General features: G+C 37.9%; 3 protein-coding genes and 1 non-coding gene across 4 annotated transcripts; 2 read left to right on the top strand and 2 right to left on the bottom strand.

The window, feature by feature from the left end:
- Nucleotides 1-10,808: 10,808 nt before the first annotated feature.
- On the top strand, nucleotides 10,809-10,910 carry LOC142173896 (small nucleolar RNA R71). Its single transcript, XR_012703253.1, has one exon. It is a non-coding gene; the product is annotated as a small nucleolar RNA R71 (small nucleolar RNA).
- An 8,817-nt stretch (nucleotides 10,911-19,727) lies between these two features.
- On the top strand, nucleotides 19,728-23,463 carry LOC107775781 (uncharacterized). The gene is made up of 6 exons (XM_016595564.2): nucleotides 19,728-20,122; nucleotides 21,479-21,559; nucleotides 21,643-21,768; nucleotides 21,874-21,934; nucleotides 22,110-22,190; nucleotides 23,251-23,463. The coding sequence occupies exons 1-5, from the start codon at nucleotides 19,827-19,829 to the stop codon at nucleotides 22,146-22,148; spliced, it is 603 nt and encodes a 200-aa protein (XP_016451050.1). The 5' UTR covers nucleotides 19,728-19,826; the 3' UTR covers nucleotides 22,149-22,190; nucleotides 23,251-23,463.
- Nucleotides 23,464-24,605: 1,142 nt separating this feature from the next.
- LOC107775791 (putative protein phosphatase 2C 38) lies at nucleotides 24,606-28,945 on the bottom strand. The gene is made up of 4 exons (XM_016595575.2): nucleotides 27,704-28,945; nucleotides 26,111-26,478; nucleotides 25,719-25,955; nucleotides 24,606-25,346 (listed from the first exon to the last, which is right to left on the bottom strand). Exons 1-4 carry the CDS (start codon nucleotides 28,002-28,004, stop codon nucleotides 25,104-25,106), a joined length of 1,149 nt encoding a protein of 382 aa, XP_016451061.2. The 5' UTR covers nucleotides 28,005-28,945; the 3' UTR covers nucleotides 24,606-25,103.
- Nucleotides 28,946-43,170: 14,225 nt separating this feature from the next.
- Nucleotides 43,171-43,798, bottom strand: LOC107786468 (uncharacterized). Its single transcript, XM_016607953.1, has 2 exons — nucleotides 43,331-43,798; nucleotides 43,171-43,239 (listed from the first exon to the last, which is right to left on the bottom strand). The coding sequence occupies exons 1-2, from the start codon at nucleotides 43,796-43,798 to the stop codon at nucleotides 43,171-43,173; spliced, it is 537 nt and encodes a 178-aa protein (XP_016463439.1).
- Between the last annotated feature and the right edge of the window lie 28,291 nt (nucleotides 43,799-72,089).

Raw genomic sequence — 72,089 nt, forward strand, 5'->3', positions numbered from 1 at the left:
CTAAACCTGGCCTCAAGTCCTCCAGACTGGCCCATCACCAAAACACAGAATACACATCTTGAACCTCGTTCATAAAATCACAAGCTGGCGATGCACAGCAGATACCGAGCGCTCATGTGCGCATACAAATACGTGGAAGGAATTCAAAGAGTTTATGTCTCAAGCTGAATCAATCTCGCACGATAAGGAAAGAAAGATGGGAAGTATATATCCTAAATGCCCTGTAGCCTCTCGAAGATAAGTATGGACGTCATCATACCGATCCGCAAGACTCTACTAGACACTTGCTCATGACTTGTAGAACCTATGAACCTAGAGCTCTGATACCACCTTGTCACGACCCAAAATCCAACTAGTCGTGATGGCACCTAACCCATCCCGCTAGGTAAGCCAATTTCAATTATCCAATTCTAATAATAATTATTACAGTAATTTAAGTGAATAAAGATATTAATATTATACAATTCCCAAGAACTGGTAATACAAATCATGAGCTTCTAAGAATAGAGTATACAAAGCAAAAATGAAATAAATACATAGTCTGTTTGAATAATACATAAACAGAGCTTTTATAAATCTAAGGCTACCCTGAATAAGAGGCAGCTACAACAAGAACGCAGGTACATCTTCAAGTCCCGCAACCATCAAGCACAGCAACAACAGCAACCAACATCTGCACGCAATGTGCAGAAGTGTAGTATCAGTACAACCGACCCCATGTACTGAGTAAGTAACAAACCTAGCCGTAGGTTGAAAGTAGTGACGAGCTTCTACCAAGGTCGGCTCCATAACCAATAGTCCACAACAGTCCATAACAACATAAAGCAAATAATACCAGAAGTAACTCAGAGATAAAATGCTCAGCCAAATCATGATTTCAAAAATAATAGTTCTTCCTTTCAAATACATCAGTGAAAACCCAAATCGTTTGCCGAAGTTGCCAAAAATATGAATAGTCTGAAAATAATAATTTCTCCCAAAAATCTTTTCAATAATAAAAAAGATGTTTCATTTTCCTTCCGGATAACCCGTGTAAATTAAATGCATCACTATGCCCATCTATAAAAAAAATATGTGAGAAATCATGAATGATGTGATGTAGTATAGAATGAGAAAATACCTCTCTATGCTTGTATGTCATGTGTGCATGCCAATGCGATGCAACTCAGTGATAAAATCATAAACAACCCCTCGGGCAAAACATCACTCATATACAGCCCCTCGGGCAAAGCTCACAGTCACTCGTGCCACTCGGGCATACCTCACAATCACTCTTGCCACTCGGTCATACCTCACAATCACTCTTGCCACTCGGGCATACCTCACAATCACTCTTCCCTCCCAGTCACTCAACACTCGTCACTCGCACTCAGTAGGTACCTGCGCTCACTGGGGTGTGTACAGACTCCGGAGGGACTCCTTCAGCCCAGGCGCTATAATCTATACGGACAACTCACGTGCTATAATAATAAAGTATGGTGCAGGCGGGCAGCCCCGATCCACACTCATCCTCACAATCAGGCCCTCGGCCGATATTAAACATGCTGTGGCGTACAGCCCGATCCCATAAACATGCAATATGCTGCGGCGTGCAACCCGATCTCATAAATATCCTCACAAATCAGGCCCTCGGCCTCACTCAGTCATCAATCTCTCCAGTCTCTCGGGTTCACGGTGTCATGAAAAATAGCCCAAAATGATGATATGATGTATAAATAAATAACAGCAGAGACTGAGATATGATATGCAATGAAATAAATATGACTGAGTATGAATTTTTAATTTAACACAATAATTCAAAGCAATATGACCTCTGTGGGTCCCAATAATACTGGCACATAGCCTCAACATGATTTTTAATATGCTTTTCAGCTCAATTTCTTTAAAATATAAAACCGCATGGAAAATGCCAAGATTATTTAACTATAAAATTTTCATAAAAATAATTATATCATAATTTCTATAGTGCACGCCCACACGCCCATCACCTAGCATGTGCATCACCTCCCAACAATTCACAAAATACATATATTCAGGGTTCATACCCTCAACTCCAAGATTAGAAGAGTTACTTACCTCGAACAAGCCGAATCCAATGTCGAGCAAGCTAAACAATGCTCCAGAAATTCCATTATACGCGTATCAACTCCCGAACGGCTCGAATCTAGTAACAATTAATTTGATTCAGTCCACACAATTTATAGGAATTAATTCCATATCAAAATGCTAATATTTTCCACAAAAATCCGAAATTACACCCCAAATATCACATGTGGGGCCCACGTCTCGAAATCCGATGAAACTTACAAAATACAATAACCCATCCAATTACAAGTTCAACCATACTAATTTCACTCAAATCCGACTCCAAATCGGTATTCAAACTTGAAAAATTCGTTTTGTGACATTATAGAAATTTTCTTCTATTTCTCTTGAAGATTCAATAATCTCATACAAAAAATGAAGATTAATTCATGTAATATAATCGCAAGGGAGTTAAGAACACTTACCCCAAGTTGTGTGGAAAATTTTCTCTCCAAAATCGCCCATACCGAGCTCCAAAATGTCCAAAATGAGAAAAAATCTCGGAACCCTCGTTTTAACCACTGCCCAGGCATTTCCGCACCTGCGGTGCTTGGGCTCGCACCTATGCATCCGCATTTGGGGAACAAATTGCGCGCCTGCGGACAATGCCAACCTTTCAATACCTCGCATCTGCGGGCTCGCAGATGCGCAAATCTTTCGCACCTGCGTTTGCCCCAGGCCAACCCCAGTCCGCATCTGCGCCAACACCTTCGCACCAGCGGCCTAGCAGATGTGGTAAATTCCTCGCACCTGCGAGCACTGCCCAGTCCCACTCTTGGCCGCTTCTGTGGCTTATTTCACGCACATGCAGCTTCGCACCTACGATCAAAATCTTTGCAGGTGCGATCACACCAGTAGGCAGCAGTTCCAGCATTTTCTTAAGTCCAAAATTTGATCCGTTAACCGTCCGAAACTCACCCGAGGCCCTCGGGACCCGTCCCAACATACCAACAAGTCCCATAACATAACACGGACCTATTCGAGGCCTCAAATCATACCTAACAACCTCAAAAATACGAACTACACACAGATTCAAGCCTAATAAATTTCCAAATTCTACAAACGACGCTGAAACCTATCAAATCACGTCTGATTGACTTCAAATTTTGCATACAAGTCACATTTCACATTACGGACCTATTCAAATTTTCAGAATCGAATTCCGACCCCAGCATCAAAAAGTCAACCCCCAGGTCAAACTTTCCAAAAATTTAACTTTCGGCATTTCAAGCCAAATTCCACTACGTACTTCCAAATAATTTTCTGAACATGCTCCTAAAACCAAAATCACCGTACGGAGCTATTGAAATTATCAAAACTTCATTCCGGGTTCATTTACATATAAGTCGACATCCAGTCACTATTTTAACTTAAGCTTTAAACCTTGGAGCTAAGTGTTCCAATTCATTCCAAAACCTTACCGGACCCGAACCATTTACCCCGGTAATTCACACAATAACAGTAAAGTATAATTTGAGCAGTAAAGGGGGAAGCAAGGTTGTAATACTCAAAACGAACGGCCCGGTCGTTACAGAAAAATACCTAAACAAAATACCCAAGTCCAAAATAAAATAAGAGACAAAATAGGCTTTAAAAACCCGGAACACGCTCGCTACAAGCCTCGCGCCGTGACCTCTGTCGCGAGCTTCATCTCGCTGTAACCCTGGACTTGCGAGCTCTGTAGCGAGCCTCCTCTCACTGTAGGCCTCACGGCGCACGCTCAAACACGAGATAAATACCTCGCCTCGCCTCGCCTGATCTAATGCGAGCAAAATGGCTCGCTTCGCCTGACTTCTTTCTGCTTCGCTTTTGAGTTGCTTTGCCTACTTCCCAATTTCATGTTTTTGTCTTCTTTTGTAATGTCACACTTTACTCATTGTATATACAATAATTAAATGATCATAGCTCCATTCTTGTATTGTATAAAATACACAAAAAAATCTCTACTTTTCTTCCAATTTCGTCTTCAACGTACCTACACATAAAATAAACTCAATTAAGCACAAATATAGTATAGTTTAGTATTAAATCCCCAAAATGTAAGGTAAGCAATGCACTAAAAATATATAATTATAGCCAAACATCACTACCCCACACTTAAACGTTGCTCGTACTCGAGCAATCAAACTACACTTTATATAGACACGACCTTTTTAAACAATTCTCCTAACTCATCACACCAAGAATCTTTAAAATAGACTAAGCACAAGGGTGTAACATCTTCACCTCAAGATTTGACCCGTGAGTACCATGCATTATTCACAACTCACTCACTTACTCTAAAATAGAGGTCAATGACATTACCTTTCTTTCATGAATCAAGTGCCCTCACACAACAAAAGAGGGTAGTTCCACACACAATAAAATTTAAGAACAATTAGGAACTCAAGATGGAAAAAATCCACTCACTCTCAGAAATAACATTCATATGCCACAAAATATACGCCATAGGCTTGCCCGTAGTGTACTACTCTACTAATCAAGCTCATTCAGTCTAGGATCAAGTAGGACTTTAATTGGTTGTAATGTAGGCTGTGGGTCGGGTAGGATACATTTGAATATAATAGTGACTACACCTCTCTAAGCACTTTAATACATACACTTTAATATTAAAACCCCACACTTATGTCAAACCATAACTCCACCTTCACATCAATGTATATTAAGTCCATACTTCTTTAAGCACAATTACATCAAGAGTCACCACTGTTAAGGAATATTTTTCACAGCAGTACAACTATAATTTTCTTTTCTTTCTTTTTTAATTCAAGTGGATTTTATTATTTTTTTTAAAACAGTGCACCTTTCTCTTTATTTCATTAGTTCCACTCAAAAGCCAAACTTCCCACCCCACACTTTAACTTTTACAAAGTTCATAACAATTCAAGTGCTCATGAGAGGTGAAAAGATTCAAATAGATAGTTAATTCAAACAAATAGGTAAGGCTTGTAATGTGGTTGTCAAAGAAATAGGATTACAGGCTCAAAGGGGTTAACTGCGTTACATAATAATTAGGCGGGTAAACTATATATATCTGACTCAACAAAGAAACGCTTATATCATTTCCAAGACTGAACAACACTACTATTTTGCAAACACACGGGGCAAGTTCTAGACATCAAATGCAATGCACAGAATAACACACACATGGCACATAACTTACTCAGGATTGGACTCATCAAGACACTCTAGTCAAAGCAGTTAAGCAAATTTAAGGTAATTATACAGGAGTCAAAAACTGAGCCTAAGCGTCACAACTAAAGTACTCACTATTCTCAAGGCATAACAAAGTCAAGAGATATTGCTTCAATTCAATTCATAGCACAATGGCTCCTACTCCTAAAAAATAAAACTAACTACACCCGGTTCAAAAATAATTCTTGGAAAAGAACCGCGACACAAAGAAAAACCAAGGGGAAATTATTACACTACCTAACAAAAGAAAATATTTTTGTCTTTTTTCTTTCAAATTAAATCCCTCAAGAAACTTGTCGAATGAGATCCATCGTCGGGATAAGTCCAATTTTTTTATCTTTTTTTTTGTTTGTTTTATTTTATTTATTTTATTTTTATTTTTTAACACACTACTACTAATCATCTAGAGAAATTCTCTCACTCCACACTTAAAAGAGTGCAATGTCCCCAATGCGTAAATAAGCAAAACAATAACGAGGGTGGACAAGAAACTCCCTGAAAGGCCAAAGGCCGAAGCAATAGCAGCTCACGGGTACTCAGACTTTCCCCAGGCATGGTTCTTTGTGTGGCACCCCACACTTAGTTCTCACCATCTAACTCGTTTTTGCACTCTTCCAATGGCATTGCCTCCTATGCTTATAATCCTACAAAACAAAAACAAATACTACAACAATAATAAGAAAAAAATAAAAATAAACGAAAGCAGTAAAGATGTGTTGCCTCCCAATAAGCGCCTGATTTAACGTCGCGGCACGACGCAGAATCTCGCTTACTCATCAGCGAGTACAACCTTGGTCTTCTCACGATCAATTATTCCTCCCCAATAATGCTTTACTCTGTGTCCATTCACCAAAAAATTTCTTTCACCATTCAAAGCTCGTAGCTCAATTGCACCATAAGGAGTGACTCTCACTACCTCAAACGGTCCTGACCATCTCGATTTTAACTTCCCAGGAAATAGCTTTAGTCTAGAATTGAACAATAATACATGTTGGCCTGGCTCGAAGTGACGCGGTTTAATATGCTTGCCATGCCATCTTTTTGTCTTTTCTTTGTAATGCCTAGCATTTTCATAAGAGTGCAGCCTGAACTCATCTAACTCATTCAACTGCAAGAGACTTTTCTCGCCTGCGGCTTCAAGGTCCATATTTAACTTCTTAATGGCTGAATATGCTTTGTGTTCAAGTTCAACAGGCAAGTGACATGCCTTCCCATAAACTAACCTATACGGCGGTGCCCTAATTGGCGTTTTGTATGCAGTTTTATACGCCCATAAGGCATCATCTAACTTTGCATCCCAATCTTTTCTATTCATACTCATCGTCTTCTCTAAGATTTGCTTTATTTCTCTATTAGACACCTCAACTTGTCCACTTGTTTGAGGATGATATGCCGCCGCAACTCTATGGCGGACTCCATATTTAGCTAGAAGATTATTCAATAATCGACTGCAAAAGTGTGTCCCTTCATCACTAATCAAAGCACGTGGAGTCCCGAATCTCGAAAATATATTCTTTTTTACAAACGCGGCTACCACCATGACATCATTCGTTAGTAATGCGATCGCCTCTACCCATTTTGACACGTAGTCAACTACTAGCAAAATTTATTTGTATCCTCTGGACAATGGAAATGGTCCCATAAAATCTACCCCCCACACATCAAAAATCACGACCTCCAGGATATTATTCAAAGGCATCTCATGCCTCTTTGTGATTGTTCCTATTTTCTTACACTGGTCACACTTCTTAATAAATGCATGGGCGTCCTTGAATAATGTTGGCCAAAATAAACCGGATTGTAATACCTTTGCAGTTGTTGTATCACCTCCATGATGGCCCCCATAGGATGATACATGACAATCATACAACACTAGTTCGACCTCCTTTTCAGGTATGCATCTCCTCATCATTTGGTCAGCACACTGCTTGTATAAATATGGCGCATCCCAATAATAGAAGTTTACATCATGTAGAAACCTCTTTTTAGCTTCAGATTCAATTTTAGAAGGAAGTACCCCGCTCACTAGATAATTCACATAGTCCGCGTACCATGGGGGAGGGTCTTGGGTGATAGCAAAAAGTTGTTCATCAGGAAATACTTCTTTAATTTGGTCACCCTCCTCCACGTGGTTGTGATTTTCCAGCCTTGATAGATGGTCAACTACTTGGTTCTCTGTGCCCTTTCGATCTCATATTTCCACATCAAATTCCTGCAACAACAAAACCTAGCGCATCAATCTAACCTTAGATTCCTTCTTTGTAAATAGATACCTGATTGCTGCATGATCGGTATGGACTATGACTTTTGTTCCCACCAAGTATGCCCAAAATTTCTCAAAGGCCCACACCACAACTAACAACTCCTTTTCAGTGGTGGTGTAATTCAGCTGCGCATCATCAAGAGTCTTACTCGCATAGTAGATGGAATAAAATATTGTCCTTCCTCTGGCCTAGCATTACCCCAATAGCATGGTCACTTGCATCACACATAATCTCAAATTGTAAGGACCAATCTGGTGCGGCAATAACGGGGGCAACCACCAGCTTCTTTTTGAGCTCTTCGAATGCTTTCAGTCAGGCATCATCAAAATTGAAAGTCACATCTTTTTCAAGCAACCTGCACAAGGGAGTAGCAATTTTAGAAAATTTTTTAATAATGCGTCGATAGAATCCCGCGTGTCCCAAGAAACTCCGAACACCCTTCACAGAAATGGGTGGAGGTAATTTTTCAATCGCCTCCACCTTCACCTTATCAACTTCAATACCGCTCATAGACACTCTGTGACCCAACACAATGCCTTCCTGCACCATAAAATGGCACTTTTCCCAATTCAATACCAGATTTGTTTCTTCACAACGGGCAATACCTTGCTCAAATTCTTCAAACAATCATCATAAAAAGACCCAAAGACTGAAAAATCATCCATAAAAACTTCCACAAATTTTCCACCATATCGGTGAAAATAGCCATCATGCATCTCTGGAAAGTAGCTGGTGCATTACTAAGACCAAACGACATTCGCTTGAAGGCAAAAGTTCTATAAGGACAAGTAAAAGTGGTCTTCTCCTGATCCTCTGGGCATATGATGATCTGGTTGTACCTCGAATAACCATCAAGGAAGCAATAATAATCATGCCCCGCCAATCTGTCCAACATTTGGTCAATGAATGGAAGTGGGAAGTGATCCTTGTGGGTTGCTTTGTTGAGCTTTTTGTAATCAATGCAAACTCTCCACCCCGTCACAGTGCGAGTAGGAATTAGCTTATTTTTTTCATTCTCAACCACAGTCATCCCTCCCTTTTTAGGCACACATTGTACTGGGTTTACCCAGTTGCTGTCAGAGATGGGAAAGATGATAGCTGCATCAAGCCACTTAATTACTTCCTTTTTCATGACTTCTTTCATGATAGGATTCAATCTCCTCTGCTGCTCAACACTGGGGCGGTGTCCATCTTCCAGAAAGACTTTATGCATGCAAAACGATGGACTGATTCCTCTGATGTCAGCAATTATCCACCCTATAGCCTTTTTATGCTCGCGAAGTACTCTGAGCAATTTTTCTTCTTGTACATTAGTCAGGCTGGACGAGATAATTATTTGCAATGTTTCAGAGTTCCCCAAATAAGCATAGCACAGATGTGCTAGAAGGGGCTTTAATTCTAGCTTTGGAGCTTCCTCAATAAATGTCTTAGGAAGGGTCAGAGTAACAAGCCTGCCCAACTCCTCAAACTTCCCAAACCCATGGACATAATTGCATGATGTATTAAGTACTTGTTCAATTTCGCCCATCATCTTATCTTCAATGTCTTCTTCATTCCCAATCAAAGCTCGTTCAAGAGGATCTATGGGTCTCATATAAGGCACCAATGACATAGCATTGCTTTCCACTACAAAAATCATGGATAGCTCTTCATAGTGGGCTGGCAATCTGAGTGCTTTGTACATATTAAATACCTCCACTTGATCACATGCTCTCATCGTCATCTTTCCTTCGTATACATCAATAATAGCTCGGCCTGTGGCTAAGAATGGATGCCCCAAAATAAATGGGACTTCCTGATCAGGCTCGTAGTCCAAGATAATGAAATCAACAGGGAATATGAAAGAACCCACTTGAACTAACACATCTTCAATCACTCCTTCCGGATGAGCAAGGGAGTGATCATCCAACTGTAAGATTACCGTTGTTGGGCGCGGCTCACCCAAACCCAACTGTCTGAACACAGATAGCGGCATCAGATTGATGCTCGCTCCGAGATCACACAAAGCTCACCCGACTGCATGCTTACCAATCGAGATTTGGATAGTGAAACTACCTGGATCCTTTAATTTCTGAGGTAGCTTGCTTTGGATTCTAGAGCTACATTCCTCAGTGAGTGCCACAGTCTCGAATTCAGTCAGCCTCCTTTTATTTGCCAATATGTCCTTGATGTATTTTGCATATTTGGGCACTTCTTGCAAGATGTCTACCAGTGGAATATCTATTTGCACCTGCTTCAAAATATTAAGAAATCTTTTATACGCGGTATTATCCTTCACTTTTTGCAATCTTTGAGGGAACGGAGGTGGTGGCCTCGCAACTAATGGTGGGGGTTGCTTAGCCACCGCCTCTTCAGCTGGCTTCTCAGTCTCCTTTGATTTTTCTGATTCTAACTCTATAGTGGCCGGCTTCTCATTAAAGCTCACTTGTTTTCTCTTTTTTGACTGGATTTCTTATAATTGTCTTCCATTCCTCAATGAGACAGCATTAATAGATGCCTTAGGATTAGCCTCGGTGTCACTTGGAAGAGCTCCAACTGGTCGAGTATTTTGGGCACTGGCAAGTTGTCCCATTTGGCGCTCCAAATTTCTCACTGTTGTGGCTTGGTCCTTCTGGTCAACCATCACTTTCTTTATCATCTCTGCGCTGTGGGCTTGCTGGTCAGCCATCAGTTTCTTCATCATTTCCTCAATGTGATTTGTTGAGTTTGCCTGTTGTTCAACCTGAGGTGGTCTATATTGTTGTTGAGGTGCTTGTGGTCGGTATTGATTTTTAGCACCTTGATTTCCACCCCAAGAGAAGTTTGGGTGGTTCCTCCAGTTGGGATTGTAAGTGTTCCCATATTGGTTTGTCTGGCCCTTATTTGCATTACCCACAAAGCAGACAGACTCTGGATTAACTGGGCATAAGTCGCTCGTGTGACCCTCTCCACATACTTCACAAAACACTTGAACATGTTACACTGGTTGAGCTTGCTACTTAACCTTGTTAAGGTCAACTGATTGACTTGGTTGGTCAGTGTAGAAATCTGCGCTGATAATGCCGAGACAACATCTAACTCGAGAACCCATGCAGATTTTTGCACCGTGTGTCTGCCCATTTCTCCTTGCCAATCCGGATTGCTTTTGGAGAATTTGTTCAATAATGCATATATCTCGTCAAAGCTTTTCTCCAACACTTGACCTCCAGCTGTAGTATCTACCACAATTTTTGTCTCAGGATATAGCCCTTCTATGAAAGTGTGAGCTAACACTTCGTTTGTCTGATTATGATGAGGACAATCTCTGAGCAGCCCCTTGAACCTCTCCCATGCTGAGTATAGAGACTCCCCCGCTTTCTGTTTGAAGGCGACTATATCACTTCTGTTCTTTGCAGTTTTGCCTGAACGGAAGAACCTTGCTAGAAATTTCCTTGCCAGATCATTCCATGATGTAATAGAATTAGCTAGTTCTACCTTCAGCCATCGCTTTGCTTCGCCCAACAGAGAGAATGGGAAAAGTGTGAGTCTCACATAGTCTGGAGTGACCCCGTTAGTGAAGTAAGTATCACTAATCTCCAAGAAGTTCTGAATATGTTATTGTGGATCCTCGTGTGGAAGACCCATAAACTGTCCATTCGCATGAAGTAGCTGGATCATGCTCTGTTTCAGCTCAAAGTCCCCAGTGATTCTAGGCTTCACAATGCTGGAGGTGACATTAGCAATGTTGGGCATCGCCACTTCCTGAACAACCATGTGTTGCTCCTCTGCCATGTTCACAGGAAATTGAATGAGTGCCTGAAGATTATTTGTATCCCTTGCTTCCCTCAACCTCATATGAAATGTTCTCTCAGGTTCGAGGTCAAAGCCTTTAAGTCTGTCCTGACTTCTGATCCTGCGCATTTAATCGAAGTTCCTGAGATCAGAGCAACAATCAAGTAATGTTAGACTTGACGAAATAAGCAATTAAAGCAAAAACTAGAAAGTAGTCGATATTCAAGTCCCTCGCAACGTCGCCAAAAACTTGTTGCTCCCAAATGCACACGCAAATATATGTGGTCGTACAAGTAATAAAATGATAAGTTGAGTGTCGAACCCACAGAGACTTGTATCAACTACCCACTAAAATCACCAAAATTATTATTTAGTCAAGCCAAAATCAAGTTTAAGAATGTGATTATACTAAACTATAATTCGAAGGAGTAACTAAATTATCAAGTAGCAAAATAATTGTGGTGTATTCAGTAGAGACAAATATTCCAGGGTTGTGATCGATTCACCAATCCTATTGTATTCTAGTTAACTCTCCATTTCATACAATTCACTCATGGTTGCTAATTAATCGAACAACTGCTCTCATAGCCTTCTCCCGAAGTACTACTCGCCTATTCAAAATAGATTAACTCCTATATTCCTATGAAATCAATCTATCAAGAATGCATTAAGATTACGATATTTAATTAAGCACGGTGACTAGGTATATTCCTATCCTAACCACAAATCCGCCCCTCCCCCTCCTAAGAGTTAAGATCATACTCTCTTCAATTCTTCTCTAATCTAAACATGGCTTTCCCAAGCATAGCATAGATAGTAAATAGAACCTAACTGCTGGCCATACAATTAAGCAATTAATCACAGAATTGAAGAAACAACCATATATTAGTAAATTGTAATCAAGATTAAGTCAACGTAAAACAACAATATTCATGGCTAAATCACAACCCCAGAATTATGGGTTTTAGCCACTCATGTTCGTAGTAATAATTTTTCAAGTATTTTGCATAAATAAATTACAAGGAAAAGATAAAGGGATGAAAAACTCTATGATTTTCTCCTCCAAAAGTTGTCCAGCTGATGTTCTTGCCTCCCGTCGCAAAACCCCCTCTAAAATGGTGTTTAATAACTATTTATATGTGTATAGAAAAGACCTAAACAAAATAACCAAGTCCAAAACCAAATAGGAGACAAAAGTAGGCTTTAAAAACTAGGAACACGCTCGCTACAGGCCTCGCGCCGCGACCTCTGTCGCGAGCTTCATCTCACTGTAATTGTGGCCTCCCGAGCTCTGTTGCGCGCCTCCTCTCGCTGTAGGCCTCGCAGAGCACGCTCAAACATGAGATAAATACCTCGCCTTGCCTGCTCTAATGCGAGCAACATGGCTCGCTTTGCCTGACTTCTTTCTGCTTCACTTTTGAGTTGCTTTGCCTACTTCCCAATTTCACGTTTTTGTCTTCTTTTTCAATTGACTTTTGTCTTCTTTTGTGATGTCACACTTACTCATTGCATATCCAATAATTAAATGATCATAACTCCATTCTTGTAGTGTATAAAATATACAAAAAATCTCTACTTTTCTCCCAATTTTGTCTTCAACGTACCTACACATAAAATAAACTCAATTAAGCATAAATATAGTATAGTTTAGTATTAAAGCCCCAAAATGTAAGGTAAGTAATGCACTAAAAATATATAATTATAGCCAAACATCAGTAATCGCCTAAACTTCTCGACATCAACAACAACAAACAACCCAGTATACTTTCACAAGTGAAATCAGAGAAGGCTAGTGTGTACGCAGACTATACCCCTACCTTGAGAATATAGAGCGGTCGCTAACATGTGATGACCGAAGATGGTCGCAATTTCCGAACGAAGGTGGACGAAAAATTCAACCAAACGTTGACCAAATAATCTGACACTAATTATTGAAAAACTAAAAATACCGACCGAATTCGGTCGGTATTCTGGAAAATAATTTTTAATTATTTTTTACAGTAGCGACCGATATCGGTCGATATTGTAATTTTTTACTTTATTAAAAATTATATATTTCCGACTGAAATCTATCGGTATTATTAAAATATAACCCAAATTTCCACCGATTTCAGTCGGTAATTTTAAATCTTGCAAGTTATTTATTGCTGATACTGATCGAAATCGGTCGGTAATGTTAAATTTAATATTTTGAACTTTAAGTTTAACAATTTTGACCGACTTCGGTCGGTATGCGGTCAGTTTTCTGGGTAAAAATTTAGTAAAATATTATTGTTTTACAGTTCTACCACCTGCAAATAACCTATAATGACAGCATTACATTGCTGACATTCAATCAATAACAATTTCTAAAACAATAACAATTATAATATCATTCAACTAAACTATACAAACATATTAGAAGTTAAAACTATATTAACATCATTCAACTAAATTATAAACTATATTTACAATAATATCATCTTCACAAGTTAAAACTATATTAATATCATTCAACTAAACTTTTCACAAGTTAAAACTTTAAATATAATACAAACATCATTCATGGAGTGTCTTGTACTGCATCATCTTCACTACTAAAAGCTTCATCGTCGGCACAATGAGAAGGATCATGATGAGAAGGATTAGCATCTTGGGAAGACTCATGAGACCGAAAAATAGGGAAAGGCCAACTAGCAAGAAGATTGGCCAGCTGATCTTGAAGGGTATTAAATTGTTTGTCTCTTTTTTCTAGCTGACCTTGAAGGCTATTAAATTGTTGAGCTCTCTTTTCTTCTCTAGACTTTACCTCTTCAAGCTCTGCTGACAGCTTTGCGATCTTCTTCTCCAAAGTCGAGAGAGCCGACCTATCAAGTGCCTCGCCCAGGGCGGAAGTCCTTATACCTTGCAATCCAGCCCTATAGCGTCAAAATGATCCCTCTGGAAGGTCGTATGCTATCCCCTTTTTAGGACCACCGACAACATCCAACCAAATCTTCTGCGCTTCTTCGTCTAAAATGGAAGGTGGTCCGCCTTGCTCATTCGGTGGCAATCTCTGACTGTACTCCTCCACAATAGTCTTATAGCGACCCTTTATTTAGAAGATAAAAAATTATTAACTCTATAATATTATAAACATTAATTTTAAGTTATAGTAGTTATGAAACTTACATATGTAGTCTTCGCCCGGCCCTCTACCCATCTATTTGGATCTGTCGGTGCCATCTTCTTCCAGATGTGAGTCTCCATAAAGAACTCACCGTGAGTCAGCTTCCTCCTATATTTTTTTCCTACAAATATAATAAAACCTGTTAAATAAGTTTAAATAAATATATTTCGATAAAAATAGATTTAAATGCTTTAAGGAATTACGAGTAGTCTCTTCGCAATCCCCATGCTTCTTGCACCCACACAATGCATGAAGCCACCTTTCTCAGATGCTCGGGCCTTCTTTCCCTGCTCACTCTTCTTCTCGAAATCCTCAGTGGCACACTGCCTCAGTAGATCCTCCCATAAATGCGGTAGAACCCATGAATGCTTCTTGTTTTTCTTCCTAGCAGAACAGAAGCAATAGGCTAGTCTCTTACGGCATTTAAACTCAAAATTTGTAAGAATTGCACTATTATGCCGGTCCTCCTAAAAACCGACGATTAGGATAATTCCTATTTTACATCCAACTACGATATTTTATCTACACAAAGAACAAATAAATTGCATGTTATATTAATTAAATATTCAAATTAATTTATAGTTTAAGTTACATAATAAACTTTAGTAACAATATAGTAAATTTAAATAATTTGAGTGCTTATTAATTTGAATACAATATTATCACTAAATAAGTTTGTTTTTAAATTCAATTAGACCGTTAAAGGGTAATTTAATTAAATAAATTAAAATTAGCTATCCCTAGCAGTAATCATAATTAGACTAATACATTCAATTAGAATGGATTAAAAATACTATGTGACCCAACTCAATTAGTATTAATCATAACTAATAAACCCTAAATCTAAGGCACTACATCCCAAACCCTAGCATTATCATAATCATAATCAATATAATTGAAAGAATTAAAATTAGTTAACCCTAGAATAATTATAATCTTCTAACACAGATAATGCTAGCATAAATATAATCAATAGGAGTAAACCTTAAATCTAATTAAACATTAACTAAAACTTAATTTATACAATTGAAATAAATAAAATTACATAAGTTAAAAAATATAGGTAACTAACCTTGTAAGAGAAGAGAGGGGGTTTGATTTTGGGTGCTAAAAGCAGTGGTTGGCGGTGGCGGAGGAAGCAGTAGTGGCAGCGCCGACGACGAACAGTGGCGGGGGAGGGGAGGGGAGGGAGACTTCTAGGGGCTTTAATTTTGGGTGAGAAGGGAGATATGAGTTGGTTTGGGGTGGTTTTTTGGGTGGAAACGCGACTAAATGAGGAGAAGAAGAGAGATGGAAGAGAGATAGAGAAAAGAGAAAAATGGGGAAGAAGCCCGTCCCTGGCAGATATAATTTGAAAATTTCTGACCGACATCGGTCGGAAAACTCGGTTGGTACGTTTAAGTGACCTTTGACCATTTAACCATGATATTTCCGACCGAAATCGGTCGGTAATATAATTTTAATTTTTTAAAAAGTTATTTATTTAAAAAACCGACCGAAGTCAGTCGGTTTTAGCCAAGTGATCCAAATTATAGGTATTATTTAATATTTAATTAATTTTGTGTGTGTATGTACACACACATACCAAAAAGCCTGATCAGACTTGCATATTATCTACCAAAAAAAATTTAATTAAAAACTTTATAGAATACCAACCGATATCGGTTAGAAATCTTAATTTTTTCCTCGCCCAGTGTCAATTATTGTTTTCGATAAAAAAAATATTTTAAAAATAATTATGAAATTACCGACCGATTTCGGTCGGTATTAGTGGTCAAAATGGTCAAACACTTATAGATTATTGATTTTTACAATATACATATATATAACATCCTAAATTGTATATACACACACACTAATTGTACATATTCTATGAAAATTTTAAAATAAATATATAGATTGGACCAAACGGACTGGGTTCGACTGAACCCATACTAAATGGGCTAGCTCCGCCCCTACCTCTAAATAAATTTCGTATAATACAATGGCGTATTGGACCTTTGCCCTAATTTAAATTACTACTTCTAAGTAATTACTACGGCAAATAGCCAAATATACCCCTCTATTTTCGAAAATGGTCTAAGAATACCCTCGTGATACTATTGGGTTATCTATACCCCTGCAGTCATACTTTGGGTTCAAATATACCCCTCATTCAAACGGAGGGACACGTGTCATCGTCCTGTTGATCAATTCTAAATATCTCCTAATTAATTAAAAAGACCCATTACCCATACACGAAAAATAATTTTTTTTTGTAAAAACTTGAAAAAACTGAAATTATTTTTACTAAAAACTAAAAAAAAAACGAAAATATTTTTTTTTTAGTTTTTACAAAACAATGCTTTAAAAAAAACTGAAAACTATTTTCTAAAGCAATATTTTTGTAAAAACTTAAAAATAAAAGCTGAAAATCAATTTTCTAAAGTAATTTTTTTGTAAAAACTAGAAAAAACTGAAATACTTTTTACTAAAAACTGAAAAAAAATGAAAATATTTTTTTTTCCAGTTTTTACAAAAAATCTGCTTTAAAAAAAGCTGAAAAATATTTTCTAAAATAATATTTTTGTAAAACCTGAAAATAAAAACTAAAAAGCAATTTTCTAATGTTTTTGTAAATACTGAAAAAAACAAATATTTTCTTCTTTTTTTTTCAGTTTTTAGTTAAAAATATTTCAGTTTTTTCCAGTTTTTAGTTGCTTTAGAAAATTGATTTTTAACTTCTTTTTATTTTCAGTTTTTACAAAAATATTATTTTAGAAAATATTTTTCAGTTTTTTCTAAGACAGGTTTTTTGTAAAAACGGAAGGAAAAAAAAATATTTTCGTTTTTGTAAGTTTTTAGTAAGATTTAATTTCAGTTTTTTCCAGTTTTTACAAAAAAAAGAAGTATTTTTCGTGCATGGGTAATGGGACTTTTTAATTAATTAGGAAATATTTAGAATTGACCAACAGGACGATGACACGTGTCCCTCCGTTTAAATGAGGGGTATATTTGAACCCAAAGTATGACTGCAGGGGTATAGATAACCCAATAGTATCACGAGGGGTATTCTTAGACCATTTTCGAAAGTAGAGGGGTATATTTAGCTATTTGCCGTAGTAATTACTTAGAAGTAGTAATTTAAATTAGGGCAAAGGTCCAAATACACCCTTGTATTATACGAAATTGAGCACATTTGCCCTTCGTTAATACTTTAGCTCAAATATACCCTTACCGTCACATAGTTGGTCCATATATGCTCTTAGAGTTACACAGTTGGCCCATATATGCCCTTTTCGAAACGGAATTCACCCAAACTAATTAGCTCTTTCGTTAATTGTATTAAAGTGTATTACAAATACTATTTCCTTTTTATTAGTACTTTTTTTTCCTTTACCTTTCTCTTTTCTTTCTTCTTTTTTCTTTTCTTCTCTTTTTTTTCCTTTTTCTTTCTCCCTTATCCATTTCCTCCATTACTGATGTTTTCTCCATTTTCGTCACCAATTTCACTTGACAAAACTCATGAATTCCAATTACTAAGAAAACTCTCTCATAAGGTAATCAAGTTCTAATTTCATTGGTCCTCTAAATAAACGAAATTAAATTATTCCAAAAATTATGGTTTAAACTTTAAAATAATAAAAATATCTCAACCTTTAACAATACTCAAAAGACCCAAATATTTAAATTATTTTTAGAAAGATAATTTAATGATTAAAAGCCTAGAGTTCAAGTTGTAGTGTTATAAATTTGAGTTGTTAGTCTTTTCTCAGCTGGACATTTTCTATTTTTTTATTAACTATGTAAATTAGGGGTGTACATGGAACGGGTTGGTTCGATTTTTATCAAAATCAAACCAAACCAATTATATCGGTTTGGATTGTTCGATTTTGTTGGATTTTCGGGGTTTTTGTTACATAAATATTATTTCAATCTTACTTTGTTAAATATTTTAGAACTAAATATATGTTCAGTAAAAATTAAAAAATTGACAAACATATGATCTATAAAAATATTCTTATGGGAGAATTTTCTTAGTAATTGGAATTCATAAGTTTTGTCAAGTGAAATTGGTGATGAAAATGGAGAAGACATCAGTAATAGAGGAAATCAGATAAGGGAGAAAGAAAAAGAAAAAAAAGAGAAGAAAAGAAAAAAGAAGAAAGAAAAGAGAAAGGTAAAGAAAAAAAAAGTACTAATAAAAAGGAAATAGTGTTTGTAATACACTTTAATACAATTAACGAAAGAACTAATTAGTTTGGGTGGATTCCGTTTCGAAAAGGGCATATATGTGCCAACTGTGTAACTCTAAGGGCATATATAGACTAACTATGTGACGGTAAAGGCATATTTGAGCTAAAGTATTAACGAAGAGCAAATGTACTCAATTTCATATAGTACAAGGGCATATTTGGACCTTTTCCGTTTAAATTATACCAATCCATAAATGCGCTCGGGCTTTGGAGTTTACCAATAATTTAGACTTGTGCAATGATATCACTAGGAATCTCACAAGATTGGTTCAATTCCCCTTACCACCCCTTCGCCTTCCCTTGTCCTCCAATTTAATTATAAAAAGAAAATACAAAAAAAAGGAGGGGTTTTGTGGGCATTTCGGAAGAAAGAAGGAAAAATATCAAGAGATTTTTTATCTATATATAAAATTAGGAAAATATTTATCCGTTTTAGTTAGATTTTACTATTTACAAAAAGTAACTAAAGTTTTATATATATATATATACAAATCCCACCAAAAACTATAATTTATATATAATTTATATACAATTTTTTTATTATACAGGATCCCGTCAAAAGATACAATTTACTTATAACTTGTTTGTAAGTTTTTGTTGTACAAAGTTCGGCAGAACACGTACGACTTACTTACAACTTGCATACAATTTATGTTTGTTGTATGTCTTTTATATGCCGTTTGTACACCGTGCTTAAAATTTACATACAACTTATTTGTGTCTTTTTCTTCAAGTTTCAATCTGAAATTAAAACTAAACACAAATTCAAATCTTTGCCAAATTTCTTCAAAATCGAGATATTATTGTAATAAATAATAAATATATATACATATGAAAATATTTAAAACTAACTCGAATCTCGCCATTTTTATGTATTTCAGAGATATTATTGTAATAAATAATAAATAAATATATAAAAATATAATTAAAGGATAACCTCTTTAGAAAGGGTAAATAAGTTTATAACGTAACAATAAAAATTACCACAAAAAAAAAATTACCAGGTCCAAACTTCACTTTATTTTCTCTTATTTTTTCCCCCAAGAAGGTCCAAACTTCACTTTATCATCTGTTGCCGTATTGAAGCAGAGAGACCTTAGCTTCAATCTTCAGCAGTTCGATTCCTATCTCCTTTTTCAATCCTCAACCATGACTGCCACCGCGGCACAGATTCCCGAAAACCCTATCAAAACCCTAGTTCACTCCTCCGACCCTAATCCCACCCCTCTTTCCGAACCTCTGCCGCACGATTCCGCAACCGACTCCTTGAAACCACCACCACCATCTGACGGCGCCAAAAACCAGCCCGAGAAAGAGGCGGCAGCGGCGGGGGATGGCGGCGGCGGTCAGGCTACTGATATAGAGAAGAAGATGAAGCGAGCGGAGCGGTTCGGAATGCCGGTTCAGCTTTCCGAACAAGACAAGCGAAACACTCGAGCCGAAAGGTACTTTTTTCACTAAATTTTGTTGCATGTTTTTGAGTTTAGCATTTTGCTTAAAAGATAAATTATAAAAAAAAAAGTTATTTACCATTATTGGAATTAGATGTTCTGTACTAGAGCAGAATAGACTCATATAGCCAGGGGTGAACGTAGTGTTGAACTTATGAGTTCATCCAATCCAGTAGGTTTGGCTTGAACCCTGTATATATATTAAAAAATCCACCAAATAAGTGTAATTAATAGATTTTGAACCCAGTAAATCAAATGGGATGATGTAGAATTCCAACCCAAACCCATAATGGTCAAATCCTGAATCTGCTTTTGCATATAGCTGACCTCAACTAGTCTGAGATTGATTAGTCCGTTGGTTGGTAAGCTTTAGACTTTTTATTTGTCTTAAGCGATGAAATAGTTACTAGTATTGGATGAGATGGGCCCGAACAGAGAGAATATATATATAGATGATTCATATAGCTGATTCATGCTAGTTCTGGATTGGGGCATAATTGATTGGTTGGCAAGCTTTATGTTTTGTTCTTCTTGTGTTTATTTTCACGATTTGCAAGGCGTAGTAGCTAGCTGAACTCCTTGTTCAAGTTCCTAGACATTGAGTCTTAGTACTGCTTAGTAAACTTTAGGGTTTTGTTCTTGTTGTATTTGCTTCCAGCCTTCCACAATATGTGAAGGCATAGTAGCTGAACTCCTTGTTTAGGTTCATTGATGATGGTGTTGGGAAAGTTTTTTGCTATCCTTTTACAACCATAGAACCTATCATATAAAGCTATCTCCTAGTGTCACGGGGTCATAATAGGGAATTGGCGGACTCTATCTTATTTGAATTGCGAGAATAACTATTTAACCATGCCATAAGGGGCCATTCTCCAAACAGTGCGGGTCTCGTGCTGGAAAGGTGGTAAAATTTCCCTTTGCTTTTCTTGTCTAGCGATGTAGTTATCTCTTAGAAGCCTAGCTTTGTGACCTGAAATTGGTGCACAAAACCCAATTAGAGTGGGGTAAACTGGTAAAGCAGCCATGAAACCCAAGCAGAGTAGGCCATGAAAGTTGAAATGCTAAATAGCTTATTTTGGCTTTCTGTCTCCTTCATAAGTAGAAAATATTACTGGAAAGTAAAAACTTCCAGCAACGGGTTCCTCAAATTGCTCATCTTTCTTTCCAGCTGCCATATGATTGATTTTCAAGCCTTACATAGTCCAACAGGCAAATCTTGCATTGGTACGGAAATGGGATTACCAATAGCCATAGTCACAAGACTTATATGAAGAAAACTTAATTAGTTTTGAACATAATAATGACATACTTAAGTTGTTCTTTACATCTTTCTGTTGGACTCTGTGCCAGGTTTGGCACTGCATCTGCAGCTCAGGGATCAGATGCTTTAAAGAAATCGGAGGAGCAGAAGAGGAAGGCTAGAGCTGAGAGGTATCTGTACTATCTATTGGGCCACTGCCAGCTTGGACAGTTAGCATTTTTATGAGTTTGTTGATAGATTTTGGTTCTGTCAGGTTTGGGCTTAACCAATCAGATAGTGCTGACGAGGAAGCTAAGAAGAAAGCTAGGTTGGCAAGGTTTACATCTACCGCGAAGGCTGATCCTGTAGAGGAAGACAAGAGGAAAGCTAGGGCCCTCAGGTTATAACAAAACTTTTGCACTTCTTTCTTTATTTAGCTTGCAGTCAACTATATCAATGTTACTTTGGCTTACGGCTTTGGTTGATAGTTGATATTATTTTGCAGGTTTTCACAATCCCAGTCTGGTTCCCAATCACAAGAGAATGGCAAAGGAAAAATTGAGCAGGTTTCATTTTCTATACACTTGGTGAAGTTTGTGATTTGAAAAGAATTGGGAAAAAAAAAAGATAATTAGTGTGTGTTTGCTTGAGTTTTCTCTGTGATCATATGGGTGATATTCATGTGATACCTAACTTTTACTTATACGGCTTTCTAATTATTGCATACATTCTTTTACTCAGGATACTGTTGTGGTGGAGAAGGCCGGAGGAGGAACATAAACCACTCTCAAACTTCGTTCAACAGTGAGGCTTGCTTATAATGTATAGCTTATTGTTGCTGCGCAGTGTAGGAGTTTTCTTTAGAGTGACTTTGAATTCCCTAAGGTTTTGTTTTACCCCTTTTTGGAGATTTTCCCTTCCTTTTTCTGTTTGGCAGGTTAGAATTCTAACATTTTGCAAACCTCCCAGTAGCATCTAAAACACTATCCTTCAGATTAGGGTAGCATGGCCTTTTGTCTCCTAGTTTAGCCAGTAGCACTAGGATACATGGACAAAACCTCCTTGGTGTCGATCTGTCAGAAGTGACCCTTAAAGAATATCTAAAGTGAACTTATCCAAAAAAAGAAAAAAGAAAAAAAAAGACAATATTAGAAATGTTGAAGTTACTCTTTAAATATGCCCTACTTACCTTTGATTTGATGACTTCATCATCAGGCTTTCCTCTATTAATCTGCAATTATTCTCTCACATTCTTGTGGTTTTACCTATCACCAAAAAAAAAAAAAAAGTTTTGTGTTGCATATCAAGAATCAAGTGGCAAAAGCAATTTGTTTATCACTTGTCGAAGTGCTCAATGTAGGTTTGAAGATATTTGATATTAGATGTTTCTTTTGTCAGGGTAGGTAGGGCACACTCTTGTTTAGATCTAGATGTTCCTTCAAGACTTGTTAGTGGGATTAGTGGGAAGTGCAGTAGATTTTGATATTTTAGAAGATAAGCATTCATCCTTCATGACATCCTGGAGGCATCATATGTTAATTCTAGTTTAGCCACATTCTTAGTGATATTCCTTGTTGGCCTTGGCAGTAGGAAAGGTAAGAGTACTTGTTTATTGCATTATGTGGTTGGTACTGCATCTTTGTTACATCTCATGGATCTCCTGAATGATATTAAGGGCCTTAAATTTTGTTTTAAGAAAAAAGAACCACTTGATTGTGCTACATGTTTGCAGAGTTTTTTATTTGAGCAAATTACTGTCAGTTACTGCCCATATGGTGATGAAGTCATCAAAGCCGTATTTATATATTACTTAAGCTGGTGCACCTGTGTTTTATTGATGGCTCTGTTTTAGCAAGGTTCACTAGTGAAAGACTATTTTCAGGTTCTTGTTTCAGATTTTATTGTTGTGGGTCATATGAGACAGATTAACACCAAGGAGGCGTGTTCAAGTACCTAGTATCACTCGGTGAATCCCTTAGGCTGTAGTCAATAGATGTCCAAATTAGTATAGAATGACTTTGAAGGCAACTGCTTGTTCTTTTCTGTGCTTGGTATTGAAGTTTAGTTGCAAGTAGTAGTACTTTTGTTTCTTGAATTGTAAAGACCGTAAATTTACATTCTGATTTTGTACTCTACAAACTTTCATTGCGCTTGTGGTGGCTTTTCTTCTTTTATATACTTGTTTATGAATGTTCAGGCCCAAATTACTAGTAAAAAGCAGCGAATGTTACAGGCCAAAAATTTGAGGCTCGTTAAACGTGTATAAAAGTGCCTACAGAGGGAATTGTTGAATGTAAATTCAGGACTTGTAAGAGAAAATGGAGACTCCAATTGGACTAAAGTGCCTTGATTAATGACCAGTGACTGGTGCTCATTTCAGGTTTATGGACTGTGAACAGTTGATATATATTCTGTTGGTAGGGGTTGTTTAGCTTTTAGCAGTTTGAAAAACAAAGTAGAGGCGCCAAAGAATTATCTTCGGTGTTTTCAATTTCATATCCGATTTCTTATTTTCGTTTAACCAAAGAGATCTATGGTTTATACCTACCAGGGGTTTTCGGTTTTGTATACTTGCTACCTGTAAAAAGGCAGGCAAGTGAAATCCACCCCGTCATGTACCATTAATTTAGTAATAGTAATTTTCCTGGTAAACGGAGAGAAATCAAGGAGTTTTAGTCTAGGTGAATGCTAAATGGTTGTGGTTTTGCATTGATTGTTTGCTATGGTAAGGCTTCTGATGTGGAAAGATCCTACGGTATTAGCAAAAGTTACCAGAGATTTAATTTTTAGAGGCAATGCCGGAATTCTACTGTCTCATGTGTCGTCTGACATGCACGAAAGGCTTATATTATAATTGCAACGCCACAATCCCAAGCAAATTGGAATTGTTATATGACAAAATCTTCACTGTTATTAGGGGAGGGTGTTGTTATTAGGGGAGAAAAAAAAGAACTATTTTACGAATTTCTAAAGAGAACTTGTTTGTAAAATGAGTAAAGAAATTAGACAATAGGGACAGCAATTAGCAAAGGACTAGTTATGATAAGTTTAGAGCCTTAAACAAACTATTGGTAATAAGCCAGAATTAGGCAAAAAACAGGTAGCTTCATATCTACAAATTGCGAAAGCTATATAATATAACAAAGTGATTGGGACATCGAAGAAGCAATGTTCTCGTCCTAGCTTTTATTCTTGCTGCAAACGATTGCAATATTACTTATTCTGTGTTGCTGTTCTCGCAATATCTCGTATACCTTTTTACGTTGCCAGTAACACAAGGCTAGTACTACACTGCACAGGAAGTAACAATCAATTGAAAATGAAGGAATGGAACAACGCATAACAATTAAATTACAACCCCAAAATCATAAAGAAACTAAAAGGAGTAAAGACACAAGAAATTTGGCTCCTAGAGCTTTGATCAAGTGGTAAGAGACGTGATGTGTGGATTAGGCGCACACGAGTTCGAACACTGTCGCAGACAGAAGCCTGGTATTTAAGTGGGAAGAGTAAAGGAGCAAGTCCATTATCCACCGAGGCTCAAACCGCGCACCAGGTTGACCCTCTGGGATTTCTTGGTTATCAACGGAAAGAAAAAAAGACACAAGACATTTGAGGCCTCCAAAAGAGAAGCTCTCTTTTTCGGATGTTGCTTTGCACATGTGGTGGTTACAGCATGTTCTGCAGTCTTTCCAAGTGGATCGATTGGAGTGAGAATTCGTTAAGTCTTGGAAACTATCGTTTGGGAGAGGCGGGCATACCTCCTCCTCCTCCTCCTCCTCCTCTAATGGAGAGTATTGGACTTTGAGAAGAGCTTCTGTTCATGGAATATGGATCCATAAACACAACCACGACCGTGATATCATCATGGAAATGCCTCCGTACACCTCGTTCGATCTTCTTCAGGTCTGAATATCTCATTTCTCTTTTCTTAGCTGCCACCCGAAGAGCAGCTTTGATTAGTCTCCTTGCTATCCCCTGGTCCAACAGTAAGAAAAAAGCACACCCCGAGTCAATAATCTCGTTTATCCGAGACGTGGAAGAATACTAACATTACTTTAAGTCGGAGCAAGAAACAGTTCCTTCCCCTCTTAAAATTTGTAGATTATGAAGTTTTTACGAAATCTATTGTACCAGAAAAGCCTCTTTCAATTGAGTGAATTTTCTTCTGTATCATGGACTCTTTAGATTAACAACAACAACAACAACAACAACTAAAAATCCAGTGGGGAGAGGCTGTTTCCGATAAGACCCTCGGGTCAGGAACGATGAAACAAAGCAGACTCTTTAGATTGTTATTTAAAAATAAAATCCTAATGAAAGAGAATATAAAGGGCATTATCCGCTTACATTTCGGGGTTGACTGTGGACTGTATCAACAGCCTCCTGGTTACTAAGATGTTCCCAGAGACCATCTGAAGCAAATATGAGGAACTGATCCTTGGAAGTCAACCTGTGAATGAATATTGATGGCTCCGCACTGAGGATTGGTGTAGAGAAGGACTCGGGCAATCTAAACTTTGCTAATAATGGTGCCCGATTGAACTCTGCCTTCTTAAGATAGGCATCACCAATGGACCTTGAAACCTGTAAAGAGGATAACATACAAACATCAACTCTTATGCCACGCACGACACCTTAGGAACGGCCTTCTTCGGGGTAACTTATACAAGGCACATTTGGTTAAAGCAACACCAGATGGTCAAAAAATTTATCTCTTCTACAAAAAAAAAAATTATCACCTGTATGATACCCTTGACACGCCAAACTTTGTGTTTGAGAAGCACAATCTGCGAATCCTGGGGATGCAATGATCTAAGCTCATCTCTAACAGACTCATTATTAGCGTTGTGCTCCATTGACAATTGGATAGCTGTCACACCCCTTGCACCTTTTTCTGCTCTACCTAATACCACTCGTGAATCTCCGGCATTGGCAACATATAGTAGTCCGCTGCAGATTACGCCCACCAAACAGCATGATCCCACTGATGCAATTTGTGGCTTCTCAAACCATTGTTGCTTGACAAGTGACAAAAACTCCTCTTCAGTTGTCAAGAAAGCTTTTTTTATGACATCTGCAGACATTTCTTGATGTTCTGTCGCAAATTCTGCAAATGAAATGACAAATGTAAGTAGAAAACCTACTAGCGTTTATTCTACTTCACAAACACGAGTTCATTACGCCGCCTACTTGTACAGCTACAAAAGAAGTGTTGAATGTAGTAAGGTTGAACGCACAAAAGTATTGAGGATTCAGATCACGATATACAGAGCATCTGGAGATGGTGCCATATATGTATATTTCGTTTACTTCTACTGGAGTGTTATTACATGTATCAAAAGTTTAGTCATTACAATATTTCTGTTCAAAGAGGAAAATAGCAAGCTGAGACGTGCAACTGTGATGACAGTTGTGTTTGACGAACCTAAATAAAAGTGACCAACCAGATCATATATCTCAAAAGCTTATTTAGACTTCCAATTAGACACCAAATTGCATTCAGAGCACCTCCTAATTATAAACTATCCCATTAGCTATTACACTATCATAAAGTGTTAAAAGAGCTTATTTGAGAAGAAAAGCAAGTGGTGTCTGATTAACCAAAAAGATAGCCTGAAAACAGCAGAAGTTGAATTGAAAGTTATGTAGTGTCTTCCTATATTGCGCGGACTCTCCAAAATGCTGCTGCACCCATGTCGGATCCTCAAAAAATGCACTACTTTTGGAGGATTCGACACGCATCCGTCGACATTTTTGGAGAGTCCGAGCAACACAGGTGTCTTCAAGGTCGTAAGTAAAGCAATATCGCAGTAAATACTAGAAATTTGACAAATAACTTGAAAATTCTCTATCAAGAATATCACTAGGCAAACAGAAATTACGATCAATGTGAGCTCGTCACATATTGTGGAAGTCATCATTGCAAATGGTATACCTAATTGTACAGAAAATTGGCTAGATTTTTGGGAACTTAATATACATGGATATAACACTTTAGTAAAGTTAACAACTTCTTGGCTTGTCAATGAAACTTATGACTTATCAAAAAAATTTAAAAATGGCAAATGGCACAATCTTGTAAAGATCAGATCTAACAACCTGACCTCTTTTAGGATTTATGTCAAAACTTATACAGCATTGGCATTTACAGCCTTGTAAAAGTCAAATATTATGAGAAATCATTCCATTCGTTCAATCAAATAAATCAATTCCACATAAAAGAAATACCATAGCATGAACAAGACACAAACTATTTTGAACTTTCAACATAATATCAAGAGAATCAAAACAATAACAAACATTTATGCAATCAAAAAGCTAACATGACTTACTCTTAAGATTGGAGAACAAAGTGTTGTTTACGAAGCGGGACGTCTCCGGTCCTCCATGTCCATCATAGACTCCAACAAATGTTCCATTTGGACCTGATTCAAGACAACTCAATGGCCCTGATTCAAGTTGACTTTGATCTTCCATCAAATTATTGGCTTGTATAGTTCCCATTGAAAATTCTCCATTTGCATGAACCCCTAAATCCTTATACCACATTAAACCATCAACTCTACCCCTAGTATCACCACCCCTCCCTACACCATCCCCCTCAACATAAGGCTTCCAACAAGGCTTAATCATTTCTTTTTTGCATACAACAACAAGAAACTCAGTGTAATACCACAATTGGGGTTTGGAGAGGTTAATGTGTACGCAGAACTTGCCCCTACCTTATGAAGGTAAAGAGGTTGTTTCCAATAGACCCTCGCTCAACGAACAGTGACAAGGAAGCAAGCAACAATATCAACAATAAGAAAAAAACAAAGACACAACGCGAATTTCTATCAAATTACATGTATATCTGCTTTATTCAGAAAAGTCTACCAATCTTGATAAAGTTTGTATCTTTTTTAGCCCCCTTTTTAGGTACTTACAAAATTTATCCAAAAGAACCAGCAAACAATATATTCATCAATCCTAACCTTAGCTCCAGTTTTTGTTTATGTTCAAAACCCACAACCCCAATTCTTGATATTATACCCCCACCAACACAACAAGGCCTAGACACCATTAATAAGCAAAAAAACTGATAAAAGATTGAAAAAGACCAAAAGGGTATGGGCAAAATTGAAGCAGCAATATGTTCCCTGAGACAAGAAAGCAATAGTTTTTATTTGAGTTCAGAGAATATGGAGCAGTGCTGTTATTTTGCATACCTTGAACCTGGTTTTCAATATAGGTGGACCTTACCACAAAAATTTTTGCGTCAAATTTCAACTACAGACTTAGCTGTTAAAAACACATAAAAGATTGATGGTGACAGAGTTTGTTCCTGGATCAGAGGGATTAAACAGGGAATGGATAACAAAAATAAAAATTTAGTTTTTTTTTTTTTTTTGGAAGTTTTTCTTTGGGGTCAGAGGATCTTTTGGATTGGTGTCAGAGAAGATCTCAGAATATGATGTAGAGAGAAAATATTTAGGGCAAAGAAAATCTTTTTATTTATGTGCTGTGCCTATATAGGTTTCTTTGCCGACAATTTTTTTTTTTTTTTTAAATAAAATTTTTACTATTTTTGTAGCAGAAAACCTCCTATTTTCTCTCATTTTATTGCCTTTTCTCTCCTTGTTTTTGAATGTTTCTAGTAATTTTGGCCAAGTTGCTTTCTAGGCCTTTTTATTTTTTTAATTTCAATCTCTCCATCCTAATATACCAGAAATTTATATTTATCCTCAAGCCTCAACTTTTTTTTTAACCTATCTCACCCCATGGACGATCAATAGCGTTCCCGCTTACCCTCTAGCATGACTCGAACCCTAAAATCTCAACTAATTATTAGATGAAAACACAATTAATTGATATTTTATAGAATTTTCATCGTCTCAAATATTAATACGACGGCCTAATTAGTAAATTCGCAATAATATACATGTAAAATATATACAGCCAATTAGTTAAAACATTAAGTATTCTTTTTATCTGGCAAAATTATTTCGTACATATGTTGGTGGAGCTAGCAGGTACTCGATGAATAATTGAAATGTGTTCAAGCTGACTCAGACAATACTGTTATAAGAAATAAGAAATAAATAAATTCTTTTAACAATTTTTCTTTTTTTTAAATATTTTAGATGCAAAAAGATCCTTGTGGTCCGACTCTTCCCCGAATCCCGCATATAGCGAAAGCTTAATGTACCATGCTGCCTCTTTTAGGGACAGAAACCTCCTATTTTCTCTCTTTTATTACCTTTCTCTCCTCCTTGTTTGACTATGTATCATGTTATTGTGGCCATGTTCCTTTCTAGGTCTTTCTTTTTCTAAAGGTCAAACCCATATACACTCATTCAACTTGGCTCCATTTTTCATTTCAGTACTCTATCTCAACTTTGTTTCATTTTGGCCCTCCAACTCTATTTTTTATGTTTCATTTAACACAAAAGCTGAAACCAGTGCAAAAAAATACAGTGCGTGTGTATACACAAATCTGAGGTGTAATAAATATCCAATTAAATGTTGCCACCTAGTTTTTTCATCCTTTATTTCATATAAGCTTGAAGTTTGAAGTGAATCCATGTCTCAAAGAAAATTATTTTTTCATAATGGAATGAATATTTATTCTTGGATTTCAAGTTGAACCGAAAGTATCATGGACACCAAGAAATTCGGGTCGGGTATTTTAGTATTGACCCGTTTGACAAGGATGAGCAACATTTAATTGGATATTTATTACACCTCAGATTTGTATATACACACGCGCTATATTTTTTTGCACTGGTTTCAGCTTTTATGTTAAAATAAAACATAAGAAGTAGAGTTGAAGGGCCAAAATGGAACAAGGTTGAGATAAAGTACCAATATGAAAAATAAGACCAAGTTGAATAGGTTGTATATGTATTTGGCCTTTTCTAAAATTTCAAGCACCCCATCCGATTAGACCGGAATAGATATAAAGTATATAGCGAATTTAACTAATTTTGAGATGCGCGAATTTAACGAATTTAACTAATTTTGAGAAAGGGAATTTAACTAATTTTTAGATTGAGGCGCAGTTGATATTTTAAAGCAAATTTCATCATATCTCTATTATTACTACAATGGATCACTAACTAGTAAAATCGTAGTAATATGTCTATTCAACACATACAACCGATTAGTCAAAAACTCCATATTCTATGTAGTGAATCAGTTAAAACTGTTTTAATATAATTTTTAAAATGTAGTGCAACTCATGCTCTATATATTATTATACTCCACAGATCACACCTACAATTAATAAAATAAAGTTTCACATAATTAAGATCGATGCTTAAGTGTCACTTTTATTTTGATTTTATGCCTTTCAATTCATGAACTTTTTTGCAATTATTTTTTGTATATATATGAAGATTGTAACATTTATCTTCTAAAAAACAAGAAATTAATTAGTTTGACCAAAAGTTGTTGTATATGTCTAAACCCAACCAAATAAGGTAAATATTCCAACTTTAATTGTGTAACATAAGATTCCACCACTAATAATAATGTCATAGGGTAGGGGTCTAGGTATAACAATAAACAGAATACTTATGCTCAACTGTAGTTTTTGTTAACCTCAGTTTTTCAATAAACTATATTTTAGTTATTTGATACTCCTATATGCTCAACCCTAGTTTTCTACAAACTATTCTGACAATGTATTTTAATTTATGCAAAGTTGTTAAAGTCGTAGAATCAACTATTGATGTTTGCATCTGTTGGATTATATATAGCAGCGGAAGCAATTACAGTATCATATTCACGTGTGAATTAAACAATTAGCACATACGGAGATTATTCGAGTTACCTCTTGAAGCGTGAACAAAGCAAATCAATATCCGTCTCCAGTTCCAGAGTTGCAAGACCTCAGCAAACTTCCACAGCCTTCTACCGTGTTACCCAAATAATATCCGGAAAGAAAATATTTCGGGTGGGCTAAATTCAAGGAAGAAAAATGTGTGTTTTCCAGTACAAAAAAAAACGGCCAGCTATATCCCATGTATATATAGCTACGTTTTTAGGTTAAAACCCTTTTCTAAAACCTGTTAGGTTTTTTTCTTCCACTAAGGAAAGATTTTCTATTATTCAGGCACAGTACGGACCACAGAATTTAATTAACAAGGCTGCCTATTATGGAATTAATTTCGAAATTTTGAAATTAATTTCTACCATAATAAATTACGAATTATTCCAATAAAAATTTATAATTGCACTCCTTAGTTCAATTTCGAAATTCTTCCATAAAACCTTATTTAACTCCCCATGTTAAGATTCAGATACTAACCAATTAAATTAAATTACTGATAATTTAATTAATTAATTACTTCCTTTAAACTTTCGCTTAACTTATTTCATGTGTCGGATACAAAATCTACCGACCGGGTTTACACATGAAAACTTATAAGCTTTCATAAAGGAGTATCATCAATCTAAAAAACCGAGACATGGATTCCATCAACTAATTATTACTTCAAAAATGTATATCATTATTGTCCAATTTACCAGACTTATTGACTCACGAAAGAATCTCGCCTTTTAATAAATCAAAACAATAAATGACATACACAACTAATAATAATTATATCAAGATTAAGAGTATAAGTACATTGAATGAACTAGAGAAATTATTTTATTATGTCAGTATAAAATACTTATCTCTACTTGATCCGTTCAATACATACAAAATGTACTAGCACAAGAAGTTGGAATTAGACCATTCCCATAATCAAGATAAATTACTTTTAATCTTGTGCTACAACCATTCCGATGGTTTGTCCAATTCCATCATTAGATTTTGAACATAAACTTTATGACTTATAAGAACCGATGATTTAATCTTCTGTGTATAAGCTAAACTCTATACACTATATCATCTACTATATAAGCAACAGACACACAAACCAATACATGATCTATTTAAAATAAAACTTTATTGAATTGAATAAGTAAATAAACAATTATTCCATAAAGAATACTATAACAATACGCATGGTTTATAGTATATCCTAACAATCTCCCACTTAGACTCATAACTATGCATCTACAATTCTGATACCCATTCCGTGTACATGCCTATCAAAAGTCTTCTGTGGTAAGCTCTTAGTAAACGGGTCCGCCAAGTTGTTCCCTGACGCAATTTTGGTGACCACTACATCCCCTCTCTGCACTATCTCACGAATTAAATGATATTTACGCTCAATGTGTTTTGCTCTTTTATAGCTTCGTGGCTCCTTCGAATTTGCAAACGCACCACTATTATCACAATAAAGTGTTATTGGTTCTTGAATCGAGGGAACTACACCCAACTCTCTCAGGAAGTTCCCGAGCCAAACCGCCTCTTTGGCTGCCTCAGAGGCTGCCACATATTCGGCTTCCACGGTGGAATCAGCAACACAAGTTTGCTTGATGCTCCTCCAACTTATGGCTCCACCTTCCAGAGTAAACACATTTCTTGAGGTAGACTCTCTAGAATCGCTATCTGATTGGAAATCCGAATCAGTATACCCAATGGGCACAAGGTTATCCGAATGGTAGATCAGCATGTAATCCCTAGTCCTTTTCAGGTACTTGATTATATGCTTAACCGCTGTCCAATGCTCTCTCCCAGGTTTAGACTGAAATATGCTAATAACGCCAACGGCAAAGCAGATATCAGGTCTAGTGCATAACATAACATACATCAGACTCCCCACAGCAGATACATAGGGGACCGCCTTCATCTTTTCTATCTCTTCATCAGTTTTAGGAAACCGATCTTGAAATAGAGAAATTCCATGTCTGAAAGGAAGAAATCCTTTCTTGGAATCATGCATGCTAAACCTGGAGAGTATTGTATCAATATAAAGAGACTGGGGTAAGCCTAATATCCTTTTCTTGCGACCTTGCAAGAGTTTGATCCCAAGGATATGAGCCGTTTCTCCCGAATCTTTCATAAAAATGTGTGTGGACAACATTGTTTAACTGAACCCAACATGCCCACATTATTTCCTATGAGCAATATGTCATCTACATATAAGATTAAAAATGCCACTTTGTCCCCATCCCACTTTTTGTATACACAAGACTCGTTAAGACACAGATCAAAACCAAAAGTTTTAATTACCTTGTCAAAACAAGTGTTCCATGCCCTAGATGCATGTTTCAGTCCATAAATGGACCTTTTAAGCTTACACAACATGTGTTCCTTGCCACTTTTCACGAAACTGTCTGGTTGCATCATATAGATGCACTCATCAAGACTTCCATTAAGGAAAGCTGTCTTGACATCCATTTGCCAAATCTCATAATCATAATGAGCAGCAATGGATAAGAGAATCCTTATAGACTTAAGCATGGCTACCGGTGAGAAGGTTTCCTCATAGTCGATCCCTTCTTTCTGAGTAAACCTTTTCGCTACAAGACTTGCTTTAAAAGTTTACACTTTTCCATCTACACCTCTCTTTTTCTTATAGATCTACTTACATCCAATGGGTTTAACCCCATCAGGTGGTTCTACAAGATCTCAGACTTGATTAGAGTACATAGAGCCCATCTCTGATTTCATAGCAGCAACCCACTTATCGACATATTTATCATGTAGTGCTTGGTCGTAACATGTTCGGAAGTAGGCTCCTCAGGGATCCTATCATATGATTCTCCCAAGAGCATATAACGAACTGATGCCTTATTTCTCTCCCACTATGACTACGCACTATATCAGTTGCAACTACACCATTTTGATTCTGTGGTTGAACCACATCATCATCAGGAACCTGAGTCTCCATGCTATCCACAGGGATATCAACGACTTCTTCCTGGTGTGCAGTCTGCTCAATATAACTCCCACTACTTTGTGGTAGTATGACTTCGGGCACCTGTTCTTGCGGGACATCAAGTCTATTGACATTTCTCCCATTACTAAAATGCAATGGTATGTCAAAATCGACTTCTGGGGTTTGCATCAGGTCGTTTTGTTTTTCAGATGACTGAGTTTCCATTCCTTTGCTGAGTTCCTGTAAAATGATTTTACTTCTAGGAACATGGTTCATCAAATATTCCTCTTCAAGAAACTTGGCATTTGTACTAACAATTACCTTCTTTTCTTTAGGACAATAGAATAAACCACATTTCGTCCCTTTTGGATAACCTACAAACACGCATACATCCGTTCTTGCTTCCCATTTATTAGTTTTCCCTTTTAGCACATGTGTTGGACAACCCCAAACTCGAATATGCCATAGACTAGGCTTGTGCCCAGTCCACAATTCTGTAGGGGTCAAAGGTACTGACTTTGAAGGGAATAAATTCAGAACGTAATTTGCTGTTTCTAAGGCATGTCCCCAAAAGGACGAAGGCAAACTGGAATAACTCATCATTGATCTAATCATTTCCATAAGAGTCTTATTTCTCCTTTCAGCTACACCATTTTGTTGTGGAGTTCCAGGTGCAGATAATTGAGATATAATCTCACATTCTGATAAATAACCAATGAATTTCGCAGAGAGGTATTCCCCACCACGATCAGATCGTAGTGTCTTGATATATTTATTATGTCGCTTTTCAGTCTCAGTCTTGAATTCTTTGAACCTTTCAAAATATTCAGACTTTTGACGTAACAAATAAATATCCATATTTTGAGTAATCATCTGTGAAAGTCATAAAATACTCAAAACCACCTCTTGCTTGGACATTCATTGGACCAGACAAATCAGAATGAATTAATTCTAATTTATCACTTGCTCGATTTCCTTTTGAGGGAAAATTTTATTTTGTCATTTTTCCTTCTAAACAAGATTCACAAGTTGGTAGTGCCTCCACTTTCAATGAACTTAAAGATCCATCCTTGACCAACCTTGAAATTGTGTTTAGATTTATATGACCCAAACGCAAGTGCCATAAATATATTTCACTCAATTCAGAAGAACGTTTTCTCTTATTTGGTAAATCAACATAATTCAGTTCTTTAGGTTGTAACGGTTTAAGAATAGAGTCAACAATAAAAAGACCATTAATCAATGTAGCCAAAGAGAGATAACGTTTATCATGAGTAATAACACATTTATCAATGTCATGAAAATTAATGTCATAACCATCTCTCATAGCGTTAGAAATTTGTAACGACTCGGCCGGTCGTTTTGAATATTATAACCTTGTTCTCCCATTTATTGCTTAATTTATGCCTTGCAATTGATTTATGATTTATCGGGTTAGTTGGCTCGGGTCCGAAAGGAATTCGGAATGAAATGAGACACTTAGTCTCACAATTGAAAATTTTAAGTTAGAAAAGTGGACCGGATATGGACTTATGTGTAAATGATCTCGGATTTGAATTTTGATGATTCCAATAGCTCCGTATAGTGATTTTGGACTTAGGAACATGTCCGGAAATTTTTTTGGAGGTCCGTAGAGGAATTAGGTTTGAAATGCCGAAAGTTAAATTTTTGGAAAGTTTGACCGGGGGGTTGACTTTTTGATATCGGGGTCAAAATCCGATTCTGAAAATTTTAATAGGTATGTTATATCATTTATGAATGGTGTGAAAAATTTGAGGTCAATCGGACGTGATTTGATAGGTTTCGGCGTTGTTTGTAGAAATGGAAACTTTCAAAGTTCAATAGGCTTGAATTGGGGCGTAATTCATGGTTTTAGTGTTGTTTGAGGTGATTTGAGGATTCGACTAAGTTCGTATGATACTTTAGGACTTGTTGGTATATTTTGTTGAGGTCCCGAGGGACTCGGGTGAGTTTCGGATGGTTAACCGATCAAAAATTAAACTACAATAGCTGCTGCAATTTCCTTCTGTTGGAAATTTCTTCTGCCAGAATCGAGCCAAGAAAATCGAGCCCAGAATCGAGCTCAGAATCGAGCCCATAAAATTGAGCTCAAAATCAAGGACGATCGAGCCCAGGGTCGAGGATCAGGCTCGAAACCACGATCGAGCCCAGGGTCGAGGGCCACGATCGAAGGCAGGGTCGAAGACATGATCGAGGGCCAGGGTCGAGAGACATGATCGAGGGCCAGGATCGAGGGTCAGAATTGAGGCCCATGATCGAGGCCCAAGATCGAGACCCAGGATCGAGGACCTCGATCGAAGGCCAAGATCGAGGCAAAACCGAGGCAGTCTGGGCAGAATTATAAAGCAGGGACTTTGTCCCATTCGCCATTTTTGACAAATTGGAGCCTGAGGAGAGATAATTTTTGATAGATTTTCAAGAAAAACTTGAGCTAAGTCCCTTGTGATCATTTCTACTCCATAATATTGAATTATCATCGAATAATCCGACTAGATTACATGATTTTGAGGTGTAAATCGGAAATTAGAATTTAGAAATTTGGAAATAAGATTTGTAGATTTGAAGGTCGAGTTGAAGTCAGAATTTGGTAAAATTGGTATGGGTAGACTCGTGGTTGAATGGGATTTCGTATTTTATAACTTTTGTCGAGTTCTGAGACGTGGGCCCCACGGGCAATTTTGAGCTAAAATTCGGATTTTTATGGAAAATTAGCATTTTCTTATGGAATTAATTCCAATAAATTTTATTGACTGAAATGAATTATTTATGACTAGATTCGAGGCATTCGGAGGCCGATTTGCGAGGCAAAGGCATAGCAGAGTAAAGAATTTCACGCTCTGAAGTAAGTAACAGTTTTAAATCTGGTCATGAGGATATTAAACCCCGGATTTTGGTATCATGTGATTTTTTGGAGGTGACGCACATGCTAGGTGACGGGCGTGTGGGTGTGCACCAAGGGGATTGTGACTTGGTCCGTCCCGGAAAACTGTAAAGTTGAATAATTTGTTGTTAGCTATATGCTCTCTATGTGTTGATAACATTTGACTGTAAATCATGTTAGAAATCATGCTTAGGCTATGTGATAGTACTGTTGGGACCCACAGAGATCGTGTACTTGTTGAATTGCGTGCTAAATGCTATATGTACTCAGTCTCAATTTTTACTTGCACATTTATCTCAATCTCTGTTATTATTATTGATACATCATATCATTGTTGTTTGGGCTGATTTCATGATTAATGAGAGCCCGAGAGATTGGAGAGATTTATGACTGAGAGAGGCCGAGGGCTTGAGTGTGAGATATTGATATCATAGCACATGAGTTGTCCGTGCAGCACGTGAGTTGGCTGTGCAGATCCTTATATTATACTATAGCACGTGAGTTGGTCGTGCGGATACATATATTTATATTATGGCACGTCAGTTATCCGTGCAGATTATAGCGCTTGGGCTGTAGGAGCCCCTCCGGAGTCTGTACACCCCCAGTGAGCGCGGGTACCCATTGAGAGTGAGTGATGAGGGCTGGGAGCCCAGGGAGTGATGAGGGTTGTGAGCTTAGTGAGTGATTGTTGTCCTAAGAGGTTGTACTTGATTTCCATTTGTTGTTGCATTTAGTTGCTATATGTCATTGTTGTGAAATCTCTGAAAGATTTTGATATACGGATTACAGGAACTGTATAAAAATTGATTTGACATTAAACTGCCAGATTTGATACCATGTCTATTCTTTGCTGAAATTACTAGAAATGAACCATAACTGTGTAGCTCGTTACTATCTTCACTTCCTTATTTATTATTGTTACTTGCTGAGTTGGTTGTACTTATACTACACCCTGCACTTCGTTTGCAGATCCAGGTGTTCCCGGACATAGCAGGTGTTGATTCTTTCACACAGTTAATTTTTCGGAGATTCTGAGGTAGCTGCCGTATTTCGCTGACCTTGCCTCTCCTTCCCTATCTCCTTATTTACTATATTTGATCTCAGACTGTTACGGACCGTATTTTTCAGACTTGTATTCATAATTAGATGCTCATGTACTCAGTGACACCAGGTTTTGGGAGTGGTTGTATCGGTACTTGTAAGATTTGTGGATGTTATTTAAATATTATATTTTCAGACTTGAAAGAAGTTGTGGTTCATTGAGATTACGGCTTGCCTAGTATTGAGATAGGCGACATCACTACTGGTTAGAATTTTGGGTCGTGACAAAATCGAAATTAAATTCCTTCTAACAGAAGGTACATATAATGTGTCCTTTAAAGCTAAAACTCTACCAATACCAAACGAAATACTAATATTTCCTAATGCTAAAGCTGGGGCTGTCGAACTATCTGCTTGATAAACATTGATTTCTCCTCTACTTAGCCGCCACATTAACTGAAACCCCTGCAAATAAGTGCAGACATAATTAGTGGCTCCGAAATCTACATACCATGACATGGTAGAAACAACCGCTAAAAGAGTTTCAACGACAAGTAGATGTAAATCACCTGGTTTATTTTTTAGCTTGGCCAGATAAGTTGGACACTGCTTCTTATGATGCCCAGGCTGCTTGCAGTGATAACACTTGCCCTTAGCCTTTTTCACACCAGTAATTGCGCCACCAACAGAGGGTTTTTGAGCCTTTTTCTTCTTCTGCCCGCCTCTCGGCTTAGAAGAAGCACCTGCCACAAAATTCAATGCCACTGGAGGAGCTTGTTGCTTGATAATAGTCTCTGCCGATTGCAGCTCATTCAGCAATGCAATTTCGATCTCCAGTAGCAAAGGAAAGGAACGTGCGGCAGAGCAATTACTGGAACCGGTACTTTCCCCCGAACCAGAGGAAGATAACCCGGGGACATAAGAGTAGGAACAATATCAGGTACCGAGGTATTTTCAAGTACCAGAAGAGACGGACGCCATGAAGTCCACGGCAGAAGAACTGGAGCAGGTTGTGTTGTTCGAAGAATTCCTAGAGAGGAAATTCCATTTGGGAACAAGACTGCACTCAGAGCACATGTCTGTTTTTATTGAATTCCTTAAAACTAACGCTGATTGTTTTGCATGGTCGTGCGAGGATATGACAGGAATCCCAACGGAGATAGCCGTACACAAGTTAATCTCGGATCCCAATATGCTTCCGGTAAGGCAAAAGAAGTGCCCTATTGCTGAAGCAAGGAATAAATTCGCCAACGAAGAGGTAAGATATCCGGACTGGCTAGCCAATGTAGTAGTAGTTCCTAAGAAAAATAATAAATTTCGCTTGTGCGTCAATTATAATGATCTTAATAAAGCATGTCCGAAAGACTCATTCACATTGCCAAGTATCGATCAAATGATTGATGCCACAACCGGGCATTGGTTAATGAGTTTCCTCGATGCTTATTCTGGGTACAATCAAATCAAGATGAACCCAGAAGACCAGGAAAATATTTCGTTTATAACGAATTTTGGTACATATTGTTACAATGTAATGCCCTTCGAGTTAAAAAATGCCGGAGCCACTTATCAACGACTCGTGAATAAGATGTTCGAAAAATAAATAGGAAAGACTATGGAAGTATATATATAGACGATATGCTCGTTAAGTCTTTGAATGCATGTGAACACCTGAAGCATTTGCAAGAAACATATGACATCCTGAGGGAGCATAATATGAATCTTATCCCCGAGAAATGTGCGTTCGGGATCAGTTCGGGTAAGTTCTTAGGATTCCTAGTCTCACAAAGGGGAATTGAGGTAAATCCCGATAAAATGAAGGCCATAGAGGACATTCCGGATCAATTTTCTAACGTAAAAGAAGTCGAGAGGCTCACAGAAAGATTGGCAGCTTTGATTAGGTTCATTTCCTGTTCATCGAAAAAATGTCATCGCTTATTCGCACTACTCAAAAAGAAAAATAATTTTGAATGAACACCGGAGTGTCAGCAAGCCTTGAAGGAGTTGGAAACATATTTGTCAAGCCCCCCGTTGCTCTCAAAACCAAAAGAAGGTGAAATGTTGCTAGTCTACCTCGCGGTTTCAGAAGTCACAGTAAGTGCAGTTTTAGTCTAAGAGGACGAAGGTACGCAATCTCCCATTTATTACGTTAGCAAAATTTTAACGAGAGCAGAAACTCGCTCTACACATCTGGAAAAGCTGGCCTTAGCTCTCGTAGTCGCCGCTCGGAAGCTGAGGCCCTACTTCCAATGCCACCCCATAATTGTGGTGACTACTTTCCCTCTAAGGAATATCCTCCATAAACCCAAACTCTCGGGTAGATTGGCTAAATGGGCCGTCGAAATGAGCGAGATCGATATAGAATATAAACCGAGGACTGCAATTAAGTCGCAAGTCTTGGCTGACTTCGTGGCCGATTTTAGTCGCGGACTATTGCCTCTGGCAGCCAAAGAGGCAATAATAGTGTCAGAATCGACATGAGCAGTTTGGACCTTACTTATGGACGGAGCTTCAAACGTAAAAGGGTTCGGGCTCGGAATAGTCTTGATCATGCCTTCGGGGGGAAACTTTAAGGCAAGCCATCAGAACGATTCCTTTAACTAACAATGAATCAGAGTACGAAGCTTTGATTGTAGGGCTCTAATTGGCCCGAGGACTTGACTCCGAAGTCATCGAAATGAAATGTGATTCGCAGTTGGTGATGAATGAGGTCTATGGAGTTTTTTACACCAAAGAAGAACGTATGCAACAATACGTGGTAAAAGTTCAGGCTTTATTGACACGATTCCGAGAGTGGTCAATAACTTATATCCCGAGGGAAGACAACGTCGAAGAAGATGCATTGGCAAATTTGGACTTATCGACTGAAATCCAGGGATCGAAATCAGAGATGGTAGTACATTTGATGAAATCAGTTTTGGACATAGATTACTATAAGGTAAATTTGATTAGTTTGGTCTGGGACTAGAGAAACGAAATAATCGATTATCTCGAGCATGAAAAGTTGCCCGAAGACTCCAAAGCATCAAGAGCGTTGCATGCCAAACTACACGTTATAGCTTCAAAAAGGCCAATTGTACAGAAAATCCTTTCAAGGCCCGCTGGCCCGGTGCTTAGGAGCATCAGAAGCTAACTATGTCATGAGAGAAATCCATGAAGGGATATGCGGCAACAACTCGGGTGCAGATTCTTTGGCGCAAAAATTAGTTCGGGCAGGATATTACTGGCCCCGTATGGAACAAGATGCTAAAGACTTCGTACGAAAATGTGATAAGTGCCAACACTACGCATCACTAGTACATCAACCGGCAGAACTCCTACATTCGGTTTTGTCCCCGTGGCCGTTCATGAAATGGGGAATGGACATCGTCGGACCGCTACCACCGGCTCCTAGAAAGGTAAAATTTCTTTTAATTTTGACTGACTATTTTTCTAAATGGGTGGAAGCAGGTCCTTATCAGAAGATCAGAGAACCTGAAGTGATCAATTTCCTGTGGGAAAATATAATTTGCAGGTTTGGGATACCAAAAGAGATTGCATGCGACAATGGGCTGTAGTTTAGGGGAACCAACCTTAAGGTATTTACAGGCGAACGAAGAATCGAACAACGAAGCAATACTAATCAACTTGGAGTTGCTCGAGGAACGTACGGACTTAGTGCATGTCAGAATAACGGCTCAAAAGCAAAGAATGGAGCGATATTATAATCAAAGAGCCAACCTTAGTTATTTCAAAGTATGAGAATTGGTCTTGAAGAAGGTAACACAAAACACCAGGGAACTCAACGCGGGCAAGTTAGGCCTAACATGGGAAGGCCCTTACCGGGTTTCAGATATCACTGGTAAAGGATCGTACGAGTTGGAGAACCAGAGTGGAGACAAATTGACCAACAACTGGAACGTGGCTCACCTCAAAAGATACTACTGCTGACAAATAACAGTCAAACAGAAAATATGTGCTGCACTCTTTTTCCCTTCGTTCAATGTTTGTCCCAATTGGGTTTTTCTGGCAAGGTTTTTAATGAGGCAGCGACAGAAAGCATACTACAAAGACAACAGTGATAAGACCTTTCACGACAAGGCAAACGAACAAGTTTTCACTCGGGGACGATAAGATAATCTTTGCTTCGATAGCAAATTCCCACTAGGAAGTTAAGTTTGCTACCGAATGGAGGTTACCCAACCGTTCACGAGCACAAACCACTAGAGGACTGTTAGTTATTATTTCGCTCGATAGCATGGGTTCCTAAGGGGAAACAAGATATGTTTCCAAGTGAAGGATTACCTAGCAATTCATTGGTGGGATCTTCGAATATACAAGACTTACAGTGTTCCAATTCGCATTCTTCGCATTCGAACACTGGGGGGGATGATATGAGAATACGGAAACACTAAATTCCAAGCCAACCAGGGAATGAAAATCCAAGAACATAATACATCATGGGGACCGGGGACTACGTAGCCAGCCCCGTAGAAACAAGTTGTTCAAGATAGCTACAAGTCATGACAATTTTTTTTCTGCATAGCAAAATGCTTATGTACTTTTGAAAATAGAAGAAATTATATGAAATGCAATCCTTTTGTTTTTCTCTTGTTTCTTGTCTGAATGATGAGTTAATTTTTCCATTTGAAAGTTAAACAAGTACTTCAAATGTTAGTGCCGTAATGAATAGGAGACGTCCTCTTCAAGAGCACCGTAAACATAAGAGGACCCTCTCTTATAAAAACCCTCACGTTTAAGGGTTGGTTCCAGAAGAATCAATGCCTGGAATCTAGAATGCCATCGGGGAAAAATAAACCCTAAGCCGCATATGAAAAAGACGCAAAAAGCAAACTTGCGCAAATACTCATGGAAACCCTCACGAAAAAGGGATAATACTCGGAACCAAAATGCCTCGAAGGAAAAGGCATCCGAGATTACACATAATAAAGCGCGAACAGAACAACATGCGCAGAATACTTGAGCAAGTACGAAAGTTAAAGACTTGCATGAACATTCAAATGGAAGTAAGACTCAAACGATACTTGAGCAAAAAATATGCTTTTATTTACATGAACGCGTCAAAATGATAAAGGTACAAAATAGAAAAAGAAAGAAAAATTTAAACTGCAGCGTCTCTGGAATCAGGAGGAAGAGAAGTATCCGCATCCCCAAGAGTAGTAGATGGTTCCTATTGGCAAGTGAGAAATCCATTTTTTCATATTATAATTCAGGTAAAACTGCTGAAAACTGTCAGGCAGAGTCTGCAGGATCATTTCAACCTGCGTATCCTTATCAATGTTAGCTCCAAGGACCTCCAGTTTATTCAGAAGACTCATCATCTTCAGAACATGGTCCCTAACTGATGAACCTTCAACCATTTTGGTATTCAGAAGAGCTTTCATGCCAGTCTGCTTAGCCGCACGATTCTGATCTCCAAATATTTCTTTGAGATTTTCCAGAATGTCATAAGCAGACTTCATCGACTGATGCTGATGTTGCAGAACATTTGACATGGATGCCAGAATGTAACACCGCGCCATCTCATCAGGCTTGACCCATTTCTGGTAAGCCTTTTGTTCATCATCCATGGCATCATTTCCAGGTTTTTCTGGACACACCTCATCGAGCACAAATTTGTACTCTTCAGCAATTAGGACAATGTCCAAGTTTCGTTTCCAATCAACATAATTAGGACTCTCAAGTTTGTTTTGAGTAAGAATAGCAGTAAGGGGATTGAAAGCAGTCATTGTTAATCTAGGAGACAATTAATTAAATAGATCAAAATCAGTCATGTATTATTTGAATATTAAAATTCAAAACACACTACATATACATAATCTATGCACGTTGAACAACAAATTTCGATGGGAAAAGAGTTATTCTTGCAATATACATATATAATGACAGATTATTCACTCCATAAATTTAAACAGGTCATACTCAGATGGAGAGTGAACTGTTAATTTAAGTCAAGTGAATATCAACATTTAACATATATTAGTCCCATTGAACCAACATGCATACTCAGATGGAGAGTAAATACAAGTAATCAACAACTAGTATAGCCTAGTGATTATCCATAACGAGTTTATTTGATATGGAAGAAGACCTACGTCAATGTGTAAAAATATTATATCACTAGAATTTAACCCTGGAGTCCATAGGAAACGATCCCTACTACCACTGGATTAAAAAAACTCAAAATATTTTTTGAAAAATTTCCAGAAAATTTAAAAAAATCCAAAACACCATCTAAACGACCCCGAAAGCACAAGAACTGGCTTACGTCATAAGCTAAGCTGATGCGTATTGCTCACTAGGCCGTTTCGCATGGACCTGCCAAGTTTCAGGCCAATCGGAGTCCGTCAATATGCTGGCCTCCGATTTTCTGGCCTATTAGGTCAAATAGTGACTTTTGCATTTTTCATGGATTAATATAATTTTCAGATTATTCTAATCAAATATCATCAACAATAAGCAGATATTACATGATTTTCAGAATAATCACAATACTCATAAAACATAATCATGCTAAAAAATAATACAGTTTTACAAAAAAACAATCTTTGCATGTAATTCAAAACCTGCATATTAACATGATACTAATTTTCATTGTTTATCCTAATCATTTAATTAGATGTGAGTAGGCTCTGACACCAATTGTTGGATTATATATCGGAGCGGAAGCAATTACAGTATCATATTCATGTGTGAATTAAACAATTAGCACATACGGAGATTATTCGAGTTACCTCTTGAAGCGTGAACAAAGCAAATCAATATCCGTCTCCAGTTACAGAGTTGCAAGACCTCAGCAAACTTCCACAGTCTTCTACCGTATTACCCAAATAATATTCGGAAAAAAAAGAATTTCGGGTGGGCGAAATTCAAGGAAGAAAAACGTGTGTTTTTCCAGTGAAAAATAAAATGGCCAGTTATATCTCATGTATATATAGCTACGTTTTTTATGTTAAAACCCTTTTTTCAAAACCTGTTAGGCTTTTTTTTTTTCACTAAGGAAAGGTTTCCTTTATTTCCTATTATTTAGGCACAGTAGGGACCACATAATTTAATTAACAAGGCTTCCTATTCGTAATTGCACTCCTTAGTTCAATTTAGAAATTCTTTCATAAAACCTTATTTAACTCCTCGTGTTAAGATTCAGATACTAACCAATCAAATTAAATTACTGACAATTTAATTTATTGATTACTTCCTTTAGACTTTCGCTTAACTTTTTTCATGTATCGGATACAAAATTCACCGGCCGGGTTTACACATAAAAACTTATAAGCTTTCATAAAGGAGTATCATCAATCTAAAAAACCGAGACATGGATTCCATCAACTAATTATTACTTCGCCAATGTATATCATTATTGTCCAATTTACTAGGCTTATTGACTCACGAAAGAATCCCGTCTTTTAATAAATCAAAATAATAAATGACATACACAACTAATAATAATTATATCAAAATTAAGAGTATAAGTAAATTGAATGGACTAGAGAAATTATTTTATTATGTCAGCATAAAATACTTATCTCTACTTGATCCGTTCAATACATACAAAATGTACTAGCACAAGAAGTTGGAATTAGACCATTCCCATAATCAAGATAAATTACCTTTAATCTTGTGCTACAACCATTCCGATGGTTTGTCCAATTCCATCATTAAATTGTGAACATAAACTTTATGACTTATAAGAACCGATGATTTAATCTTTCGTGTATAAGCTAAACTCTGCACTAAATAATCTACTATATAAGCAACAGACACACAAACCAATACATGATCTATTTAAAATAAAACTTTATTTAATTGAATAAGTAAATAAATAATTGTTCCATAAAGAATAATATAATAATACGCATAGTTTATAGTATATCCTAACAGCATCATGGTAGGCGGACCTACATCACATCATTTAAGGTGCGGTTCTCAGAGGCTGTGATGATCCAAAATGTCATCTTTAAATTTAATAATTAATTATATATTATAAGACCTTAAAAAGCACTAATTATCATTTCTCGACTTGCGTGCGAAGTCCGTAAAATTTTTCGGAGAGTTTTTATGTAAAAAATGGATTAACATGTGAAATAGAGCCTTAAAACTCAGCTGAGTTGACTTTGGTCAACTTTTTTAGCAAACAGACCCGGATTAGTATATTGACAGTTTCAGTAGCTCCGTATCGTGATTTGGGACCTAAGCGTACTCCCGAAATTTAATTTGGAGGTCCCTAGTTCAAGTTATGACCATTTAACGGAAACTAGTAATTTAAAGGCTAAAGATTTTCAAGTTTGACCACGGGGTTGACTTTTTGATATCGGAGCCGGAATCCGATTCTGAAAAATTGAATAGCTCTGTTATGTCATTTATGACTTGTGTGCCAAATTTGATGTCATTCCGGATTCATTTAATGTGTTTTGGCACGAGATTTGCAAATGGAAAAGATTAAAACTCAAAGTTTGAATCGATGTGTGAATTATAATTTTTTATTTGACATTAATTGAAATCCCGAGTAAGTCCGTATTATGTTTCTGGACTTGTTGGAATATTCGGACGAGGTCTTGAGTGGCTCGGATGAGTTTCATACGAGCCACTGGTTCTGGTGCGCAGGTGCGCGGCCGCTCCTGCAGAATACCAGTCGCTTCTGCAACATTGGACAACCTTGCCGAGCTCCGCTTCTGCGGAGAAATGAGCGCAGGTGCGAAACCGCATCCGCGATGGACAAGCCGCTTCTGCGAGGACGACCGCTTCTGCGGTCACTTGTGCGCTTCTGCGATGTCGCAGGTGCGACAATTTTGGGCGCAGATGCGGCCACTGGTCAAGCTGCTCTCTTCCGCAAATGCGATCTTTGTCTCGTAAATGCAAGACCGCAGGTGCGAAAATAAAGGCCGCAGATGCGAAAATGCTAGGAAGAATACATAAAATCGGGTCTTAGCTATTTTAACTCATTTTTGAGTTTTAAGTCTCGGATTTTGGCGATTCCAAAGGGGATTTTCACGACTTTGAATTGGGTAAGTGTTCTATAATCAAAAGTGATTATATTTCACGAATCCATGTCTATATTCATCATTTATTTCGGATTTAGATGGAAGAAATTGGAATTTTTATAAAATCTTTCAAAAATAAAAAGTTAAGATTTGAAGGTCCATTTGACATCGGAATTGGATAATTTTTGTATGGTTGGACTCGTCTCGGAATGAGTGTTCGGATTTCGTAAGTTTTTTGGGATTTGAGACGTGGGTCCTATTGCCGAATATTTTAATGAATTTCGAATTTTTATCCGAAACATTTGTAAATTCATATGGAATTAATTCCTATGATTCGTATTGAATATATCGAATTGTTTGTGAATAGATTTGAAGCTTTCGGAGGTAAATTTAAAAGGAAAAGTTGTGGTTGAATAATTGATTGAAATTCGTAAAGCGAGGTAAGTGTCGGGGTTAACCTTGACTTGAGGGAGTAGAACCCTTAAATTATTTGTTATGTGAAATGCATGTGAACGGCGTATAAGCGAGGTGACGAGTGTCTATACGTCGTCAAATTAATTGTTTGACTGCTTACTTGAAAAATCATAAATTATTTTAAAGCATGAATTAATTGTTATAATAATTATTTTTCTCCTATTCTTTGTCAATTATTATTTCTTGAATTCCTGCATTAATTGTTACATGCTATTTGAATTATGTGCCTTAATTGTTATTTGACATTTAGCATATTAAATATTAAACTGTATATTTTCTCTCTGATTTTCATAATAATTTGTTATTTGCCTTTGTTTGTTTCATAATTAAAGCATAATTATTGTATGCTTGTTATCTTATAATTTTATATTAATTATTATATTTATTGGGGAAAATTTCTTCTATAAGAATTGGCAAATGAATATATTGGAGGAGCGGGTTGCACGCCGTAATAGAATTGATTATAATGAATATATTGGAGGATCGGGTTGCACGCCGCAACAGACTTATTAAAAGTCCATATTGGAGGATCGGGTTGCACGCCGTAACAGACTTATTAAAGTCCATATTGGAGGATCGGGTTGCACGCCGCAGAGCATCCGCAGTTCTGAAGTCCCCTTCTATTTTACTTTAGCTGTGTGTTTATTTCCAGACATCTTTATTTTATTTCAGACCTTTATTTGTATTATTCTAGAAGCTCGTGCACTTATGACACCAAATTCTGAAATAGTATTTAGAAACCATTATTTTTATAGATTATTCACTATATTTCAAACTTTGCTTCCGCATTTGTTTCTTTGATTATTAATAATTTAAAATTTGCTTAAAAATTGGTTAATATTATTCTAACATTGGCTTGCCTAGCAAGTGAAATGTTAGGCGTCATCACGGTCCGAATGTAGGAATTTCGGGTCGTGACAGTTGGTATCAGAGCACTAGGTTACATAGGCCTCACGAGTCACGAGCAAGCTTAGTAGAGTCTGCAGGATCGGTACAGAGATGTCTGTACTTATCTCTCAGAGGCTATGAAGTTTAGGAACAATATCACTACTTTCTTATTTTGTCATGCGATTTTATTCTATCATCGTTGATTGAACCATTCTACTCTTATTCTCTCGCAGATGGTGAGAACACGTAATACCTCTACCGATGGACAGGGACCAGAACCCCCGGTGGAAACTATGGCCAAGGGTAGAGGTCGAGGCCGAGGTCGTGCTAGAGGCCGAGGCAGAGACAGAGGTAAAGCTCAGTCCAGAGCTCGATCAGGTGCACCTGTTGTAGAACCTCAGGTAGACCTTCAGGAGGAGGTCCCAGTTCAGAATGTACCAATTGGACCAGTTCAGGTCCGGGAAGGATTCATAGCCACTCCAGTGCTTCAGGACACTCTAGTCCGATTGGTGAGTCTTATGGAGGGTGTGGCCCAGAATGGTACATTTCCAGTGGCACCAGACGTCTCACAGGCTGGGGGAGGATCACAAACTCCCATTACTCCTGCTCCGGAGCAGATGGCTCCCTAGAATCAAGCTCCAGCAGACCCGCCAGTTGGGGTAGTTTAGCCAGTTATTGTGGCACAGACCGGTAATAGGACCGCCATGACTTTTGAGGCCTTATTGAGACTGGATAAGTTTACTAAGCTCTTTCCAGTTCACTTCAGTGGTACACCTTCTGAGGACCCACAGGATTATCTTGAACGCTGCCACGAGGTACTGCGGAACATGGGTATAGTTGAGACCAATGGGGTTGATTTTGCTGTATTTCAGATGACGGGTTCTGCCAAGAGGTAGTGGAGAGATTATACATTGACCCAACCAGTCGGATCGCCTGCACTTAACTGGGAGCAGTTCTCTCAGCTATTTCTGGAGAAGTTCCTCCCTATCACACTGATAGAGGAATTCTGCAAGCAATTTGAGCGTCTACAGCAGGGCAGTATGACTGTTACTCAGTATGAGTCCCATTTTGTGGATTTGGCCCGTCATGCTCTCCTTTTACTACCTACGGAGGGAGAGAGAGTGAGGAGGTTTATTGAGGAACTCACTCACCCTATCAGACTTCATATGGCCAAAGAGACCGGAAGTGTGATTTCTTTTTAGGCGGCTGCTAATGTCGCAAGGAGGATCAAGATGGTTCTTGCATAGGAGAGAGGGAAGATGTACGATAAGAGGCCTCGTCGGTTTGGTGGTTTCAGTGGTACCTCGTCTCAAGGCAGAGGTAATTTTGGTAGGGGACAGGCAGATAGAGGTGGAGGTCAGGTCATTAGAGGTGGAGGTCAGGCCATTAGAGGTGGAGGTCAGACCATTAGAGGTGAAGGCCAGCCAGTTAGAGGCCGTCCCAGGGACACAGTTCATAGTGGTGGGGCCCAGCCCCGATTTTATACTTTTCCAGCTAGGCCTGAGGCCGAATTATCTGATGCTGTGATCACAGGTATTATTCCAGTTTGCCATAGAGATGCTTCAGTTCTATTTGATCCAGGATCTACTTATTCCTATGTGTCCTCCTATTTTACTTCATATTTGGTTGTGCTTTGTGATTCTCTTAGTGCTTTGTGTGTGTATCTACATCGGTGGGAGACTCTATTGTAGTAGACCATGTCTATCGTTTGTGTGTGGTTACTATTGGTAATCTTGAGACTAGTGTGGACCTTCTACTTCTTGATATGGTAGATTTTGATGTCATCTTGGGTATAGATTGGTTGTCCCCTTATCATGCTATATTGGATTGTCATGCCAAGATAGTGACCCTAGCTATGTCGGGGTTACCTCGGTTATAGTGGAAAGGAACTCTTGGTCATTCTACCAGTAGGGTTATTTCTTATATGAAAGCTCGACGTATGGTAGAGAAAGGGTGTCTAGCCTATTTGGCTTATATTCGCGATCCTAGTGCGGATGTCCCTTCTATGGACTCAGTACCTGTTTTTCGTTAATTTCCAAAAGTATTTCCTGCATATTTGCCGGGGATGCCACCCGACAGAGATATTGACTTCTGTATTGATTTGGCTCCGTGCACTCGGTCCATTTATATTCCACCATACCGTATGGCCCCGCTAGAGTTGAAAGAATTGAAAGAGAAATTACAAGACTTGCTTGATCAGGGATTTATTATACCCAGTGTCTCGCCCTGGGGTGCACCAGTATTATTTGTAAAGATAAAAGATGGCTCTATGTGGATGTGTATAGACTATCGACAGTTGAATAAGGCCGCTATCAAAAACAAATATCTGCTGCCAAGAATTGATGACTTATTTGATCAGCTTCAGGGTGCCAAGGTATTTTTGAAGATTGATTTGAGGTCTGGTTACCATCAGTTAAAGATTAGGGCATCTGATATCCCTAAAACAGCTTTTTAAACTCGGTATGGGTATTATGAATTCCTAGTTATGTCATTTGGGCTGACAAATGCCCCAGCAGCATTTATAAATTTGATGAATCGGGTGTTCAAGCCATATTTGGATTCTTTTGTGGTTGTATTCATTGATGATATATTGATTTACTCCAACAGTCGAGAGGAGCATGAGCAGCATTTTCGGAGTGTGCTTCATACTTTGAAGAATAATCAGTTATATGCCAAATTTTCAAAATGTGAGTTTTGGTTAGACTCAGTTGCCTTTTTGGGGCATGTTGTATCGGCAGAAGGCATACAGGTGGATCCTAAGAAGATTGAGGCTGTTCAAAATTGGCCTAGACCTACTTCAGTTACAGAAATCCGGAGTTTTCTGGGTCTATCGGGTTATTATCGTCAGTTCGTGGAAGGGTTTTCATCTATAGCAAGCCCATTGACCAGATTGACCCAGAAAGGTATTCCATTCAGATGGTCAGACGAGTGTGAGTTGAGCTTTCAGAAACTCAAGATCGCTTTGACTACGGCGCCAGTGTTGGTATTACCCACAGGTTCGGGATCGTATACGGTATATTTTGACGCATCTCATATTAGGCTTGGTGCAATATTAATGCAAGATGGCAAGGTAATTGCATATGCATCACGATATTTGAAAGTTCACGAGAAGAATTATCCTGTTCATGACTTAGAATTGGAAGCCATTGTTCATGCGCTGAAGATTTGGAGGCATTACCTCTACGGTGTCTCGTGTGAGGTATTTACTGATCATCGTAGCCTTCAGTATCTGTTCAAACAAAATGATCTTAATTTGAGGCAGAGAAGATGGTTGGAGTTGTTGAAAGACTATGATATCACCATTTTGTATCACCCCGAAAAGGCCAATGTGGTGGCCGATGCTTTGACTAGAAAGGCTGTGAGTATGGGTAGTCGTGCGTATATTCCGGATGGTGAGAGGCCATTAGCTGCAGATGTTTAGACTTTGGCTAATCAGTTCGTGAGGTTAGATGTTTCAGAACCCAGTCAGGTTCTAGCTTTGCACAGTCGCTCGATCTTTTTTATATGAGCGCATCAGAAAGAGCAGTATGATGATCCTCATTTACTTGTCCTTAAGGACACGATGTGGCACGGTGATGCCAAACAGGTTGTTGTGGGGGAATATGGGGTTTTGCGAATGTAGGGTCGTATTTGAGTGCCTAATGTGGATGGGCTTCGTGAACTAATTCTCGAAGAAGCACACAGTTCCAGGTATTCTATTCATCCAGGTACCGCCAAAATGTATCAATATTTGCGGCAATATTATTGGTGGAGGAGAATGAAAAAGGATATTGTTGCATATGTAGCTCGGTGTCTGAATTGTCAGCAAGTTAAGTACGAGCATCAGTGACCTGGTGGTTTGCTTCAGAAGTTAGAAATTCCTGAATGGAAATGGGAGCATATCACTATGGATTTTGTTGTTGGGCTCCCACGAACTCAGAGGAAATTTGACGCAGTTTGGGTCATTGTGGACAGGTTGACCAAGTCAGCACATTTCATTCCAGTGACAGTTACCTATTCTTCAGAGAGGTTAGCTGAAATTTACATTTGTGAGATTGTCCGCCTACACGGTGTGCCAGTGTCTGTTATTTCAGATCGAGGAATGCAATTTACCTCACACTTCTGGAGGGCTGTACCACGTGAGTTGGGCACGCGGATTGAGTTGAGTACATTATTTCATCCAGGACAGACGGACAGTCAGAGTGCACCTTTCAGATATTGGAAAATATGCTTCGCGCTTGTGTTATAGACTTTGGAGGTTCTTGGGATCAGTTCTTTCCACTTGCGGAGTTTGCTTATAATAATAGCTATCAGTCGAGTATTCAGATGGCTACATATGAGGCATTATACGGAAGGCGATGTTGTTCGCCAGTTGGCTGGTTTGAACCAGGAGAGGCTCGGTTGTTGGGTACCGATTTGGTGCAGGATGCCTTGGATAAGGTCAAGATTATTCAGGATCGACTTCGCACAGCTCAGTCTAGGCAAAATGGTTATGCCGACCGTAAAGTTCATAATATTGCATTCATGGTTGGAGAAAGAATATTGCTCTGAGTTTCACCGATGAAAGGTGTAATGAGGTTCGGAAAGAAGGGCAAGTTGAGCCCTAGGTATATCAGACCCTTTGAAATTCTTGAAAGGGTGGGTGAAGTAGCCTACAAGCTTGCATTACCACCTTGTTTATCAGCGGTTCATTCGGTATTCCATGTGTCTATGCTCCGTAAATATCATGGTGATCCGTCCCATGTGTTAGATTTCAGCTCAGTCCGATTGGACAAAGATTTGACTTACGAGGAGGAGCCGGTGGCTATTCTAGCCCGAGAGGTCCGGCAGTTGAGGTCTAAGAGTTATCCTTCAGTTCGGGTATAATGGAGAGGTCAGCCGGTAGAGGCATCTACCTGGGAATCCGAGTTGGACAAGCGGAGTAAATATCCACACCTTTTCTCCAGCTCAGGTATTTTTTTTTCTAACTCCGTTCGAGGACGAACGTTTGTTTTAGATGTGGAGAATGTGATGACCCAAAATGTTATTTTTAAATTTAATAAGTAATTCTGTGTTCTAAAACTTGGAAAAACACTAATTATCATTCCTCGACTTGTGTGCACAGTCTGTAAAAATTTTCGAAAAGTTTTTTATGTGAAAAATGGATTAAAATGTGAAATAGAGCCTTAAAACTCAACTGAGTTGACTTTGGTCAATATTTTTAGTAAACAGACCCGGATCAGTATTTTGACAGTTTCGGTAGTTTCGTATCGTGATTCGGGACTTAAGCGTATGCCCGAAATATAATTTGGAGGTCCCTAGCTCAAGTTATGACCATTTAACGAAAAATAATAATTTAAAGGCTAAAGATTTTCAAGTTTGACCATGGGGTTGACTTTTTAATATCAGAGTTAGAAATTCGATTCTGGAAAATTGAATAGCTCTGTTATGTCATTTATGACTTGCGTGCCAAATTTGAAGCCATTCCGAATTCATTTAATATGTTTTGGCACGAGATTTGCAAATGAAAAGTTTAAAACTCAAAGTTCGAATCGATGTGTGAATTATAATTTTGATGTTGTTTGACGTGAATTGAAACTCCGAGTAAATCCGTATTATATTTTTGGACTTGTTGAAATATTCGGACGAGGTCCCCAGTGGCTCGGATGAGTTTCGGACGAGCCACAAAGCAATTGGAACCTACTGCCCAGTGCTGGTTCTGGTGTGTCGCACCTGCGATATTTTGTGCGCAGTTGCGTGGCTGCTCCTGCGGAATACCAGTCGCTTCTGCGACATTGGATAGCCTTTCCGAGATCCGCTTCTGCAGAGAAATGAGCGCAGGTGCGAAACTGCATCCGCGATGGACAAGCCGCTTCTGCGAGGACGACCGCTTCTGCGGTCACTTGTGCGCTTCTGCGATGTCGCAGGTGCGACAATTTTGGGCGCAGATGCGGCCACTGGTCAAGCTGCCCTCTTCCGCAAATGTGAGCTTTGTATCGCAAATACGAGACCGTAGGTGCAAAAATAAAGGCCGCAGATACGAAAATGCTGGGCAGAATACATAAAATCGGGTCTTAGCCATTTTTACTCATTTTTTAGTTTTAAGTCTCGGATTTTGATGATTCCAAAGGGGTTTTTTACGACTTTGAATTGGGTAAGTGTTCTATAATCAAAAGTGATTATATTTCACGAATCCATGTCTATATTCATCATTTATTTCGGATTTAGATGGAAGAAATTGAGATTTTTATAAAATCTTTCAAAAACGAAAAGTTAAGATGTGAAGGTCCATTTGACATCGGAAGTGGATAATTTTTGTATGGTTGGACTCGTCTCGGAATGGGTGTTCATATTTCGTAAGTTTTTTTGGGATTTGAGATGTGGGTCCCACTGCCGAATATTTTAATGAATTTTAGATTTTTATCCGGAAAATTTGTAAATTCATATGAAATTAATTCTTATGATTCGTATTGAGTATATTGAATAATTTATGAATAGATTTGAAGCTTTTGGAGATAAATTTAAAAGGAAAAGTTGTGGTCGAGTAATTGATTGAAATTTGCAAAACGAGGTAAATGTCGTGGTTAACCTTGACTTGAGGGAATAGAACCCTTAAATTATTTGTTATGTGAATTGCATGCGAACGACGTATAGGCGAGGTGACGAGTGTCTATATGTCGTCAAATTAATTGTTTGCCTGCTTACTTGAAAAATCATAAATTATTTTAAAGCATGAATTAATTATTATAATAATTATTTTTCTCCTATTCTTTGTCAATTATTATTTCTTGAATTCCTGCATTAATTGTTACATGCTATTTGAATTATGTGCCTTAATTGTTATTTGACATTTAGCATATTAAATATTAAACTGTATATTTTCTCTCTGATTTCCATAATAATTTGCTATTTTCCTTTGTTTGTTTCATAATTAAGTCATAATTATTGTATGCTTGTTATCTTATAATTTTATATTAATTGTTGCATTTATTGGGGAAAATTTCTTCTATATGAATTGGTAAATGAATATGTTGGAGGAGCGGGTTGCACGCCGCAACAGAATTGATTATAATGAATATATTGGAGGATCGGGTTGCACGCCGCAACAAACTTATTAAAAGTCCATATTGGAGGATCGGATTGCACGCCGCAACAGACTTATTTAAAAGTCGACATACATATATATATTGGGAGAATCGGGTTGCACGCCGCAACAGACTTGATTAAAATGAATATATTGTGAGAGCGGGTTGCACGCTGCAACAAAATTGTATGTGAATATATTGTGAGAGCGGGTTGCACGTTGCAACAGAATTAAATGTGAATATATTATGAGAGTGGGTTGCACGCTGCAACAAAATTGAATGTGAATATATTGTGAGAGCGAGTTGCACGCTGCAACAGAATTGAATGTGAATATATTATGAGAGCGGGTTGCACGCTGCAACAGAATTGATGGAAATGACAATTGGTTATGACTGCTGAGTTGGCTTCAATTATTATAAATGAATTACCTGATTTATTTCTATTATTGTTGTTGTTACTAATATTGCGTACAGGTAATGTAAGTGAACCGCCTTAGCCTCGTCACTACTTCGTCGAGGTTAGGCTCAGCACTTACCAGAACATGGGGTCGGTTGTACTGATACTACACTCTGCACTTCTTGTACAGATTTTGGAGTTGGTCCCAGCGGCGTACCATAGACTTGCTCGGATTTCAGCTACCAGAGGAGACTTGAGGTATAACTGCACGGCGTCCGCAGTTCTGAAGTCTCCCTATTTTACTTTAGCTATGTGTTTATTTTCAGACAACTTTATTTTATTTCAGACCTTTATTTGTATTATTTTAGAAGTTCGTGCACTTGTGACACCAAATTCTGGGATGGTATTTAGACACTGTTGTTTTTATGGATTATTCACTATATTTCAAACTTTGCTTCCGCATTTGTTTCTTTGATTATTAATAATTTAAAAATTGCTTAAAAATTGGTTGATATTATTCTAACGTTGGCTTGCCAAGCAAGTGAAATGTTAGGCGCCATCACGGTCCGAAGGTGGAAATTTCGGGTCGTGATGGAGACGGAGCCAAGATTTGAAATTTATGGGTTAAGGATTCTAAATCTTTTAAGTTATTGTGTTCTAAATTAATAATTTATACATGTTCAATGAATTCTTTAAGACAAATATATGGTTTGAACGAAAGCTACTAGGTTCGCCGAACCCGTAAGTTATACTTTTCCTTCGCCCCTGGCGGTTCTTCCCAAAACCTTACGTGAATATGTGATATTTCGTGTATCGGACTGTCTTTTTACATCGTGTCGTCATCACACATACACTAGCGACATTGATGTCGAAGAAAGTATTGCGTGCTAATGTATTATTACGTGAACTACATGGAAGAAGTAAACAAAGTGAATTTAATTGGCACTAAACTATATGCGTTTGTCCAAAGTTTTGTTGAAACCTATAAACAACCTAATCTTTTATTGTCGGGGATGGTTTCCTCGCTCTCCCTCTCTTTTTTGTTTTCTTTTGAAAGAGAAAAATATTACTCGATCCCTCCTCTCATTTTATGTGAAAGAGTTGGAGTATAAGGGTCAAAGCATCTAATTTTTAGTGTGATTTTTGTATAGATTCTTCAAGTTCTTTTTTAAAAAAATTACGTATTTGAAAGTTATAAAAAGTATAATAAGTTAACATATTTGATAATTCAAAGTTTTAAAAAGTGTTTGAGAAAATTGTAGTAATTTCTTTTTATTGAACTTCCCAAATAGTAATTATGTCACATAAAATGGGTAGAGGTAGTATATACTACTCCTAATAGTATCACTAGATGCTTCTATAATACATGTTTCTTAATATGGAGATTGTTCTCTCTCAATTGGTTTGTTAATTACCATGGCATTTTGCAGGTAACTAAACTTTTTAATTAGTTACCATAACTCTCTCGAAGGTTTTATTCTTTTATCAGTTCTCCCATTCTCCCAACTAATAACCTGATATCTCTAAGCTTGCAATCATCTTCTTCAGATCTATCTCCGTATTCTATTGTTCTATTTAGAAGGGAAATAAAAATCTAACTTTTATTGAAAGAACTGCCTGGCCATCCCTTCTTTTACCTAGTTGAACTATTGGATGACGGAGTTATGATCTGAAGTTATGGGTTCTGAACTTGCTCATATCTTATTTTAATTACTGAGTTCGTAATTAAATATTTATACATATTAATTATGTATTTCCTAATACGATACAGATCTAAGCAAAAACTATTGAGTTCGTTCAAACCCATACCTAATACCTAATCTTCGACTTGGCTTAACATAGACCTACAATGACCAAGGGCAGATCTAGCATTGGAGTATCGGGTTCATCTGAACCTAGTATTTTTTATACGGAGTATAAATTTATATGTAAAAATCCATTAAAATTGGAATAAATAGAAAATATGAATACATAATTTTAAAATATAGTGAATTTAATACAAAAACCTTAAAGTTTAGACCCATATAATTTAAATCTTGAATTCGCATTTAATAATGACGAATTATATTAGAGTAATCCAAATTATCAGAATGAAGCCACTATATTTTAAGTAATCTAAATTATCAGAATGAAGCTACTATATTTTATTGGCTCCCTCATTCAAAGACACAAAGCCACTATTTTATTGGCAACTTTATGAATGAAGAAAAGCAAATAAATGCAGACAAGCAAGTTTGGTTTATGGTTAAATTAAAGTGCAATGTGCTTCTCGTGATCAGTGTGATATCTTTCTATATACTAGCCATGTTTGTGAGGAAAGGTACACTGATATTTCAGTGACAATTACTTTGTTAAGACTCTTAAGAACAAACGACAAACTTGATTGACTAGTTCACATAGTTAGGCAGTGATTAGGACTAATGTTTCAAATAATATAGTAGTTGTAAACATCATCATTGTTGTCAAATGTTGGTTAGGCTGCTTTTAAACCTAGCTAATAGAAAAAAGTTATTTTGGCAGCAAATGGCAAGTCTCACTTCATTGATTGCAACATGAGATTATGAATGTGTACATATTAGTATAACCAAAATAAGAAAAATTGTTATATTTAAAACGGTAAATTTATGTTTGTATAACTTATAGGTCATGAGTTTGAGAAATGAATTCAATTATTGATCATTGCGTTAGGGTAGACTATCTACATTATATCTTTGGATGCGCTCATTTCCCGGACTCCACATGAACTCATGATATTTCGTGCACCGAACTCCTATATATTTAGCTAACGTTTGGTCATAGATTTTGCTAAAATTTGAAACAAAGACTTTTTGAAGATGAGATGAAAAATATTTTTTGAAAGTTGAAATTGTGTTTGGAAATGTATTTCACTTGAAAAGAATTTAAAGTTTTATGAGCAAAAAAAACTTCAAAAACTAATCTAAATCTATTTTTGAAATTTGAAGATTTCGTTTTCAAAATCTGCCAAAAATAATTAAAATATATAAACAAATATATATTTGAAAATAAAATTTGTAAAAAAGCTCCCAAATTTTGTGGCCAAATGGGAGCTTAGTCAATTGCAAAAGGGTAAAAATTATTTATATCCCTCAAGTTTGTTTTAAAAATTAAATTCATCCTCCAACTTTGAACAATTATCATTTTGCTCCTCATATCAAAGGTGACTTCTTAAAATACCTATTTTACCCTCTATAATTTTTATCTCTTATTTTTATTCTTTAACATAATGAAATTTTTTATTTTAATTTATGTTATCGACTTATCTATAGACAAATTAAAGAAAAATTTTCCTAACCGAAAAAAGTGATAAGTAATAGTCAAGCATATAAATTAGTGACGTTCAATAGTGAAAAATGAGAAAAATAAAAATTATAATAAATAATTTACTCGTATCAGTAATTTTATTAATAGCAATCAAAACTCAATCTATTTACAAAATTGAGAAAAAAAGAGAGTAAAGTTTTTATAAACTATATAATGCATGTGATAAAAAAAATAATGTGTGAAAATAGCGGTAAATTTTATAATAATTTGTAAAAATTATCTCTTTACATTTTACATACTTTAATTATAATCTAGAAAAAATCTACTAATAACAATCAAAGCTTAAAAAACTATATATACACATGGAGAATAATAAAAATACTGGAACTTAAAATTACACATACACACCGACATACATTATATGCATTTTAAATTAAAATAGCAATAATAATAAAGTAGCTTTATATTTTGTAATAAATTTATAATATGATTATTTTATTTATAATGTTAGTGCACTTAGATTAAATTATATAATAAGATATAATATTATTTAAATTATGAATAAATACCTATTTTAAATAATATATATATATATATATATATATATATATATATATATATATATATATATATATATATATATATATGTTGATCGGGTTAATGGTAAAATAAACATTGCATAGGATGAAATGATGAAAATGATAATTGTTTAAAGTTGAAGAATGAGTTTAATTTTTAGAATAAAATTGAGGAATGTAAATGATTTTCATCGATTGTAAAATAGTAAGAATTAAGTTAACATTAACAAGTAACAAAACAATCCAGAGAATTCCACATCGCCCCATATATAGCTTTTCTGAATGTTTTGTATTTATTTTTATTTTATGGTTTTAAAATGTGTCTTGAACAAGAAATTAATTACTATCTAGAAGGTTTCATTTTCTTTGTCCAAATTTAGAAAGTAAACATCTAAAGCACAGAACTCTATGCTGCTCAGAGATCTATGATTGTGCAAACCAAAAGAAATTTTGTTACACCATGTTCCCCAATTTGTGTCCAATTTTCTTTAAAAAATTAATTTTCTAAGAACAACCCCATTTTGCAGAAAGAAAAACAATATATTATCTTTGTCATTGGACGTGTGTTTGCCAAGCAAACTAATACAACACCAGACGTTGATTTGAGATTTAATTTCCGAAAAAAAAAGAAGATGAAAAAGAAGAGATAAGTGTGTTGCTTCCCCTCCGGAAGACAGAGAATTAAAAGATTTAATTTGTATATATTGACAATATAGACAATGTTTAAGTTAGTAAAACGGTATAGTTGAATTTGTTGCGTAGTTTATAAACATCGAACGGATTTGATCCTAAAATGATAAATAAATTAAATAAAAAAATAAGACTTAGCGTTGAAATCTAGAAAAATAATGTATATGAGTACAATCGGGGGTAGAGCTTTCTCCGATTTCCAGGTTAGGAAACAAAGTGGAAGCACGGCTCGACGTGATCACAATCAAGATCCTGGAACTTCTAATATTGAAACCCGAGGGGAGTGAATGACGCCTCTCAGACCGGGCACGGTGGGATAACGGACCCAGACCGAGTATAGCTTCGGGACCTCGGGAAACACAAAGAACGGTTATGCATGGCGAGTAGAGGACCATAACGCTCGGCCTCAACCAGATATTGTAACGACCCGACTTGTCGTTTTAAGAATTTACGCCCCGTTCAGTGACTTAAGGTCTCGAGCAGTTTCGCAATATGTATTATGACTCGCGGGTATGGTCGAGTTTGATTTACTCAAGATTCGGAATTAAATTAAAAGAACAATCCTTATTTAGAAGCTTAAATTGAAAGAGTTGACTGCAGAGTTGACTTTTGAGTAAACGACTCCGAAATAGAATTTTTATGATGTCAATAGCTCCGTATGGTGATTTTGGACTTAGGAGCATGTCCGAAAAATTATTTGGAGGTCTGTAGTGGAAGTAAGCTTGAAATGGCAAAAATTAAATTTTGAAAAGTTTGACCGGGGATTGACTTTTAGATATCGGAGTCGAAATCTTATTTTGGAAATTTGAATAGCTTTGTTATGTCATTTATGACTTGTGTGCAAAATTTAAAGTCATTCCGGATTGATTTGATATGTTTCGGCACAAGATATAGAATTTGAAAGTTCAAAATTCATAGATTTTGATTTGAGGTGCGATTCATCGTTTTGATGTTGTTTGATATGATTTGAGGCCTCGAGTAGGTCCGTGTTATGTTATGGAATTTGTTGGTATATTTGGACGGGGTCCCGAGGGCCTCGAGTGAGTTTCGAATGCTTAACGGATTGAATTTGGATTTGGAGGAGGAGCTGAAGCAGCTGGGCTGCTGGTGTGATCGCACCTGCACGAAAAAGGGTCGCAGGTGCGAGCTCGCGGATGTGAGGAATGATTCGCAGAAGAGAAAATACATGGGCTGTCCAGGCACCGCGGGTACGAAAAAAATCATTGTGGGTGCAAACAAAATCATTGCGGGTGCGAAGACCGCATGCGCGAAAAAATCATCGCGGGTGCGAAGAAATCACCGCGGGTGCGAAGACCGCGAGTGCGAAGAAATCATCGCGGGTGCGAAAATCCTGGACAGAATGTTAAAAACAGAGGGGTTCCAAGTTTTTGCAGAGAATTCAAGAAAAACTTGAGGTAAGTCACTTGTGATCATTTCTACTCCATAATATTGAATTATCATTGACTAATCTGACTAGATTAAATGTTTTTGAGGTGTAAATCGAGGGTTTGAACTTGGGGATTTGAAAATAAGATTTGAAGATTTGGAGGTCGGATTTTGATAAAATTGGTATGGTTAGACTCGTGGTTGAATGGACTTTCGGATTTTGTAACTTTTGTCGGGTTCCGAGATGTGGGCTCCACGGATGATTTTTGAGCTAATTTCGAACTTTTGTTGGAAAATTAGTATTTTCTTATGGAATTAATTCCAATAAATTTTATTGACTGAATCGAATTATTTGTGGCTAGATTCGAGGTGTTTAAAAGGTCAATTCAAGTAAGAAGGCGATTATGGAATATTGGCATAACTTCAAAAAGGTAAGTATCTTGCCTAACCTCGAGTTGAGGAATTACCCCTTAGACATTGAGTCTTATGTGAAAATTATGTAATTGAAAACCATGTACGCGAGGTGACGAGTACGTACTTGGTTTATATATGTAAATTATATCGGTTGAAATTCGTAGACGCCCTTAAGTATTAAGTTGGAAATTTTTTATAACTTATTAAATCCTCTATTTGTCATGCTTAGATCCTTGTTTGTTAAAATTATTTTTCTATGATGATTTGGTGTGATTGCCACCTTGAATTTATGTGAAATATTATTTTGTTGAGTTGTTCACTCCCGGATATTTTTGTTAAGATTTTATGCACATTATGGTCGAGCCATGGGCTCCTTATTGTGAAAAAATGATGTATTATTGATTTCTGTGGCAAATTGAAATATTTGAGCACTCGATGTGCAATTTGTGATATGTTGTAAAATTTGAGCACTTGATGAGCCATTTGTGATATGTGAGCACTTGATGTGTAGTTTTTGAAATCATATTTACTTTGGGACTACGGAACGGTATTTCGGGAGATCCCCCTGCCCTGTATATTTACTTTGGGACTACGGAACGGTATTTCGGGAGATCCCCCTACCCTGCATATTTACTTTGGGACTATGGAACGGTATTCCGGGAGATCCTCCTACCCTGCATATTTACTTTGGGACTACGGAACGATATTCCGGGAGATCCCCCCGTCTTGCGTATTTACTTTGGGACTACGAGGCGGTACCTCGGGAGTGCCCTTTTGTTGATATTTTTCTATGGGTGCACTTGCCTTTGGTTATTTTATTTTTCCGTGATATGTAAATTCTTGTATTCTTCCGTGATGTATTATTTGATTTTATTATGTGTTTTGTATTCCTTGTTGTATCGTGTTGGTTTTGGCTCTTTGTACAAGACTCTGCAGATTTGTGTTTATGGTTTTTACTGATTTTCGAGAATTGAGTTATTTCGAATAAAATAAATTGCTATTATGTTTTAATTTAATAAATTTTACATCCAAATTAGTAGTCATCGGATGCTTCATTTTAATTGAAATGTCATTTTCTTTACCCAAATGATTTCTAAAATAAATTCATTCCTTTGTTGATTTCTTACTTGATTTAAAGATTTTAACCTTACTTTAGTGAAAATAAATTGATCATGTGGATCTTATATACATTGATATTTTGACACGTGAGTTGTCCGTGTGATGGTGATAGAAATATGGGCACGAGGTGCCGTGAAAATATATGAAAGTGGGATGAGACCCGTAATTTTTATGATTGTGAAATGAGGTGTCACATGGTGACTTTTACTTGAAAATATATTTATTGAAAAGTATTATATCCTGAAGATTATTATTTGAAAAACATATAGGCGAAAGAATTTATATTTGAAGGACTTGATTAATTGGTTGTACTTGTGTTCCTTATTCGTTTGAGCAATAATTATGATGTTCTTGTTGCATTGTTGTTATATCACTGGTTGATCTTGTTGTTATCATTGCTAGTTATTTTCCAGTATTATTTTGTATACTATATTGCACAGACAATTAGACTAGTGAGTGTCTTGACTGTATCTCGTCTCTACTCCACTGAGGTTAGTCTTGATACTTACTGGGTACCGACCGTGGTATACTCATACTACACTTTTGCATATTTTTGTGCAGAGCCAGGTATTGGAGATATCGGACCCGGACAGAGTTAGAGTGTGATCGCAAGGATTCAAGGTAGAGCTGCTTGGTCGTCGCAGTCCCTTGGAGTCTGTTCATTTCATTGTACTGTTAATTTTTAATCAAATAGTATTGTATATTTGGTCCTCGTGATCATTCCATGTATTCAGCTAGAGTTCGTGACTCAGTACTACCAGTCTTGGGAGGTTGTATGTTCTTATTCGTTCCGCTGTTAGTTTTGGTTGCTTATTTAAATAAATAAGAAAAAAAAATGGCTTCAAAAAATGTTATTGAAATCGGCTTACCTAGTATTAGAGACTAGGTGCCATCACGACGCTTGTGGCAGATTTTGGGTCGTGACAGATATCACGACGCGAATCCCGTCCAATATCTACCGTGGATCGAGATTTACCGAATTTTTAAAAAATCTATTTTAGACTAATATTAGGATTGAAATTCCCCTACTGTATAAAGGGGAATGTTTTCTTTATTCTGACACATTGTAACAAGCAACTCAAAGCAATAAACGTTTTCCTTTGTCTTCTAGATATTGTTCAAGGCATTGCTTATTTGTTCTTTTCTTCACTCGCGACCAAGCTTGTATCGAGGGTCCAATCGAGGACGAGTCCCACTGTTCAATCTAAGATCAGGCTTGATCATTACATTGCTATTGGTTTGATCATTTATTTCATCCTTATTTCATTTACCTGTTATTCTTAATTATTCATATTAGATTAAAAAAATTAATTGTTACTCAGTTTTGGGGTAAACAGTTTGGCGCACACCGTGGGGCTAAGGATAATAGTGGTGATTTGATACGAATCTCCATAACACACCCTATTTTATGCTTGTTCTTTGAAATCTTAATTTCAGGTCAGCCTAAAAAATGTCAAACTCTCGGTCTACTCACTTGAACGTTGACACTGAATTAGGCCATCACTGCGAGAATAATAATGTGGTGCCCAGTAATGATGTACCTCCTGCCGATCCCAATGGTGTCCCAACCACCGACCCGGTCGATGCTAACTCACAGGTGGGCATCAACATTAATTTGCTAACTGATCCCGAAATCAGTATTCGTCGGGGACCCCGACCAACGACTCGAGAAGTGCTCGAAGGTAAAGGTGATGGGGTGAGCCTACGATTGATTTTTGAAATGTTGTAGGCTCAACAATCGGCAATAGCACACCTGCAGAACCAAAGCCATGCCCCTAAAAGGGTCGAGCCCGAACAATCCTGGAAAAATATTCGGAGAGATGAACAACTTGCTGTAAGACCGGGTGAAACCGAGCCCGGAGAAACTTCAAAGGTAATGAAGATGCTCTAAGCATTAACAAAATGGGCGGAGTCAAGCGAGAAAAAGATTGAGGCCAACGACAAGAAGGTGGGAACATACAACTCCAGGGTCATTCAGATCCTGGGAGCACCTTCTATATTGAAGGGACCGGACTCCAAAACATATATCATAAGCCCTTCCCCCCTGCGCGGCACCGAAGCCGATCCCGAAGAGGTTTCGAATTCCCGACATTCCCAAAGATAATGGGACCATCGATCCAAATGATCATGTAACCTCCTATACATGCGCGATCAAAGGGAACGACTTGGAAGATGACGTAATTGAGTTGGTGTTGCTGAAAAAGTATTGGGAAACTTTATCCAAAGGGGCATTGATATGGTATCACAACCTGCCTCAATATTTCATTGACTCATTTGCTATGCTTGCAGATGCTTTCATAAAGGCCTATGCCGGAGCCATCAAGGTTGAGACAAGAAAGTCAGGCCTTTTCAAGGTCAAACAAAGGGATAACGAGATGCTTAAGGAGTTCGTGTCAAGATTCCAGATAAAACGGATGGATCTGCTACCAGTTGCAGATGATTGGGCCGTTCAGGCATTCACTCAAGGGCTCAACACCCGAAATTCCGTGGAATCTCAATAGCTAAAACAAAATTTAGTGGAGTACCCAGCAGTAACCTAGGCCGACGTCCACAACAAGTACCAATTGAAGATCAGGGTCGAAGACGACCAACTCGGGGACCTACTGGATCTATTTACCCCATCAAAGCCGATGATAGATCTAAAAGAGCCATTGATCAAGAGACAGGGCCGGTCCGAGATCAATATCAGCCATACAGCGCGGATCAGAGGGGAAACAGATCCGGGCATCACTCAGTTTGGAACCAGAAGAGAAGTAATTGAGGGCCGAGTAGCCGGGACGTGATGAGCAAGAGCGGGTTTGACAGGTTGCTCGGGAGTAGGGAAGCACCAAGATTATCAAAGTACAATTTCAACGTGGACGCTGCAAGTATCGTGTCGGCCATAGGGTGCATAAAAGAAAGCAAGTGGCCCCGACCATTGTAGTCTGACCCTTCCCAGAGAGATCCTACTTTGATGTGTAAATATCACGGCACGACCATAGGATCGAAGATTGCCGACAGTTGAGAGAAGAAGTTGCTTGATTGTTTAACAATAGGCACCTCTGAGAATTCCTAAGCGAGCGAGCCAAAAACCACTTCAGAAATAGGGACACCAACAAGTAGGACGGACAAGAGGAGCTTCAACATGTAATCAACATGATCAATGGGGGAATCGATGTCCCCCAAGGGTCGATGATAAAATGCATTAAAGTGTCTATTATGAGGGAAAAATGCACCTGGGATTACGTTCCAAAATGAGCTATCTCGTTCAGCTATGAAGATGCCGAAGGCATCGTACAGCCTCACAACGATGCACTAGTAATATCTGTACTTATCATTAAATCTCAGGTTAAACGTGTATTGATTGATCCAGGTAGCTCGACCAACATCATCAGATCGAGGGTCGTGGACCAACTGTGGTTACAGGATCAAATTGTACCAACAATCCGGGTTTTGAATGGGTTCAATATGGCATGTGAGACCACGAAAGAAGAGATAACTTTGCCAGTAAACACTGCCGGGACAACCCTAGAAACGAAATTCTACGTGATCGAAAGGGATATGAGGTACAACACTTTGTTTGGAAGGCCATGGGTCCACAACATGAGGGTGGTACCTTTGACCTTTCGCTAGGCGCTGAACTTTCCTACGCCGGGGGGAGTCAAAACGGTCTACGGAGAACAGTCGACCGTAAGAGAAATGCTTGATGTCGATAAAGTGATCCCGGTGCCCGCGGTCTCAACATCAAGAAGTGTGGAACCAACCAAAAAAGAAGAAACTAAATAGCAATCAATGATAACAGCCTCAGCCGAACAAGAGAAACAGGAAGAACAAGGAGCGGACGATGAGGACAATTACAGTGTCCCGAGATCATTAATAGCACCTGATAATACTGACGCCACCAAATCAACGGTCGAGGAGTTTGTTTAACCAAAGAATTAGATTCTCAGTCAAAGCCTATTTTTAAAAGTACTCGGATTACTTATAATCAAGAAATTCAATATTCTCTCAAAAATAAGAAAGGAAATTAGAATAAGAAATGACAAAATAATCAATAGAAAGCACAAGAAAGTAATTATATTCCAATAATAATCAGAGCGTGTTTGTACAAGTGGCATCTCCTTCCCTTATATAGGAGTCTATAAGTACAACGTCTTTTCCCTTTTATGACCGAATCATTATGAGCATTAATGATATTAATGAGACGTTATAATTGGTAATCGTAACTGTTCATGAAGATTCTGTAACGTTTATGATCATTCACGCTCATTAATTGATGATTCATGAATCTTCCCTCTTTACTGTCTTGATTCATTCCGCCGGTGCCTCTTCATTAAACTACTTAGATTCGAGCGACCATATCCTTTCATCTCGTGGGTGATTTGCTCGTATCTGTTATGACTCGTATCTCTTTTAATGCATCTCTCCAGCTGTCGTTGTTTTAGTGATCCACGTGCCTTGCCATATCAGCCACATATTTAATTTCACGTGTAATATTTATTTTTACCAATGCAGAGTTGAAGCAAGTTATATTAATCGGGCACTTTCCAGATCAAAAGGTATACCAGGGCACGAGGTTAACCCCCGAGCTCAGGAAAAAACTTATAAATTTGCCTGGTTCCATCTAGATTTGACAGGGATCCCACCGGAGGTAACCACTCAAAAGTTGAGTTTGGATCCGAAGATTCATCCGGTCAAGCAGAAGAGAAGGCTACAGTCCGAGATTAAATATGTGTTAATCAAGGATGATGTATCCAAACTTCTAAAAATAGATTCCACCCGGGAAGTTAAATACCCGGATTGATTAGCTAACATAGTGGTAGCACCTAAAAAGGGAAATAAACTAAGGATGTGTGTAGATTATAAGGATCTAAACAAGTTATGTCTAAAAGATTCTTTCCCTTTGCCTAACATCGATCGATTGATCGACGCGACGACCAGACATGAGATACTCAGTTTTCTCAAAGCCTACTCCGAGTACAACCAAATTCGGATGGACACGGACGATTAAGAAAAAACTTCTTTCATAACCAAGTTCGGCACCTACTGCTATAACGTAATGTCATTCGGATTAAAGAACGTTGGTGCCACATACCAACGCCCAGTAAACCGGATGTTCGAAGAACAAATATGAAAGTCAATGAAAGTTTATACTTATGATATGTTGGTCAAGTCCCTGCGAGCAGAGGATCATTTGAAATATTTGCAAGAAACCTTCGACATATTAAGGAAATATAACATGAAGCTAAACCTAGAGAAGTGTGCATTTGGAGTCGGTTCGGGCAAGTTTCTTGGGTTCATGGTATCTAATCAGGGAATAGAGATCAACCCCGACAAAATAAAAGCCATAGATGACATCACCATAGTCGACAACATCAAGGCAGTTCAAAAACTATCCAGGCGGATAACCGCGTTGGGCCAGTTTATCTCGAGATCGACGGATAAGGGTCATCGGTTCTTCTCACTATTGAAAAAGAAGAACAAATTTTCTTGGACTCCGGAATGCCAGCAAGCTTTGGAAGAACTCAAGTGATACCTATCGAGCCCCCCTTTGCTGCACACTCCGAAGGCAGACGAATATTTGTACCTCTACTTGGCGGTTTTCGAGGTGGCGGTAAGTGGTGTCCTAGCCCGGGAGGAATAACGTACACGATTTCCTATTTATTATGTTAGTAAAATCCTAGGAGATGCCGAAACAAGGTATCCTCACCTAGAAAAGTTAAGGCTTCCTTACTAGGCTCTTCCAGGAAACTAAAAATGTACTTTTAATGCAACCACATATGTGTCGTCACCTCTTACTCGCTGAGAAATGTCATGCATAAGCCCAAGCTCTCACGCCGACTGGCCAAATGGGCCGCACAGATCAGCTGTACGATATCGAGTACAAACCCCGGACTGTCATAAAATCTCAAATTTTGGCGTACTTCGTGGCTAACTTTATGCCGGCCTTTATACCCGAGGTCAAATGGGAATTTTTGCTTACTTCGGGGGCTAATCCGAAGATCTGGACCCTATTCACGGACGGTGCCTCCAACGCAAAAGGGTCCGGGCTTGGTATCGTGTTAAAACCACTTGTGGGTAGTATAATTAGACAGTCCATTAGCACTGGAAAATTGACTAATAATGAAGCCGAGTATGAAGCAATGATTGCAAGTCTAGAACTGGCTAAGAGCCTCGTGGTCAAAGTGATCGAAGCAAAATGTGACTCCCTCCTTATTGTAAATCAAGTCAACGGAGCGTTCGAGGTAAAAGAGGAACAAATGCATATGTACCAGGACAAATTGTAGGTAACCCTACACCAATTCAAGGAATGGACTCCGCAGCACGTACCTCGAGATCAAAACAGTGAGGCTGATGCAGTGGCCAACTTGGGGTCAATTGTCGACTCCAATGAATTCGACTCGGGAGCAGTGGTGCAACTGATGAACTCAGTAGTAGAAGAAGGTCACGCCTAAGTAAACTCAATAAGCTTGACTTGGGATTGGAGAAACAAATACATATACTACTTGAAGACAGGAAAATTACCATTAGATCCCAAGGAATCGAAAGCCATGTGCACCAAAGCTGCTAGGTTTAGCTTAGTCGAAGGGAAATTGTTCAGAAAGTCCTTCTTAGGCCTACTGGCTAGATGCTTAGGTTCGGGAGAGACCGAATATGTCATGAGAGAAGTCCACGAGGGTACTTGAAGGAACCATTCGAGGGCAGAATCCTTGGTTCAGAAGCTAATAAAAGCCGGCTACTACTGGAATGAATTGGAAAATAATGTGAAAGACTATGTATAGAAATGCAATGAGTGTCAAAGACACGCTCCGATGATTTATCAACCAGGAGAGATGCTTCACACGGTCATGTTGCCATGGCCGTTATAAAGTGGGGAATGGATATCGCCGGTCCCGTGCCATGGGCGCCACGTAAGGCCCAATACACGTTACTCATGACCAACTATTTTTCCAAATAGGTCGAGATTCAGGCATTCGAGAAAGCCCGAGAGAAAGAAGTCATCGACTTCATCTGGGATCACATAATAAGTCAATTTGGGATACCGACCGAGATCATTTGTGACAGCGGAAAATAATTCGTCGGCATCAAGGTAAGTAAGTTTTTCGAAGGCCACAAGATCAAGAAGATATTATCAATGCCTTACCAACCTAGTGGGAAAGGGTAAGCAGAATCGACGAACAAAACTATACTCCAAAACCTGAAAAAGAGATTGACCAATTCAAAGGAAAAGTGGAAGGAAATCTTACTCGAAGCCTTGTGGGCATACCGTACGATTTCGAAGTCGAGTATCGGAGCGACCATATTCTCTATAGTCTATGGAGCGGAGGCCTTAATACCAATCGAGGTAGGGAAACAGAGCCTCAGGTTCCAGTATGCTATCGAAATGTCAAACGGTGAGGCCATGACCACGAGCCTGGAATTATTGGATGAAAGGCAGAAAGCCGCCCAGGTTTGGATGAGGGTCAAACGGTCAAATGAACCGTACCCATCCTGCATACTTCATTACTACACATTTTGCTTCATCGATGATTCGTAACGGATCCTAAATCCTAAAGCCCACAGGCTACCCCAACTCGGAGACTGTCATCCGATAAAAAATCAGATTGCCCGGGCTTTTGAATCTTGGAGGCACCGAGCCTATTAGGCAGTGCCCAAATATGAAAGGCTACGGTCGCCCTATAACGGCTTGGAGACATACGAAGTCCGTACAAAGAAAGTAAGGTCCTTACTTATAATCAAAACCTATTAAAGGGTTACCCTCGGGAAAAACACCATCGTATATGACTAAAACACTTAGCATCTTAAAGGCTTTCGATTTTAACGAAATTCCAAAGCCACGAGTAATCCGGAGTTGCCATCGAAATCGAGCCCCATTCAGACTTCTGAGGAACGGATGCTCCAGATTACGTTTAATTCTATGCTAAAGCATTAGGGACGATATGAAAATAAAACAAATGGCAGACGAATGCTAAAAAGTAAAAACATGATGTTACCAAAGGAAATATTTTATATACATATCTCAAAAAATATTTACACCTGATCTTCACCAGAGCTCGACTCGGCACCAGAATCTTCAGAACCTTCAGAACCTTCAAAACCTTTAGAACCTTCGGGCTCATAAAGTTCTTTTGCCTCGGCCTCGAGCCTCTTAGCTTCTTCAATTTCGGCCGACAGATCAAAACCCCGGGCATGAATCTCCCCGAGGGTCTCCCTCCGGGACAATCGCTTTACATATTCGGTCTTTATTCTTAAACGGGCCTCGGTTATCTCCACGTCATCTTTCTACTGGGATAACATTTATTCCACCTTGGAGGAATCAACTAAGATTGCCTTTAATTTGGACTTCAACACAGTGTATTCCCGGCCAAGATCGTCCCGTTCCGAGACGACTGAACCCAATTGTGCCTGGAGTTCACTATTTAGTCGAGACCACTTGTTAGCTTTGTCCTTTGTCACCCGGAACTGGTCCTTGACCGATGCCATCTCCTCCTTTGAAGCCTCATTTTCTGAGGCCACCAGGTCCATCATACTCCTTAGCGCCTCGGTCATAGTCATGACCTCGTTCATCTCGCCTTGGAGCTGGTCAATCAAGTCTATCTTCTCTTGTACCTGCGAAGTTGTATCGTTAATCACCATGCATAACCTCTCATTTTTACCCTCAAAGATCCTTACCTTCTCAACCAGTTCAGCATGCTACCGCTTCACGGACATAGCCTCCCTTTGAGCCTTTTCCAGCTCGCTCGGAGAATGGGGAGGTCATAGAGGGCTTCATCTTTTTGCTCATTGAA

Source organism: Nicotiana tabacum, chromosome 2 (genome assembly GCF_000715075.1).
Source record: "Nicotiana tabacum cultivar K326 chromosome 2, ASM71507v2, whole genome shotgun sequence".
NCBI lineage: Eukaryota > Viridiplantae > Streptophyta > Magnoliopsida > Solanales > Solanaceae > Nicotiana > Nicotiana tabacum.

What these genes read in the sequence shown, in the direction of transcription:
- LOC107786468 (XM_016607953.1), bottom strand. Translation starts at nt 43,798, where the DNA reads ATGACTGCTTTCAATCCCCTTACTGCTATTCTTACTCAAAACAAACTT. An exon ending in ACATTGATAAGGATACGCAG is followed by an intron (nt 43,240 to 43,330) that starts GTTGAAATGATC and finishes ACTTGCCAATAG; the next exon opens with GAACCATCTACTACTCTTGG.
- LOC107775791 (XM_016595575.2), bottom strand. Translation starts at nt 28,004, where the DNA reads ATGATTAAGCCTTGTTGGAAGCCTTATGTTGAGGGGGATGGTGTAGGG. An exon ending in GTGTCAAGGGTATCATACAG is followed by an intron (nt 25,956 to 26,110) that starts GTGATAATTTTT and finishes TCCTCTTTACAG; the next exon opens with GTTTCAAGGTCCATTGGTGA. An exon ending in TCCACAGTCAACCCCGAAAT is followed by an intron (nt 25,347 to 25,718) that starts GTAAGCGGATAA and finishes CTGTTGGACCAG; the next exon opens with GGGATAGCAAGGAGACTAAT.
- LOC107775781 (XM_016595564.2), top strand. Translation starts at nt 19,827, where the DNA reads ATGACTGCCACCGCGGCACAGATTCCCGAAAACCCTATCAAAACCCTA. An exon ending in CGAAACACTCGAGCCGAAAG is followed by an intron (nt 20,123 to 21,478) that starts GTACTTTTTTCA and finishes ACTCTGTGCCAG; the next exon opens with GTTTGGCACTGCATCTGCAG. An exon ending in GCAAAGGAAAAATTGAGCAG is followed by an intron (nt 21,935 to 22,109) that starts GTTTCATTTTCT and finishes TCTTTTACTCAG; the next exon opens with GATACTGTTGTGGTGGAGAA.